The following is a 72089-nucleotide window of genomic DNA, read 5'->3' as shown; positions in this document are numbered from 1 at the left end:
TTTTTTAAAAATAAAATGCTGAAGTGGTAGGTAGATGCAAGGTAAAGGTAGAAAACATAATTTAGTGCTGTAAGAGGGCAAATGTAGATGATCAGGTCACCAATGTTTCTTTTGAAAAGGAAAATTTGCTGGCAAATTCTGTCTGAATTTCTTAAGGAAATTTTCCTCACCCATAGTCACCAGTCACAAAGTGACAGATTTTAGAGCTGATTACTTAAATGGTTTATCGTCAGGACTATTCTAGCCAACCTGAAGCTACGGTCACTTCCTCAATGCTGCATTAACGGTAAGGTTGGTGGGTGGGAACAATGTAAAGTGGGGAAGGAATTTCCCTACACAATCCAGTCACATTGCCTCCAAACTTGCTTATCCTTCTGCTCTCCCCAAACCACAGTTTCAGAGCTTCATACCTACAGATATCCTGGGGGGTTAGACGAGAACAAGAGTTGTCCTGCAAATCACTGTTCCTATTACGATTTTGTGCCCTGCAGAGCCCTCCCCACTTGGCTGCTCCAGGACCATCCACTGGGCAGATAACACACATCCCATCAGGAATTCCCGAGGCCCACCTTGGAGGCAAAGCTGCCAACGCTCATCGTTTCTGGACATGCCATTTTTTCCTTGCCCTTTCAATGTTCTAGTTAGGCTACACCTGCAATCCCTGCCACTCTGTATAAAATTACAGGCTTGATTTTTGTGAAGAACTGAATTTACATAACTTGTTTTTTGTTGTTCATGGTTGAGGAAGAGGAGGGATTCTGCCTTTTGCTCATGATTCGTGTGCGTTTTGCTGGAGGTTGCTGCTTAGGTTCTTGCCACTCGTTCACTCTCCCAGCATTGCTGCGCCTGTGCTCTCCCGGCTTAGCATTAAATGAGTTTCTTCGTTCAGTTCTGGATTGCTGTCTCTGCTTGCAAATTATTTTCCACAACGACTCCTCTTATCTCTCTCTCTCTCTCTCTCTCTCTCTCTCTCTCTCTCTCTCTCTCTCTCTCTCTCTCTCTCTCTCTCTCTCTCTCTCTCTTTCACACACAGATGAGGTTAAATACATTTTCTACTGCCACATTCAGGACCCATTAAAACCTTTTCCAAGTTCAGGGCTGGGTAAGTCTTCGTCATTTGGCTCCCTGATCATCACAGAGCCATTGTGTTCTGCTACACAAAATAAATGATTAGAGGAAGACACAGAGCCCGTATCTGTTTTAAGAGAGAATAGTTTCTCCACTGTGTCTCTGTTGACATTCTGTGCTATTTGTAGTGGAGGGACTGTCCTGAGCATCGCGGGATGTTCGTAGCATTCCCAGCCTCTACCCTGTAACAATGCCTCCCCCAGTTGTGGCAAGAAAAATGTCTTCAGGTATTGCCAGATTTCCCTAAGGGGCAAGGCTGCTCCTAGGGGAGAATGACTGGAGTGGAAAGATCAGACACACCCAACTTCAAGCAACTTGTTAAGACAGCCTCAAAAATAGTGACCCGGCTCAGCTGTTCACCCAGCTGTGTGGACCACCTGTGGCTAATTACTTTGACCAGATTACTGAGTTACCAGTTTGGGCATGTGGTCTCAGTACAAGCAACTATATGTGCTCTGTGGGCTGGAGCCCCTGGTGGGATTGGGTTGCATGCACTCTACTTCTCTCTGCTCTTCAACTTGCTAACTGATGGCAGTTCAGAACGATCGCATGACCCCAGCGCAGTTGACTGTGCCAAGGAGAAATAACCATAGTCAATTTTTGCTCAAAGTATTATTGTTGTTGCTGCTATTATTATTATTACATAAAAAAAGGAAAAGTTCCCAAACTTGGGGAATGACATAGGTTTTGACTTCTGCTTTAATGATGATGGATCTGCCTTCTCACTGGCCTCTGTGTGTCCTGATGGCATCTTAAATAGAACACATTCAAGGCCAAATTTAACCTCATCTACTTCTCAAGCAGCATTTGCAAAAACTCTCCAGTTTACGTTAGTTCTTTCCGCTACCTGCACATGAGTTGGCTAATTAAGTTATCTTCCTTCAGACCTTCTGACATATACTTACCTGCTTACATTTCCTAAAGCAAAGGTTGGATCAAAGACTATTCAAAAATAGGAAATGGCCCCCTTAATTACTAAGGTCCAATTTTTAGTTCAATATTTAGGGTTTTCCAATATTTACCCTGAGCCTGTATATTTTTTCTTCCTCTTTGTCTTTTTTCCTTCCTTCCTTCCTCCCTCCCTCCTACCTGCTTCCAGTGTTATCTCCTAACCAAGTATTTTTCAAAATGCAGTCCATGGTTCACCTGAAGAAGAAAATCAACAAAGATACTTTTAAAATCCTAGAATTTTTAAGGATGGGAACTGATTATCTCAAACTGAAATGACATTTATTCCTAAAACTCAGCTCAACCTAACTTCTGTTTTTTAAAACAGTGCTTTTCTTCTGACACTTACCACATACTAACTTGAAGAAGGAGGAGGAGATAAGGGTGGAGGGACTATGCTGGGTTCTTTACACTGATTATTTCATTAAATCTCACAGTAACATTATTCACTTTATAGGTGTGGAAACTGAGGCTGAGGAAGGTTTATTTACTTGCTCATGATTATATTTAGTAAGCAGGGGAGCGTCTCAATCCAAAGTTCACAAAGTCAAACCTGAGCTGTAACCTTGCTCAGACTTTGTTCTGCTATCTCTTTATACACTTGTCTCATGTCTTTTACTGAATACATTTTTGTGTACAAGGCCCTGATAAAGTGGCTCAGTGGAAAAAACATAGCCTCAGTTCTCTGCTTCAGTTCTGGCCTTGGAATTTTGGGCTGCTTCCAGTTGGCCCTAGGGTATCGCCACCTGCCTCCTGTTCAGAACACAGCCAGACCATAAAGGAGGAGGGGTGAAAATGAAAGGTGCAAAGGGCAAGCACCTGCTGTCTTTAAAGGGAGACACCTGGAAAATTCCAAATACCCTTCTGCTTATATCCTATAGTATAGTCCTATGGCCAACCTAGCTTCAAGGGAAATTAGAGCTTGTTTCTTTATCTATGTGGCTTTGAGCCCAAATAAAAATCAGAGCAGAATGGATTTGGGGAGCTTTCTCTGCCATCCAATCTTAATAGACATCTATGGCTCTTCTCCCAGAATTTCCCTTTTTCCAGTTGCAAATCCTTGTCCTTCCTCTGAGCACAATTCTTCTTTATCTCACAGTCATGAGCTTTAGATGCATCTTATTCCAGATTCCAGGGAAGGACAAATGTTTCAGAACCAACCAGTTAGAGATGGGTATATGATCCTAGTCAGGCAGATGTATCAAATTAGAGTGAATCCTGGACTTTGCTGGAGTAATTGGATCTTAGGGCATCAACTGGAGGCCCGCGGAGTCTACAGCCATCGCAGGAGGAGGCAGAGCTAGAAGCAGAGAGGGAGAGGGATCCTGATGACATCACTTGAGGCCCCAGATCAAGCCCTGCTTAATGCTAGGATCTACCCCTGGAAGTTTTACTTACATGATCCAATGGATTCCTTATTTTGCCTAGGCTTGTTCAGGTAGGGTTTTCTGTTCCTCAATCGTGTGCTAAAAGAACAAAGTCAATAAAGGGTCACTAATAAGATATTCATCTTTGAATTTTTCGCACCAGTGTATTGCTTTGTATATCATAGATGCTTCAGAAGTGATGACTGGGAGAATAAAAGAAAAAAATGAATGTGACTGATTCTCAGGCCAGCTCCATGAAGTGGCAAGAATTTCATTAGTTTCTTTTATTTCAAATATCTTCTCTGACCATGTTTACTTTTGGGAGTCACAATTATGAAAAACAGGCCAGCCAGCGTGAGATGTTTCTTAGAGCTCCTATTAAGACCTTGAAAAGGAACCAAAAAGGGAAAACCTCCCCAGATCCGATCAGGCTGCATCCACATGTGAAAGCAGAACCATTTCCAGTGGTGCCAGCTAAAATTTTATTTTCACAGATCATCTGTTGCTTGCTTTCCTGGTGATGAGACACAGTGAAAGCACCATTTCATGTCACCGATGGTGTATGTACTCATGTAGGTGGACAGTTCCTACTCAGGCCAGTGCAGGGGACAGGGGTAAGATTTCTGCAGCAGGCCCTCCAGTGGAGCAAAATATAAGACTAATCCAAGCATTTGTTATGTATGCCCACTCTGCTTCCCAAACAGATATGAGTGGATTTTCAATAAAAGGTGCATGTACAACCGATCTGTTAGAATGAGGATAAGGGACAAATGCCCTTCCAGGAAGCGTGATGATATCTATTAATTACAAAGATAAATGATAGCTCCATTAATGGGAGCCTCTCATGCTCATGGTTAAGGGAGCTATGCTAAGCACTTCACTTGTACCTTTTCATTTCATTGTTACAACTCTGTGATGGTAGCTCCTGTTATTATGCGGATTTTATAAGAAACTGAGTGCAAAGAGGTAAAGTGACCAGCTCAGGATTGTACACTGGAAATACATACATACAGCATAGCTGAGCCAGGATTTGACTCCAGACAGTCTGATCTGGGACACGAATCAGAGAATTAGGGGGGTCCTTGTGGTAGAGTCCAGCAATCTGGGTTTGAATCCCTGTATTTCCACTTGCTAGCCAATGACCGTGGCAAGTTGCTTCACTTCTTTAAGCTTCAGGTTATTCATCTTTAAAATGGGGGTAATGATACCTACCTTTCGGGTTCATGGTGAAGACTACAGAGATAGAGGGAAGATGTGTAGGACAGTGACTGGTGCAAAGGGAGTGGGAGAGACATAATGGAATACTCTACATGGGACCCTCTTCTCTCTTTTAAGTAGCACTCTAATGTTCTAATGATCTAATAATAAATATTCTAATATTAAGCAAATGTTAGACTGTTAACTGTGGGACTATGAGTTTTTACCTCCTTTCCAATGCCTCTTGCAAAGGACATCATCCATCTCTCACCATTTCATTCTGGTGATGTTCTCAAAGTTGTACCCCTTTGGGAATGATAAAACTCTAAAAATTAAGAAGGACATTCCAGGGGTTCAAACTGGGCAGTGATCGGATGTGAAATAATAAATGGAGCAGACTGCCTGTCACTTTTCCTTACTGAGTATGCAAATCCTCCATAAAGCTCATCAAATACAAAAGTAGGATTTAGCTGGTATGGCCCAGCTCCCCTCACTGTGTGCTTTTGAAATGAGCTCTTCTTTTTGTTAAGCAAATAAATAACAAAGTCTCTAGCTGAGTGTCCTCAGAATCGTAAGAGTGACAGTGTCATTCAGGGCTGCTGACATGAAGAAAAGTTGGGGCACCGGAGTGCACCCATTAGTGATTATGTGGAGGGATAGTCCTGTTACAGAAACCACTGAGATGATGTACCACCAGCTTGGAAACACTGGTGTGTTATTTCTGCTATGGAAAGACGTTAAGTGGGTACAGCAGGCCTCTGCTTTATAACTTGAAAAGCCTTAAAGTCAAGCACTGGGTGTGTGTGTGCCTGTGCACATGCATGAGTTTAAAGCTAAATAAGCAAAACCCAGTGGGGAAAAAAAATCATACCCCTTTGATTAGATTCTGTTTCTGTGAAAACTGATTAGAAACTTCGGCTGGGAGGTGTCTTGTTTTGTGCGTTCTGAGCACCCCTCAGCAGGTCAAAGGGTCAAGGAGGAGCATATGGGCTCAGGAACTAGATCTAAATTAGACGAGTACAGACAGGTCCCAGACTTGAATTACTTGTTAATCTAATAGCATTCTTTCTCTTAGGGAATAAAAAGGAAAAACAGTCTGCAGTGAACGCTTTGACCGGGAGCCACCAGCCCAGGGCAGCGGTGTCCCTGGGAAGCTCCTGAGCCCCGCGGGACTTGCTGATTTCAAGGCGTTAGCCAGGTGTTCCGCCTCCGTTTTTTCTCCCCTGCTTCTCTCATCTGTTTTCTCCTCTTTTCTATCTTCCTTTCCTTTTCAACTTTGCCTTCTCTCTCTCTCCATCGTTCTTCCTTCTCTTCTTTCTCCTTCCTGCCTGTTTATAGTCCACTTTTTCCTTCTTTTCCTTACTTTTGAAATAGTCCTTAATTTGTACTATGTACCCAGGGGAAGCAACTAGGAAGTTGGGAGAGTAACCCAAGTGTTATGGTCTAAATATCTGTGTTCCCCCGAAATCCCTATATTGAAAGCCCAGTGCCCAGGGTGATAGTACAGGTAGTGGGGTCTTTTGGGGTGTGATTAGGTCACATGATGGAGTCCTCATGAATAAGATTAATGTTCTTATACATTAATCTTTCTTATACAAGAGACTGCAGAAAACTAGCTCTCCCTTCTACCATGTGAGGATACAGCAAGCAAGAACTCTGCAACCCAGAATAAGGCCCTCACCCAATCATACTGGCATCCTGACCTTGGACTTCTGGCTTTCAGATCAGTGGGAAATAAATTTTTGTTGTTTATAAGCTACCCAGTCTGTGGTATTTTGTTAAATAGAAGCCTGACAGATAGGACATCAAAGCCATCTTGAGATACAGGCCAGGCTAACCATTTACCAGGTTTGCATTAAATACAGACTGCTCTGGCTAATTCCATTACTCAGCCATGTCACGGCATATCCCTTAAGGTCAGCATTCATTGTGACAAAATAAAACACAGTGTGGTATGATTTTATTACACCCAGTGACACACATGAATGACTAGGAGAAAACCTAAAGAGCTTTTCTTTCTTTAAAAGCTTCCCTGTTCCTAGAATTAATACCAATTTATCACAGCTGATGGTCGAGACTCTTAGGTTTTCCAATTCCTATAATTCACAACATCTAAAGTTAAGTGTATTTGCTAGTAGAGGTAGACTTAACTGTGAGCTGAAAGCAGACAAATCATGTCAAAAATTATGTTTTTGTAAAAGGCCTACATGTAACTTGTGCTATTGCCATGTGGTCTCAATTCACCAAAAAAAAAAAGAAAAGTTATGTAAAGAACAGGGTGATTCACAAGCTATAGCCACTCTCAAAATCTACCCAGTTCTTCTGAATTTCACCAGACTCTGCTTCAGGACTGACACAGTCCTCTTAACAAGGGATAGTCCCCTGGGACTGCCGTCAGCTGAGTGAATGATGTGTTTTTACCTCCAGCACGGCAAGCTACTAGAAAGGCCTGCTTAGCCACCACGAGTGTTTGAAGAGGTATCTTGGAAGGAAGCAAAATTTTTAAAGGGTTGGGTGGTCTGAGGTGGCACTGCTTGTCAGAAGGCTACTCCATTTCATCTTAAAAATACTATGTTGATCCCAGACCATACCATGTTTCTGCCTAAACATTACACTAGACAAGCCTTATGTAAATTACTGCACTCAGTCCCATACTGTGGGCCTCTGATTCTATTTTTAGCAACGTCAAAGGGGAGAAGGAATCACAGAATGGTGCATTTGATATGCCTAATACTGCTCTCAGAAGGTCAGCTCCACACATGCCTTCCCCACAGGCCAGCATTCCCCAGCGCTCTTCAAACAGCAACCTCCTGCATGAAAACCCTTGAGGCCCGTCCAAGTTGCCCCTCCCAGTGCCCAAGCCGCCTCCTTCAGGTCTAGAAGGAAATCTAAATGGTTCAGCATTTTGGCTGGCTCTGTTCCCCATGGTGTTCCTTTCCGCCCGTGATGGAGGCCTGCCAAATTGCTAGTCTTGGCAGTGACGCCAGAGAAGGGGAAATAAGGATGAAAATTGTAGCTGCAGTCTGTATGTGTGTGTGTGTGTATGTGTGTGTGTGTGTGTGTGTGTGTCTTTGTGGACCTGTGTAAGTTGGTGTGCTCCCAGCCACTGACTTTTTGCAATTATTTTTGCATAAAGTCACAGCGTAGGGTGAATTCTAGGATTGGGGAAGACATAGAATCTGATCATCAACTGTCACAGCTTACATTGGAAACCTTTCTTATGCTAACTGAAGCTTCACTTTTTCTTTGTGGTTCTACTATGAAATATACACACAAAAAGAATATCATGGCTATGAATATATGAATGAGCATAACATATTTGTATATGCATTCTCTGCCTATATATGTATATAAAAGAAAAAAATTGATTAAAACCCATGTATATAGCATGCAGCTTAAGAAATAAAAGAAAAAAAATAGAAGGTTCTCCATACCTTTGACATGTCCCCAGTTGAATTCTTGTCCCTTCTTTCTAATGTTCATAATTCTCTTTCATTTTGTTGTACACTGTTACATGTCAGTCTCTGAAGAAGCATTGTTACACTTGTGTTTTTAGAATTAAATAGAGTACTTACTGTGGTCCTCTGCAACTTGCGTTTTCCACTTCATATGATTTAAAATTCATCTATGCCAGTTTATATGGTATATATTATGAATGCATTAGAATGAAGTTGAATGAATGAATGTAGCTCATTCATTCTCACCACTGTAGAGCATTTTATGTTATGACTGCATCCCGGTATATTATCTAGTCTGCATTTACGGACATTGTGCTCTTTCTGGTTTCTTTGCTAACAGAAGCAAGGCTTCTGTGAGCATTCACTTACCTGACTCCTGGCATACACAGGCAAAAGTTTCTCTAGGGCACAAAATATATGTGAAGAGCAGCGTCATGGGGTGGGTAGCACAGTCAGTTTTACTGCCCAATGCCAAAGTGCTTTCCAAAGTGGTTGTATAAAGGCGCATTCCCAGCAGGATACACATGGTCAGGCTGTCCAGCATCCCCACCAACATTTGGTGTTGCCAGACTTTAGCAAGTGTGACAATCTGACCTGTGCAAAATAGTACCTCGTTAGGATTTCAATTTGTGCTTCTCTGAATACTAGTGAGCCAGAACACCTTTTCATGTTTATTGGCCATTCATACTTCCTTTTTTGAATTCATGTCTTTTGGCTATTTTTACTCTGGGAATTGTTTATGTCTTTTACTTGTTGATATATAATACTTTTTTTAAAGAACTATACTCCAGATACTAACACGTTATGGTTTGTACATGTGATACATGTCTTTCTACTTTCTTTATAAAGCCTTTTGACAAACTGAAGGTTTTTATTTTAATGCAGTCAAAATTACCAATATTTTTTGTTACAGTTAAGTTTTTTATTTTGTTTAAGGAATTATAGCTGACATTGAGATCATAAGGAGATTCTATTTAATTTCTTAAAAATTATCAAGTTTTGTTTTCACACTTACATCTTTAATAATCTATAACTGGTTTTTATACGTGACATAGGAAGGAATCTATATTTTAAAAATGGATAGCCAAGTGCCTCACCACATTACTATTTACTGCATTGTCTACGTGCCTACTGGCATTTATCAGGCTTCGCATATGTGGTATTCTATACTGTATTCCACACTGGGTCCTATATTATACTCCATCAGTATGTTTGCTGCATGGGTGAGATGTTCTTAACTGTTAAAGCTTTGCAGTAAGTCTTGATTTTTGTATTCTCTTTAATGAGCGGTATAGTGGCTATTCTTAACCTTTTGTCCTAGAGAAATTTTAGAATCAACATTTCAAGTTTCACTAAGAACTCTATAGGGATTTATATTAGAATTTTATCAAATATGTAAATCAATTTGGAGAGAATTAATGTATATACAATATTGAGTGCTTGGATCCTTGAACATGCTTCTTTTATTCCTCTGTCCCTCCCTCCCTCTCCTTTTCTAACTTCCTTCCTAATTCCCTCCCTCTTTTTCCCACATTTCACCCATCATAGGCAAACATTCTGATTTATTTGTTGTGAATCTTCTGGTCTGTATATGCTTTTGTAACATACGCTTTTGAGTGTATTTTAATTTCCATACACGTTATTGAATAATATCATTGTTATTCTTCTCCATCCTGTCTTTCACATACACTTAAATACTTAGAGGCATAGCTAGGCAGTTGTTCTTGCTAACTGCTGCATAGAACTCCAGCATGGCATGTGAAGCTACCCTATTTTACCTATTCACTCCCCTAGTTATGGGTATCCAGATTAACTTCCACTCACTCTGCCCTCCTTACATACACACCATAATTTCACAAACAACCTCTTAGAGATGTGTGTAGGTGAATATCTTTAGGGGACTATTCATACAGACACAGAAACTCCGCATCGTAGAATATGCATATGCTTAACGTGGCTGCATTTTGACAGATTTCTCTCCAGAATAGCTATAGTATGTAGTTCCCAGTCCCCACTTTCCTGTTGCATGATCTAACTTTCCAGTCTAATAGGTATAAATAGATAGTACTTTCTTTAATAAGCATTTTTCCAGATCACTAATGACTTTAAGAGTCTCTTGAGCTGTTTATTTGGCTTTTGGGCTTCCTTTTCTGTCATTTTCCTATCTGTGTATGATGAACATGTCCCCTATTGGGTAGCTGCTTTTTCTTGTTGATTTATAGGACATTCTCACATACCCTAGATATTAATCTCTTAACTGTTTTAGACATTGAAAATATCTTCTTTTATATCAATTGTTTATTAACTTTGTCCACAGTGTCTTTTACTGAACAGAAGTTCTTTATTTTAAAAAATTATTTTTTACTTTTTTAATTTTATTGAGATTAATTGGCATATAACATTGTATTCATTTAAGATATACAACAAAATGACTTGATATGTATATACATATTTTAAATGACCACCACAAGTTTTATTAACATTCATCACTTCACATGGTTATAAATTTTTCTTAGGATGACAAGTTTTAAGATCTGCTTTCCTAGCAACTTTCAAATATCCATCGTTAGCTATGGTCACCATGCTGTACATTACATTCCCAGAGCTTATTTATCTTTTAACTGGAAGTGTGTCCCTTTGACCACCTTCATCCATCCTGCTCCATGCCTCATTGCCTCTGGTAACCACCAATCTGTTCTTTTCTAGGAGTTCAGTTTTCTCAGATTTGACATATAAATGAGATCATACAGTATTTTTCTTTCTCTAACTTGTTTCATTTAATATAAAGCCCTCAAGGTCCATTCATGTTGTCTCAAATGGCAGGAATTTCTTCTTCTTTGTGACTGAATACAATTACATATATACTACAGTTTCTTTATCCATTCATTCATTGATTGATGTTTCAGTTGGTTCCATATCTTGGCTGTAATGAACAATGCTTCAATGAACATGGGGGTGGAGATAATTTCTTTGAGATAATGATTTTGCTTCCTTTGGTTATATATCTAGAAGTGGAACTGTTAGATCAAATGGTAGCTCTATTTTTAATTTTTTGAGGAATCTTCATATTGTTTTCCACAGTGGCTCTGCCAGTTTACATTCCCACCAACAGTGCTTGAGGATTCCATTTTCTCCACTTCTTTGCTAACACTTGTTATTGTCTTTTTGATGATAGCCATTCTAACAGGCATAAGATGATATGTCTCTGTGCTTTTAATTTATATTTCCATAATGATTAGTGATGTTGAGCACCTCTTCATGTATCTACTCACTATTTGTGTGTCTTCTTTGGAAAAATGTCTATACAGTTCCTCTATTTTTTTAATCAGAAATTTTTTTGGTATTGAGTTATATGAACTCATATTTTTTAGATATTAACCCCTTATCAGGTACAGGATTTGCAGCTATTTTCTACTATTCCATAGGTTGCCTTTTCCTTTTGCTGATGGTTTCACTTGCTGTGCAGAAATTTTTAGTTTGATGTAGTCCCACATGTTTATTTTCTCTGTGATTGCCTTTGCTTTTGGTGTCAAATCTAAATATCATTGCCAAGATCACTGTCAAGGAGTTTACTGCCTGTGTTACTTCCAGGACTTTTTTGGTTTCAAATCTTAAGTTCAAGTCTTTAATTCATTTTGAATTGGTTTTTGCATATGGTATAACACAGGGGTCCAGTTTCATTCTTTTACATGTGGCTGTCCAGTTGTCCCAACATCATTTATTAAAAAGACTATTCTTTCTCCATTGTATACTTTTGGCTCAAAAATGAATTGGCCATATATTCATGGGTTTATTTCTAGGCCCTTTATTTTTTTCCATTGATTAATGCATATGTTTTTAGGCAAATACCATACTGTTTTGATTACTATAGCTTTATAATATAGTTTGAAACCAGGAAGTGTACTGCCTCCAGCTTTGTTCTTCTTCCTCAAGATTTGCTTCAAGTGTTTGTGTCTTTTGTGGTTTCATACAAATCTGAGGATTTTTTGTTCCATTTCCATGAAAAATGCCATTGCAATTTTGATAGGGATTGTGTTGAACCTGTACATCACTTTGGGTAGCATAGATATTTTAACCATATTAATATTAATTCTTCTAATTCATGAGCATGGGATATCTTCCCATTTATTTGTGTCATCTTCAATTTCTTTCATTCGTGTCTTACAGTTTTCCATGTACAGGTATTTCACCTCCTTGGTTAAATTTATTCCTTCTTCAGTGTCTTTCAGAACTTGTTTATTTTGATGTATTCAAATTAATCCTCTTTTCCCTATGGTTTGGCTTTGTTGCGCAAAAGTTTCCTAACTGTGGTAGACAGAGTAATGGCCTCCAAAGATGTCTGTATCCTAATCCCCAGGATGTATGAATATATTACCTTACATGGAAAAAGAGACTTTGCAGGTATGATTAAGTTAAGGATCTTTAGATTGATAGATCAGCCTTGATTATCTGGGTGTATCTGCTCATGTAATCATGAGGCTCCTTAAAAAAAGCAGGAGAGTGAGAGTTAAAAGAGATGTAACCACAGAAACTGAGGTCAGAAAGAGAGAGATGAAGATGTTATGCTGCTGCTTTGATGCCAGAAGAAGGGGCCGCATATTATGTCTACAGTCTTGAGAAGGAACACAGTCTTACTGGCACCTTAATTTTAAAATTTCTGAAAATGAATTTGTGTTGTTTAAGCCAATAAGTTTGGTAATGTGTTATGCCAGCAGGAGAAAATCGATATACTAAATCAAAAAGTTATTTTCCTGCGTTTCTGTTCAAGAATTTTATAGTGTAACTTTAAGTTAGATTTTTAATCCATCTTTAGGCCACCCTGTAAGTAGTGTTATATAGGAATCCACAATTATTTTTTTCCAATGGTAAGACTGTATTCCCAACACCATCTTCTAAGCAATATAGTCTTTCCCCATTGATTTATGGTGCCAGTTTGTCATATATATGAAGTTCTCTTATATGCTGGGCTCTCTATTCTTTGTAGCTGTTCTATTTGTCTTCTCTCCATTTATTAGAACTTCTTTAATTTTGTTCAATAAAGTTTTCTGATATTCTCTATGAATTCCTACACACATACTTTCTAAGATTATTCTTAGGTATTTTATGTTTTCTTATTGCTATTTTCAATTCTATATTTCAGAACATTTATTGTTGGTTTGCTTCTGATGGGACAAAATGTGACTGATTTTTGTATATGAGTCCCATTTTCACCCTTTGGCTAATTGCAGTTATTAACAACAGTATTTGTCTATAGTTCCGTTTGGTTTTCTATATAGAAAATCTATCATTTGAAGATGTTTTGATATCTTATTATTATGGACTGAATTGTTGACCTTTCTATGCCCCCCAAATTCTAATTCTAATTCTCAATATGATGGTATTTGGAGCTGAGACCTTTGGGAGGTAATTAGGTCCAGATAAAGTTATGAGGGTAGGGTCCTCATGATGGGATTAATACCCTCTTAAAAAGTGACTAGAGCTTACTCTCTCTCTCTCTCTCTCTCTCTCTCTCTCTCTCTCTCTCTCTCTCTCTGCCACATAAGGACACAGCAAAATACTGGCCACTTGCAAGATGTGAAGTGAGATCTCACCAGGAACCAAACTGGCCAGCATGTCAGTTTGTTATTGAAACCCCTCAGCTTATGATATTTTGTTATAGCAGCCCAAGCAGACTAATACACTTCCTTTCCATATATTTACATCATTATTTATCTTGCCTTACTGTTCCAATTAGCTCTCTAGTACATTATTGAATGAAAATAGTAATGCAAGGTATCCACACTTTATTTTTGAGTTTAAATGAAATGTTTCTAATTTTTTTCCATTCCCACAATGCTTGCTATATATTTCTGGTAGACACACTTTATCAAGTTAAGGAAGATTCCTTCAATCCTATCTTGCTAAGGTAGTTGAGTTGTATCAACTGCTTTATCTACTTCTATAAAGATGACTATATGATTGTTCTTCTTTAAAATAATTAATTTGTAAAATTATGTCAATAGGTTTATAATGTCCCAACATTTATTTCCTTGGATAAACATGTTTTATACATATTCCTGTATATTTTATTTTTTGTTTATTTTAATGAACTTGGTTTTCTAATTTTTGGTTTAGGTAGGATTATTGAATCTATGTTTATTAGTGAGATTAATGTGCAGTTTTATTTTCTCACATTCTTCCTTCTTATACCAAAGTTAAACTTATCTTGCTAAGTAAGTTGGGTGAGTATAACCTCTTTCTATGTTCTCTAGATTGAATAAGAGGGATACTATTTGATCCCTGAAACTTTGGTATAACTCATACAGTTACTGGACCTGTTATGATAAGATATGAAACTCCTGATTCAATTTCTTTAATGGTTATAAGAATATTCTAACTTTCTGTTTCTTTCCAAATAACTTTTTTTCTAGAGATGTATCTATTTTGCCTAAGTTTTCAAATTTATTGGCATTAAGCATAAATAATACTCTCTTATTAAATTTTAATCTATGCTGTCTCTGCAGTTATATCCCTCTTTCATTTCTCGCATTTCTTGTATGTTTTCCTCTGTTTTTTTCTTGATCAATTTCCCTATAGGTTTGGCTGTTTTATTAATCTTCTTCCAAGAACAGCCTTTTTGATTTGTTGATTCTCTGTATTATATCTTATTTTCTATTGCATCTATCACCCTCACTAGTTATTAAAGATTTTATGATAACTTTAAAAATACCTAACATTTTTTGAGAGGTTGGCATTAACCAGGTACCGTACTGAAATGCTCATATATATATCTTATACATTATCTTATTGTGTCCCCATGATAGCTTTAGGAGGAAGATACTATCATTATATCTATTTTACAAATTAGGAAACCTGAGAAAGGCACAGAGCCAATAAATCACAAAACTGGGATTCAAATCCAAGCCACATGCCCTATGCTATTCCCCTGTTTTCTTTGGAATAGAGCTCAAAGCATAAAGACAATGTTTAACTCCAGGGAATAAATTAGTAATGTCAGAATTTCAGGTATGGTATGAAGCTATAGAAAATTTTTGTTGAATTTGGAGTTGAAAACTACAGTCAGTTCATGTCTACTACCTTCAGCAGTACTTCTATGCTAAGGATGGTGGAATGAGAACTTGTAATTATCATGTGAGTTCTCTCCAGGCTTTTTATTTCCAGATATGTATGAGCCAAGAAATAATTGTCAGACATATAATGGAATACTTTCTGCAAATTATCAAATTGTCTTCTAATAAATGATAATTTTTTTGAATGTCAGTTTTTAAATAGCTTGTTTGGAATCAGTTTTTCAAAGCATTTTCAAATGCTGCATCTACTTCTCACACTTCTTACAACTTCAGCAGGCTATAGTTTGACAGGAATGTTATTATTCCTAACCTACAGATGCAAATATGAGAAGTTAAATAACTTGCTCAAGGTTTTTAGTGAAAGGCAGAATGATTCTCTAATGCAGATTTTCTGACTGTCAGTTTGTTCATAGCTTTTTTTATTCATACATTCCACATGTATTTATTAAAGACCCACTGTATGTAAGATACAGTGTTGGGCACTATAGTGTAATAGAAAGTTGTATAAGTCAGATATAAGCCATTCACAAAAATAATTATAATAAAATGTTACAAGAGAGTTCAAGTAAAAGGTTTTGGGAAATTCCATAGGAGAGAGAGAATTTATTTTTTAGTGGAAAGAAGAAGAGTCTAATATTTTTCTACTAAGTTCTAAATCAGTCTTAAAAATTAATTAACATCAAAAGTCCAGAGGGATTTGGGGAGGAAATTTGCAATATAATATTACATTTCATGTGATAGAATAAACAGACCAGAGTATCAAAGAAAATTCGGAAAAGAACTGAGCAAAGGGGGTAGCTCAATATACTGTAATACTACCCTCAGCTGGATTTAAGGAACTTTCCAGATTTCTATAGTCCATGGTAAGACCATCATTCTCATCATCAGACACGGCCTACTTCTGCTTTATGATAACCAAAAATAAGGCTGTAAATGGAATTGACCTTCTCCTAAGAAAACATCAGAACTAATGTCATTGTGCCTCATGTACCTCAATCTTTTCTATAAGTCCAAGAACCAGGTCAGCAAGGAACATATAGAAATATCTCTACATATAAGGATCTGCATTCCCGAATGTCCTGATCCTCCCACTCTGCTCTCTGTCACTTATGTTCTCTTTTTTGGCATAATCTTCCACATCCCCAGTTTTCTCCTTTAACCATTCATCCCTTTATTTTACAATCTAGCTAAAAGGGTCAAGGAAAGTGGATTCCAATTACCTTTTCTGAAGCCCTCAAGTGGTACCTACTTTTCTCACCGTGCTGATACTATGAACTCAAGAGAGAATGACTGGTGCCTTCCTCAGTTATCACTGTTTTCTCAGATCCTTTCTCTTCAATCTTACTTCAAAAACTCCAGGCGGAAAGCATATGCCATTAGACAAAACCACCTACTGCTCTTCCTTCTTATCATTCCCTCATCTTTCAGTCAAACAACTCACTGAAGCTTTTACCACTTGGCTCATGGTCTATCTCCATCTCTATTCCTGTCAACACTCTTGGTGACTTCAACAAGTATGTAGATGGTCCATTCAACAACCTGTCCTCTCAGAGCCTGGACCTCTTTGTTTGGAATGCTGTCTTCATTCAATCCACCTCAATCATTTACTCACAGTTTGCTTTAGACCTCGTCATGACATTTAACACCTCCAAATCTCAATTTCAAGCATTCTGTTCTTTGGCAATCACTCTTAGCTTTCCAACATATTTATCCCAGTACTCTAGCCACATTTCTTTAATGCCATTGGGAGCTTCAGTTCATTGCCCAGGCATCTTTTTCCTTTATATTATATCTCTTCTTGTTTCTATCCTCTTTAAGTAGACTAAATTCCTCCTTTGCATACAACCTAAATATCCTTTTCCCTTTCTTTCTCTCTAAGAGTCACGTGGCAAAACCGCAGCCCTAGTTAAATGAAACTCTTTGCCTCACCTTTGCCTGTATCTGAGTAGAGTATGGCTGGGGGGAAAAAAAATCTATTACTGTGCTACATGGGTTCACTCTAAATTTACAATCACAAAGCTCAAGTGGATCTTCAGCCCTGCTCAGCCAATCTTCACCTCCCTAGTCAATTTCCTTTCCCACTCCTTGAGAAGATTATTTCACACCTTCCATCTCTTCAAACCTGTTCTCTCTCACTCATAACTGATGATTTCACTTTCATTTCACTGTGAGAAATAAGAACAATTAGAAAAGAAAAATGAATCTTCTAACACCAAATTTGTCGACCTAACTGTATCTGTACCCTATCTTCAGCTTTCTTTTCTGGAAAATGGAATAAACATACTATTTCCCATCAAATGCTTGTGTAATGGATGAATCTCATGTCTTTTAACCTACTTGAGAACTATGCTCTTTCCCTTCTCTCCTGAATCCTCACATTCTCCTTTCTAGTGGGTCATTTCTACTAACAGACAGGGTGGAATATCTCTTGCTAGGGAAGAACTCATTCATCTTCCAGGTGAGGAGGAGCAGATTCTTGGATTGGTGAAGAGAGGAGCTCAGCTCAGCTCACCTCAGTTTCTTTCTCTCTCTTTCCTCTTTGGACTCCACCTGCCTAAAGAAAACTTACGTTTTATTCCTTTTCTTAAAATCACACATTTTATAAGGGCAGACCCCAGTAGGGAAGATCTAAAACTGCTCAGCGCTGCCAGGAAGTGGGCAGATAGCCTGCCTAATTCTCTATAAAATACTTTTAAATTGTGCTTGGCTAATTGACTTAAATCCACCTGTCCCAGTAATTTTGTAGTAATAAAAGTGATATTTTGATCTTTGGCTGCTTGTTTCCTATCTCCCTGGGATTCACAGTTTGGGCAGATACAAAGGGGATTTTTTTTTTAATTGGATTTTCTCAAACACCAACATATAAGAAAATATTCCCTAGCACATGTCTTTTTCGATCTCTTACCCTATTACACAAAAATGCTCTCCGTGAAAGCCCAATACCCACCATGTTTGTTTGACTTACTGTCAAATTCTCCCACCTCCTCTTACCTCCTCAGGCTCTCAGCCAACATACCACTAAAACTATTCTGTCAACACCACTAATGATTTACATCTTGCCAAATCCAGTGGCCAGTTCTCAGCACTTGAATTACGCAGCCTCTCAACCTCCTTTGCCACAGTTGATTATTTCTTAAAATGCATTTTTTTCCCCCTTGGCTTCCTGAACACCAGGCTTTGCTTCTGGGAAACCACCGAGGTAGGTTTTCATCCTACTGAGCTGACCAGCTCACTGGCCAGTTGCTTTTCATTCTTCATTTTCCCTCTCCCACCACCACATAACAATTTTCAAGCTATCATTCCCTTATTGTTCTTAACCCTCCCCGCCCCCGTTTCCCCGTCAGCAAGCAAACTAGCATAGGCATTCTGTCACTTTGGTAATGTCCTTTCTTTTTCTTTTCTCTTTTTTAGAAACTCCCCCTTCATTCTCCTGTTGTCACAGAAGACTTTTATCTTTCAGCTTCAACTGAAATCCCTCTTTCCTCTGAAGATGTATTTACGGCTCTTTTTTCATGCCCTGGGCACTTCATGGGGGGAGAGGGAATACCTACCTTTCATTGCTTTCTCATTGCTGCTTTCAAACCATGCTTTTATATTTATATGTAAAATACGCTCCTCCTTTGAAGTCCACTCCTTCTGGATTCACCACTTATTATTTATTCTCTATTATCCTCCAGATGTCTTACCCTCCTTCATTAGTATTAGACTGTCTTTGACTGGTCTTCTTGCTACTTTCCCAACACACTGGGCAAACTGCCTCAGGGCCTTTGCTTAGGCTGTCCCCTTTTCCTGAGTCACTCTTCACCAAGAAGAGTGCCAGTTAACTTCCATTATCTCAGTGAAGCCTTCCTGACATCTCTTCTAAAATTACAAGCCTCCCAGTTTAGCATTTCTTAGCTCTTTTCCATGTTTTTTCTTTTAAGGTTCCTCCTAATACATGACATATGTCAACCAAAAACAAAACAAAACCAACATAGGGCACAGCTGCAAAACAATTAGTCACATTTACTTGGGGTCTTAGGGATTGCGACCTAGGAGACACAGATTTAGGTAGCAATCCAAATTGTGCTCTAAATTGCTGACAAAAATTTAAGGGTTTTAAAAGTAAACAGCAGGAAGTTTGTTCATTTACATAAGTTGTTTTGAATGCTTTGTGATTGGAGTTGGCAGAGAAGTTTGTACACTATTCAATTATTGACTGGTTGCTATACAAAGCCAGGTAAGAGTCCATACAAGTCTACAACAGATGGTGGTTTCAGGAATTCAGTTTGGCAGCAAACTATACCCATTTTTCTTCTGAGATATGAAATTGCTGACTTAGTGGCCTCCATACTGTATTTTAGGTGCTTCCCTTGGCCGTGTTGACTCTATATTGATTTTAGTTTATCACATCCCACACATAATACATCTTTTATCTTATTTGCTTATTGTCTGTTTCCCTTATTAGAATATAAATAAGCTCCATGAAGACAGTAATTTTTTTGTCTGCTATGTTTCTTTCAAACAGTGCCTAGTTCATAGTAAGCCTCCTATATTTGTTTATCAAACAAATAAATGGATGAATGAATTTTCCTGCATGAATTTAGCATGCATGTAGTTGGCCCCTTCTCTGTTTTGTCAGAATCTCTTAAAGTTCATGGCTGTCACCTAACTCAGCTTCGACCACCACCTGCTAACTTCTCCACATTAGCATCCATGACCTCATACTCTCCCAGTTCTGTCATTAGATCCTCATCTTTTACCAGACAGTTTTTGAAGAGTATTTTGGCAACCTATATAAAGACATCTTTAAAAAATTCTTTTGATCCCCAAATCCTATTCATAAAAGTGTATCTGAAGGGAGGAATTTGGGGAAAAAAAGGCAAATAAGTCCATCTTAACTTTAATTTTGATTTGAAACAAATATGAATATTCATTAATTGGAGGGTGTATTATTTATTTATATATATATTCAACAAATATGATTAGATATGTAGTTATTGATTTAATGGGGAAATGTTTATTATTATTTTAAGGTAAAAGAGCCAAAGTTTTACATATATATATATCATATATATATGATATTTATATATCATATATGTACGATAATAATAGGTATATTATTATCCTACTTTTATTGTCTAAGAAATAATACATATTAAGGGGCACATACATAAAAATAAGTTTACAATAGAGATATGGTATAAGTTTGGGAATAAGAAGACAGATCAGAAAGGAAAAGATTGATACTTTGATTAGATAATAACTTATCTATGTCATATAGATAGAAATTATATATATATGTATAGGAAGTTGTGAAACATTTTCAGTAAATATGACATGATTACATAAATATATCATTCGAATTGATTAGAAAACCACTAAGTCAAAAGTAAGATAGGGTTAGCAAATTTTTTCGGAAGAAATAAAACCGGCAAAAATCATGAAAGAATATTCAAACTCACTAGAAATCGAATGTCAGCAAAAATTGTAATGATATAATCTCCCCATTAAATTAGTAGAATATATGTGTAACTATGTATGTACATGTATATGTGTATTTATGTATGTATGTGTGTGTGTGTGCGTGTAAATACAAGCAGGTATATGCATATATGTGTGTGAACACCCGCCTTCCTTCCTTGCCTCCCTCCCTCCCTCATTCTCCCCTTGCTAGATTATGAAAGTTCCATGAGGGGAGAATTATTTCTGTGTGATTGACTGCTTTGATCTTGAGCACAACTTAGAAAACGCTTAATAAATATCTGCTTAATGTACAAACACTAACGAAGTTATGGTGAAACTGATGTGCATTTTCAACTCAGTGTCATCCCAGTTTATAAAGTCATTTCAGAATAATTAGTATTTTTATCTTTGAACTTTTCCAGTTTTTAAGCACAATCAAATGTGTATATGGATGCAGTCTTAAAAAAAAGGCAATTATTCTGATTCTAGTTTATTTTTAATATATTTTTTCTGTTCTTTATTTAGCAATGTGATCTACTTATTTACATCATGTTTTAATGAAACTTACTAGAAAAATAACATGCCAGAGAAAATTGCATTGTCAATGTAAAATGTAAATCAAATAAAAATCTTATTGCGAGTCTCTGGAAGAGCCATCTCTAACACCGATTACAGGACAAAATATAGCCAAAACCACTGCCTTATTATGCAGACTATAAAATACTCTTTAAAAACTGTAAAAGGTCAAGGTCTTTCTATTTCTCTTTTTCAAATCAACTTGGGCAAACAATAGGCATTAGAATGAAAAACTATTAAGATTATGGTCTTTACCCTGGGATTGAAAACTGTGGAGTATTTACAACACACAGAACTCCAAAAATGCTAGTCTTTCATGTTGACATTGATATTTGAGTAGTTTGAGTTGGAAATACGCATAGATATAGCGCAGTTCATTTGAGAACTGAAAGACATGGCAGATCTTAGAGGGAAAGCTACAGAGAGCACCTGGGTGTTGTGGCCTGAGAAGCCCACCCCTGTGAAAGCCCAAACCTAAGGAAGCACCAGAAGCGTTCACCTCTGGAATTCTTTGAGAAAGTAAATCTGGAAAATTACTCCCCAAATGTGGCTTCTTGGAAATTTTTGCCATCATAAACTTTCCAGGGACCTTCCTCTTCCTCCTTCACAGAAACGAAGAAAGGTACTTCTTAATTCCCAACAACATTCAAGAAAACCGGGCTTCCTGCCTATTGTTTTGAAAAACAGGCTGGTATAAGGGGGAAACCCACTGGACTCAGATTTAGGAAAACAGAGAGCAAATCCCAAATCTGTCATATGTAAACTCAGAGAAGTCTTTAAATTTTCTAAACTTTAGATTAAATCATTAAATTATTAAACCTCAGATTACTCATCTATATAATGAAACTAATAATATCAGCTCTAGCTGCCTTCCAAGGGTATTACAAAATTACACGGCAGTGATGTCAGTTTAAGTAGTATTCCCATTATATTATTCTTTCTGCACCTTTCTTCACCCTTATCCATGAGATTTTAGATTTGACTCAAAGGCAAGTTCTCCTCAACAAGCTAACAACCAGTCATTGACCCTTGAGTTAGAAATAACATAGACTTCTGCTCTTTTTAAGGATGCATTGAGATCATGGCACTGAATGATTGAAAGTTTTAATTCAGAGGAGAGATAGAAGTAATTTTGAAATATAAGACATCGACCAAAGTAAGACTTAAAGGCCATCCCTGGTTTGTTTTCTACATTCCTTTCATCTAACTCCCAACTCAGAGTCTCTACCTGATATTTACAGCCCTGGCCCTCCCCTGAGATGTGCACTTTACTCATCTGACCATCTTGCAGGCACCTGCAACTCAACAGTCCTCATCTGAGATCATCAGTTCCTGTATGCATTTCCACCAAATCCCAGTCTCAGCCCATGGACACCCCATTCTAGTCACTGCCCAACCCACAAACCTCAGTATTATCTTGTATTCCAATCTCTCTCAACACTCATATTTCCAGATCAGCCAATCCTGATAATTCTTTCTGAACTATCTCTCAAAACAGCCCTCTTCTCTCTTCTCTTCCCTGACACTTCGCTATTTCAGATTCTCATCATCCCATGTCTAGGCTATTGAAATAACCATAAAATCAGATTTCTACTCTTCCTGTTCCTTTTCTATCCTGCTATCACAGTGCTCTTTCTAGAAAACACCATTCTCCTGCTTTAAAGCATCTAAGGACGCACAGTCTAGAAAACCCAAGCTTCTTAGCATAGCCTTCAAATCAGCTCACAGTTAGGCTTCCTCCTGGAGATTCTGCTTTTCCTCCCAGCCTCCTTTTACCCTTGTTTAACCTCCCTGGTTGCCTTCTGCATTCCCAGAGTGCCTAGTATCCTGTCCTAATGCTAGACCTTTGCTCATGCTGTTCCCCAAGCCTGTTCCATCTCTCGCCTGTAATGTCATCTCTTTTGAAAAGACCCCCTGGACTCTACTGTCCTCCTCCAGGCTCTATCTTTCAGACATGCAAACTTTGTTTCTCCTTCTTTGTGGTCCCACACATAGCATGTCTATATCTGTATTCTGGGATATACAGCCTGGTACAATTTTTTTATTTCTATGTTTATCTTTACACAGGACTCAGCTCCCAAACAGCACAGGATGCTTCTTATTCAGTACCATGTATTTAGTGATTGGCCAAAATACTTGGATTATGTTAGATGCTCAATACATATTTGAAAGATGAATGAGGGGACAATGCATAAAGAGCTGCTAGGCAGCCAAGCCAGCAGGGGAGCATTGATGACAGGGACTCTCTAGGATTGGGAGACAGAAAGGAGAGTTGGAAAAATACTGATGGAAATCTTGACTTCACGATTTTGCCTTGAAATTCATGGAATAAGTCAAGCATAGATTCAGAGAAGGTGTCAAACACAGCTCTCTCCCTTTCTTGATTTCCCATGCAAAATTAACCCCCACAGCTGGTCTTCTCAGCAAGGCACCCTCAATATTAGCCTTTCAAATAGATAATGATACCAGGAAGCTACAAGTGGGATTCCCAGGGCCATGCCTGGGCCTCTCCCTGCCTGGTAGCATGCCCCAGGATGAACCACTTGACTACCTGGTAAAAATAGAAGAATCCCAACTTCTGTGTTTTCTCACTCTATTCATGTCTCCAAGGGCCTATATCTTTTCATCTTTGCACAGCTTGACACCTCCATTTGGCACACCAAGGCTAGGCATTGACGTCAAGTTTCGTGGAGTCACACCGTAGTTGTAAAGGTTTGATAAATTTCTGGCCACTCCTTGTATCCAGGGAAAATGTTCTTGATTTGGTTTGATGGAAAAAGCAGGGAGATTACCGAGAGACTTAATCAAAGAGATAAAAGGCTGGCTGTATATTCTCATCTAAAAATGCTGACAAAGAAGCCAGGTTAGAGCAGAAGATGGGTACATTTCTGCTTGCACCTCTAAGTGCCGCTTCCCTTCTGGGGTGTAGGACCCTGTGGAGAGTGAGTAAGGCACTCTCAAACAGGAATTATGCAGAAGTATTCACCTCCATGGAGAGTTTTCTTCTTTTTCTTATTATAACCAGCAGAATATAAAGTCTTGGCTTCAATGTTCCCATCAGGAAAAATTGTCTCCAGCTTATAGTAAGGCTCCTTGAGTGAGCTGGGAAAGGCAGCCGAGGCGGCCCTGAGCAGCAGCACACAGCCCCGCTCATTCAAGGCCCTTCCTGCCGGCTCACACACCACGGGTTCAAAGTGGTAATTTTTACATCTTCTGGGCACCTTCCCAGGGTGTTGCACAGGAAAGCTCATCTCTCTCTGTGATGCTGGGCTAAAGAGATCCGAAAAGCTTCACAATCACTTTTACTTTTCGTCATGCATCACCTGTTGTTCAAAGATGCCCCGAAACCAAAGGAGGCCAAAGAACTCTTGGCCACCAAAGACTCCCAGAGAAAAGGCTCCACGCCGCATGGACCCAGCCTGCCCACTTAGACCGACTGAGATCAGCCTCCTAAGGAACCTCTCTCTCCTCTCTGGCTCTCTTTCTTTCCTCTGGGTCAGACAACTGAGATTTAGCATTGGATTATTTATCCTTTACTATAGGTTTCCAAGCCCAACCCTCAGCTCTGGGCCAAGTCCTCGCTCTTAGCAACCACCGGGGCCTTGTTAAGCTAGTACATGATTCCTTGGATTATTTCCCAGGACCTTTTGAACACGCTTCTCTCCCTAGGCCCCCTCAGTCTCTCCAGTCCCTCTTCAGCGCTCTCTCTCCGCTCCTCTCTTGGCCAGTCCTCAACGCCAGCTGCTAACTTCCTGGCCACCCACTGCAGCTTGTTTCCTTGGGTTTATCTCATCCTTTTTCTTTTGAGCATCTCTCCCCCTTCAGGGACTCACTACCAGGGAGTGAATCCAATTGCTATTTCCTCTTCCTCAATCATTGATGATATATTATATCTGCTGTCATATCGAAAGCCTTTAAAGTTAACTTTTTTTTACTTACCAAGGGAATCAGAATATATTTCCAATAAATATTGTATTGGATAAAATGGCAAATTTCATTATAATGTTTTTGTTTTTCAGCGGTTTGTTATACTATTTGATCATTTTCTGAGGTGGCTTAGAAGGGCCTGAGACCAGGGGACTTATTTATATTAGCAGACTGGGAGTTAAAACACGCAAAGGCTGTTTTCCATTATGTACAGATACAATTTAATTGATGACTAGTCAGTGTGAAATCGGAACAAACGACAGATTTCCTTACAATGTTCATACTCCATAAAAGAACTGTTAAATCTCTAATGGAATAGGTTTCTGATTTTATTTTGCACATATGATTTTTTCCATATTTATTGTTTCATTACTTTTTCATTTCCACTCAAGTTTCGTGTTTCCTGGTTCATTGTCTTATCTCTCTAGTTTCCTTCTTGGCAGATAGGGAGGCCGAGAGGCCATTATTAGGGGATTGCATGACTTACATAACGTCTCCTTTGGTTTCTGTGACAGAACAGGCACTGAGAATGGAGGAATACTTTGAAAATCCCACAGACTTCTCTTCCATATAAGTATATTATGAAGGGAAAGCAAAAGAGACACCCCCATACAAAGAGTGCTGGGTACCCAGAGTTGCATCTGAGATGTTTCCTTAGAGCTTAATTTAGAATATCACCTACCTTCCAACGAATTGTTCACAAGAAAGCTTTCTGAAGTACCACTTAAAAGTGATATTATGAAAATAAAGGAAAAAATTCAAAATCAAGCATAGCTCAAGGGTGCATGTCCTGGGGGCAGAGAGGTGAAAAGCTTGTGATAAAGCATATGTTTTTTAATTAGAAAACTAGTACATGCCTATTGCAGAAAATGTTGAGACTCCAGAAAAATAATCATCCAGAATCTGCTATTTTCATTCTGGATTTTGCTATATTTCTTTCCTCTTTTTTTCCTAAGGATGAATTTCTGCACAGTTGAAATACTATTTGTAGATGGCATTAAAATGTACTGACTTGTTTTTCAAAAATCTGTTATTGAACATTGTTCATCTCTTTTAACAGAGGCACAAAGTTCTCCCATCAAAAACTATTCCTTTATTTAGTGAATCGCTGCACTCTCTGGAACATTTATTTCCAATGCAGGATGATAGGAATCTTTGTGTATACATCTTTATTCAAAATTTCAAATTATTTTTCTTAAGATAGATTCCTGAAGGTGTATGAACTGAGTCAAAGGTATGGAACATTTGTAAGACTCTTGACATATTTTGGCAAATTGTTTTTCCAGAGGTTAACACCATTCTCATTCACACAAGCAGTGTATGAATGTATCTCACCTCACCTTTGCCAGATTGAATCAGATAATTTTCAAAGCCTTTGCTAATTGGATAAGTAAGAAATGGCATTTCTTTTTGGCTTTGCTTTGTATTATTTTATTTCTAGAAAAGTTGAAGGTTTTTTCATCATTAGCTAGTTAGAAAACAAGATTTTTTTTAAGAATATTATGTGCAAATTGAGAATCTCATTAGCCTCTCTTATTGTTTTGCAAGTGTTGGTAATAGTTTCAGCAGATGATGAAAAGGTCTTCCACATAGAGCTGGTAACCGTTAAATAAATCTGATAGAAGCAGAGGCATTAGTAGAAGTGTTTATTCTTACAAAATGCCTTGTTTGGAAGGGAATTGTAGAATACATTCAGTCTCTCCATGTATCTTAAGCTGGGCTCCCTGAAATCAGCCCCTGAGGGTTCGTGTGGAAGTAATATATTAGGAAGTGTTTCTAGTAAAAGACAGCAGGGCAGCAGGAAAGTGGGCCTGGGACAGCAAAGGGGTGACATGAGCGAGAGGGCAGGCAAGTCAAATGGAGGGTAACTGTTACATGGGCTGATGGGATGGCTCTCTACCAGGGTCCTGCAGAGCTGGAGCACTTCTTTATCCCCTCCCATTCTCATCATTATTTAGGGTGCTCAGGGAAAGAATGAGGATTTTTCCTTAGCACTGCTCACTCTCCACCCTTCACTCCCGCAGACAAAGTGGGGTCCCAGCATCCGGAGGGCAGCCCTCTGACAAAGAGATGTGGGTGCTGGCTACTGGAAGTGAAAACCCGCAGAAGACAGTTGTACGCACAGTGGTAGCAGGGTCTGGGGGCATCAGGGAAGAGCACCGACCACCTCTTCCGCCCCCCGCAGCATCCTGGGACTAAATGTTGTTAGAACAACTCAGGGACTGCCTTAGGCAAAACCTGTCGCTTCTTGTTAAACTTAAATGGGCCTCTGTCCTCATGCAATAGCAAGTCATAGAAGGTGGAGAAGAAGCAATAAAGTAAGATCGTGTTCCTATCTGTGAGTGTGGGAGGGGAGGGTAGCTTGAAAATATAAAAAACAATGGATGAAGGGACTCAGAGGGTGGAAGGAAAAACTGGAAAAAAAAAAATTGACGGTGAAAAAAGAAGTGGGATGTGAAGGTGGCTGACAGGGAGACGTGTCAGGAGGCCACATGGCTGGGACAATCCGGGCATGGGAGAGCGCAGGTAGTGGGAACAGGCTGTGGCCATGTCAGGGTTTGGAGTGTCTTGTAGGTAATATTTTGTTTGACTTTGAAAGAAAATATATTTACTGAAGAAATTAAGTCATGTATATGTTTGGAACACCATGAAACTATTTCAATTTTTTGTTTATTAAAATGCTGATATTTCATTAGGTTTACTGCAAAACATAGATCCCTAACCTGATAGATAATGGGGAAGCCAAGGGGGAGAGGAGCTCCTGGGATTGGCCACCCAACCTCCATGCCATCCTCCTTTAGTCAGAATGGGTTGGAAATCTGAAAAACAAACAAACTCCAAGGAACAAACAAAGCTAGAATCTTTTGACACTTGAGTTCTGGACGAATCACTTTCCTCCAATGAGATGCACTAATGTGACTTAGAAAACGGAAGTGAGAAACACGGGATGGGCTTGAGGCTGCTGTCACTGGCTAGGAGGAGTGTAGTTTTTCTGCAGCGGTATTTGGAATTTATTTTCAGGTTTCCTGGGTGTTGAAACACAGCGGTGGTAACAGCAGTTCTTTTGCTCGGACCCCCTGATATGAAGGCAGCATTTTTAGGTGTCCTTCGCTGTCTTTCAGGGTTCCGGTTCCCGAAGCTGCTGCGGAAGGGGCTACTGCTGGGGGCTCCAGCCAGCAATGCTGGCAACAATAGCCTCACTCCTGCATTTTTCCAGAAATCATTTCCAAAGCCTCAGCCTAGAACTGGGGCTTCTTCCTCCAATGAATGTGCTAAGCATCCAATTACCTGAAATAAATGCCCACTGCTTACAACACCTGGAGTAGTTTGCTTTTTACACTGGACACTGACTGAGCCAGGAGAGCATATGGAAGACTTTATAAAAAATAATCAAAGGAGCAGGGTTTCTCTTCCTCTTTCCCTCCCTTCCCTTTTCTCTCTTTTCTTCTTGTTCTTTCCCTTTACATCCTTTCTCTTCCCAAAGAATTTGGTCCAAATGCCATTACATGTCAGCAGAGCAAGTGAAGCACCCATGGGCAGGAGGAATCCGTGGCTTTAAGGTTGTGTGGGGCGAGGCAGAAATCCGATGGGAGTGGGGGCAGCATGCCCGTGTCCCTGCAGGGAGGGACCTGTCCAGGGTTACCAGGGCCTCGGGGACGTGAGGAAGGCATACATGGAGGACATGGGTGGTACAGGATGGCAGCGCCAAGCAGAGTGAGGACACTGTCCCCGCGTGTGCGTGGCCGGGGCAGGAGGAGCCAGTGTGGCATGCCAGAGCCCAAACAGAGTGAGGGCGGCATCAATGCCAGGCAGCAGCATGAGCAGTGGCCTGATGCAGGGCGGGTGGAGCCCGAGGCAAATGAAGAGGACATCTGTGTCGATGTACGTGTCTGGGAAGAGAGGGTGTCCACCCAGCAGGAGGGGTCAGAGCATGCACGGATTGAAGAGAGCATCCATGCAGCAGGGGGAATAAATCCAGCAGCAACAGGATGTTGGCATACATCCAGGGAGATTGGGCAAATAAACAAATTTTAAAGATAATGGGAGCAAGATTTCTGATGGCCAGAGAAGGGAGTTACAAACACACAAAGGGAAAAACTAGAATGAACCCTGTGGTGTTAGATTGGAATTGGAGAGACTGATGTGAAGTCATAGCTTTTGATAGAGAGACAGATAAGTAAACAGATGTGGATGAAAATGAATGTGTGACATGCATATATTCTCCAGCTCTATCCACAGTCTGGGAGCAATGACAGCCCCATAGTGATAAACACATCAAATGTCTGAACTGTGGCAACTAAATGCCATTCTCCACTTAAAGGGATCCCTGAAGAATCCCCAGAGATGGGGCAGAGCAGGTACAAGCAGCCCTGGAACATTGCCTTGTGCCAGAAAGTAATGATGTAGCCCGTGAATGAGGGGGACATGTCAAAGGACACAGCAACTAGGCTGAGGACTCCTATGGAACAAATATGGGATGATTTGAGCATCAAAATAAATAATGATTGTAATAGGTTATAAGCACTGAATAGACTTGGTATCTAAGTCCATGCTGATATCAATAAGCAAATGAATAGGTGGAAAGTTTGATGAAGAATGGAAAACTGATCAAGTCTCAAAGTATCTGCCTATAAAATACCTATTCATACAAAGGAAAAACAGGTAACTTTTCAGTGGAGAAACTGGCAGACACTGCCTTAATCAACTGATCAAAGTTAACCTCACCAGTGATGAAACCAATTAAAATCATGTGCCAGCTAACAGGATGTAGTGAAAAGATCAGAATCACTTCAGGGCCTTCCTGCCCAAGATGCATGATCGGAACCTACTCATGCAGAATCATCTGACATCACCACATCGAGGAGTCTACAGAATAACTGGCCTGTGATTGAAAAATGTCCAGGTTATGAAAGACTGAAAAGCTCTTTTGAATTAAAGGACACTAGCGTGTCATAACTAAATGCAACTTGTGACTAAAAATTGGTTTATTTTGTTATAAAGGACATTACTGTGACAGCAGGTGAGACTTGGATGGGTCTGAGAATTAGGTGCTGGTAGTGTATCAGTGTTACTTTCCCAGCTTTGATGACTGCATCGAGTTATACAGGAGAAGGTCCTTGTTTTGAGGAATTATACACCAAATCATTCATGAGGCATCACGTTAACAAGCCACTCTTCAATAGTTCAGAACACCTTTGTACATTTCTGGCAATTTTTCTGTACATTTGAGATTCTTTCACACCTACCCCCCCCACACACACACACACAAACACCCCAGTTGTTTACAATATTACAATCTAGACTATCAAAGAAAGGTGCCAAGAAAAGCCCAGGGGCAGAAAAATGAAAAGAAGAATTTCTTCCTTCTTATGCAGTGGTCATGAAGTTGCCAGAAGTCAATATAAAGGCTCCCATTTAAGGGGGCTCATGAGGGTCTCTGAAAGGATAAGACAGCACAGAACAGGACAGCAGGTGGGATTGGTGTTCACAGCTGGATGACCCTAGTCTGCCTCTGGTGGAGGTGTCAGTGAGGGTTTTGGTCACTAAATCAATGTCCTGTAATCGTCACTCATCACATCCCAGTGCGCCTGAGAACAGGCTTCTCCCTCCTTCCCACCCTGGGTCATTCCAGGTACAACACAGATGCCACTGAGTCTACTTACAGTCTTGACACCTGCCAGGCAATGCAGGTGTCTAACACCTGATGAGAATGAGCCCTTATCATTCCTATTTTAGTCATTCTCTTTGCTCTGGTCTACACTTCAAAATGTTTTTTCTTGCTCTAGTTCACATTCTCCCGATCCCTGGGCTTCTCTACCTCTTGCCTCCCCTTCCTGTTTGAAGCTTTAGCTCTGTCCTTGGGGTACTTGGGTTCCTGGTTGCTCTAGTAACAAATCTGGTTACCAGTCAGGTGCTAGGCCAGGAGCTCAGCCTTCCTGCTGGGGGAACCAGAGCAAGTGGCCCTGCTGGAAGGGGCCCAAAGGGTCTTTTAGCCCAACTCCTTTATTTCCCAAATAGGACACTGGGGCCTAGGGAGCCCTGTGATGTGCCAGTGGTGAGGAGTCGGAGCAAAGCATGGGTTTTCCATCTCTCACTTCAGTGTAACTACTACAGGGTATGTTGGGGCAGAGGTGGAGGTGGCCAAATAAAAAAAATGGAAGTGGGAAGAAAAGAACCGCTTAGGGAAGGTAAAGAATTCAAGCCCAAAGCTTATCAATTTCATCGAGGAAGGAATAAGGAGTCACTAAAGAGAGATGATGTGTTTGAGGTGGAATATTTGGTATCAGCTTAACAGCTTCTCAACAGTGGTACTATTGCTATGTGGGGCTGGATAATTCTTTCTGGTGGGGGCCGTCCTGTGCACGGTAGGGTGTTAGCAGCATCCCTGGCCTCTACCCACTAGAGGCAGTGCCACCTCTCTAATATCACAACTACCGAAAATGTTTCCAGCATCGCCAAGGGTACGCTGGAGAAATAGTCACCCCTAGTGAAACCACTGGTGCAAGGGCCGAGTTGGAACCAGGATACGCTGGAAAAAGCAGGGCATCATTTGGGCTCTACTCACTGAAGCAGTGTGCCCAGTGGGCGAGGTGTCTGCTGTGCGGGCAGACCACCTATCCTGAATCAAGACCCAATCACTTACCAGCTTTGCGGCTTCCCTGGGCTCTCTAAAATGAGGGTGGTAAACATCCGGGCCGTTCTAGGTTGTTCTATTGATTATTGTATTCGCTCTATAAGGACTTGGCGGCTGATTGATAAATTAGACTGGTGGGCGTTTTAGAGATTCTATTGAAAAGCTTAGGCCAGCTTTTACTAAATCTCCTGTTATGTGTAAATCTGTGAATCAAAAAAAGAGAAACCAAGTTAGATACCTCATCTAAGTTTCCAATATGAAAATCAGTGTGGATGCGCCTATTTATTTAGAGTGAGAAAAAAAATCACAACAAATGCCTGCAGCTCTGGGAAGGCAGGACACTTTCTTTTGAAATCGATTCAGGCACTTTACCAGAAGCGCTTACACAGAAACCGTTCCCAGGGCCACCTGCCTTCCACTCGCCACCAGAACGCTCTGCAACTCCAGCAACTCCAAGCGTTCACAGGGACCCGTGCAAGTGAGGGGCCTTGAAGCGTCAGATTAATAAACCCCATACTAAACCCACCACTAATTATAGTAAACAAACCCCAGATGACTGTGCAATAATGTTATAGTGGGTCTTCTGGAAATATTTTGTGGGAACAAAAAACCCCCCAGTGAGAACCACAGCATGGCTAAGCTCCAGCGGCCTGTAACATCCAACTGGTGCACATAAAAATGCTCCAGCAACGGATGTGTGGACGGGGTTTACTCTCCTGCTGTTTGCCTTCCACACTTGTATTGTTTCCTCTGCCAGAGATACGCACTTATTTTATTTTCCCACCCTGGAGATTTATGACTCTCCCTCCAAGAAGCCTCTCTCCTTCTTGCAGCATTCTTCTAAAAAATAATAGTAATAATTCCCTACATTTATAATACTTTATAATTTTCAATGCAATTTCATGTTTATTAACCCACTTACAGTATTATTTTTGCCTCAGAAATGGCTATCCGGCCTGTATAGAATTTCTGATTTCATTCTAAAACCCTGTGATCTTTCAGTTTGCTCTCTTAACAATGTTATATGTTGTTCGGTTCACCAGCTTCAATCTTAATTAAACCAAGTTCAGGATATAAGCGGAAATGACTAGCAGTGAGGGGCAGATTACTAACACTCGACAGCACATTCATTCTAAATTTAGACGCTATCCTTAGACTCTTCCAAATTGAATCACAACTTTATAATTAATATTTCCTGTCCTTTCTCCCTGTGTGAAATTGTCCATCCCAGTGGCACTTCACAGTATTTGCAAGTATTTATTCTTTACAGATTGTATGTGACCACAAGTGAACTGAGAATAGCGAGATTCTACTTTTCATTTTTCCTCAAAAGGCAATTAAAAAAAGAAAAACCAAACTATAAGTGTATAATTGCATGTAAACATACTGATCCTCCCCTACAAGCCCCTACTTTAGAAAGTTTTATTTTTAAAGTTAAAATATTTGGATGGGCGAGAATTCAAATTCCATTATAGGAATATATGTGCATATGAACACACACACACATAAGGAAGAATCTTTAAAGCACCATGCAACTTTATAGATGATCAATGTGAAAAGTAATGTTCTTTTTATTTGGCAGCAATATATAAATATGCATGAGGAAATAATACCAGATTAAAACGTATTAACTGTTTGAAGCCTTTCCAAATTTTCTCCAACCTGAGTTAAAGGCACAGAAGAAAAAATTCAATTTCAAAATGATTGAAGTTCAATGTCAGGAACTGAAGTTTAATACTAGGAACTCCATATTCTTTTGTGTGACAAATACCTAATGGATATGGGGGCAGAGGGAGGTGAGGAGAGGTGACAGCGTTGGCAGGGGAGAGAAAAAGACACTAACCTTGTACTGTGAAAATGGCAATGGTGCTTCAGGCTGGTATGCATGTATCCATGTGTAACCATAGTAAAAGTGGGTTTTATAATTGTCTTCAGTGGGATAATTAAGAGCTCAGATGCACCCATCCAAAATAGCCAGTTGAAGGTGTATTCAATAATTGACTTTAGTAAAAATGTTTCATAATAGTAACCAAGAGAGGAATTTGGCTGGCTGTGGCTTTTTTCCTGTGAAAACCACATTTTGCCTGAATGAACAGCAGCTGAAACTGTAATGAATCTAAGGCTTTAGCAGAAGCCAAAAGCTGACACAATCCATTTGTAGTTAAATGACCTAACCCCTGGTCAATAGCAGGCAACATGAAGCCATAGCTAAACAAACCACATATACGGGTATCATACCTGGAGAGGTTTATGGTCATTTGCAATGAGATAGCCATCTCTTCGAATGGTACATCTCCAACAGTCTATGCATCAAAGGCCTGTGCATTTCTATCCTGGTCATTTGGTATCAGAGAGCGTGGCCATGTCTTGCAGAGTTATGAACATCTGTAGTCCTCTCCATTTTAGGTCAGTACACATCATCTGCTTCCCAAAAGGATTCTTGTTGTCCCTGTAGATCAGCAGTGTTGTCATCACTGAGAGCCTTGTGGGAAATACAGTCTTGAACCCCACCCTAGACCTCTTGCAATCAGAATGTGCATTTAAACAAGATTCCCAGGGGCTTCAAATGCACTTTAGCATGTGAGAACCATTGCTTTACATGGTCTGTCACATTTTCCTTCGGGCTCTGTATTTAAACTCTCTACCAATGCAAAAGCTTCTGAATGGACCCTCCAGTCACCACTCCGAATCCCACTTGATCTACATCTTTAGACAGCCTCCGAGTGTGTTTCTAAGGCACAACTCAGATGGTACAGGAACTGCACTTCCAGTCTCCCAAAGGCTGCCTGTGGCACTCAGAATGAAGTCCTAACTTACTCAGCCCTTCCTGGTTTACTTCTTCTCTACAATTCCAGTGGTGCCTTTTAACATTCCCACAAATGTGAGAGTGACACAAGCAGGCGTAAGGATGGCTGCTCTAAATTTGAAGGTCAAGAGCAGTTCTGGAGTAGGTGATGGCTGAGCTGAAATCCAATGACAAGAGCCTGCTATGCTAGGAACAAGCCTCTTTGTTTTCGCACAATTCATTTCTTGCACCTGGAGGAATGTGGTCACCTTACTCCACTCCCTGCCTCAATTTTATTTTCATTCTCTCAGATTCCACTGAAATACATTCTTTCATGGACAGTCTTTTCTGAGCAGCCCTGGTTCATTTTGGGGTTAATTCTTTTTCTGGGTTTACACGCCCCCTGTAAGTCAGACTGAAATAACACTGTCCAGGTTTCATTCTCTGGAAGCAGATACTGATGCAGAGTTTAGAGCATGATATATTTACTCAGGGTAAATATTTGTGAATGGAAAATGGAGGACTGGGTAGAGGAAGATATCAAGCTGTGATGCATATCAGATAACTCCTTGGCCAAGAAGAGGGGAATTTGGGGGAAGAGCTTGCCCATTAGAGTGTCAGGAATTGGGCCAAAATGGCTGGGATTTTATAACCTTGTCTGACTCAGTGACTACATGTGGGTGCCCCAGGAAGCATGTGCCATTGGTCAAGGCAGCCTTTTGCGTTGAGGCTGACTATGGAGGAGCTGACTGCTGGGAGCTGTCTGGGACCCCATTGCCTCCAGCTGGGCTACAGGGCTTTTCTGACGGGGAATCAAGGTGCTGCCTCGCCATGTCTGCTTTAGGCACTCAGCACAGCATGTTGTTTTCTCTCTCTCAGATTTTGAGCTCCTTGATGGGGAGCAAAACTATTATTTCTCCCCCCATCCACACCTAATTTTTTAACACATAATACAGCACAGAGCATGATATATAACAGGTATTAAATATGACCATGTTTCCTTAATGACTACCTTGCTTTTTGAGCACTGCCTTTCTTGAGACCTACCCTGACACTCTCTATGTATGGGTGGGGGGAGGGAATGTACATAATTTCTAAGCTTTCTAGACATCTTCAGCTATTCCTTACACTATTTTTTCCCTCCATTAATGCGTCTGCCTTTTACAAACACATAATGTGTTGCATTAATGTGTTTTCAGCTTTTTTTTGTAAAGCTGTAGATATCCTTGCCAGTAATCAAGCCAAGAGAAGCTAAGCTATAAGGCACATTTGAACTTGGTAGTCAGGCTATGGATAATTTTGTTTCATCATGTTAAATTAAGAATAATGAGAGGGGGAAATTAGTAAAACAGACCAAAATATGGCTATGGACTTGACCTCCAAGCTGACACCAGCATCTGGAAAGGATAGCCCTGTGCCAACTTGATAGCCGCTATTACCTCACCACAGCTCTTTGAGCTAGTGGTGAACATTTTGTCTAAGGTAAGTTAATAGGTCCACTCCTGGGTATCTTGAATTTGTGTCCTGAGAAATTGATTTAAAGCAGGGTCTTTCAGGCCATTTATGGGGAAGGACCATATGTTTTCCTTAATTTCCAAAGTGTTATGGTCCAATATTGTAAAATACAGTAGATGTGAATTACCAAAAACTTGAACTGAAAAAGAGATATGCAAATTATAAGACCCAAATTTTTATTATTAAATTCAGCAGACACAAAATTACTTCCAATAAATATAAATAAAACAAACATAACCTGTTGTAAAAATAACAAAATTATAAAAGTTGCAATAATTGTCATTGGGTATATATATAGGCAATTAATATAGAGAGTCATGGTTATGTCTACAACTTCTAGTTGTTCCATAATTGTAGCTAAACAAAAAGTTATGGCTTAATAGTAATTAATGAACACCTGGTTTGAAAACCCATGTATATCAATATTTAAAGTTTTTGATGTAACCAGTGAGCTTACTTCTTGCTTGTTAACTAATCTAATCTAGGTTATATGGATGACAACACTATTTACAGAAGATACCATGTACTTAAAATGCTTCCATGTTTTCATTTAATTGCTTAGAGTAGAGAAATCAACCTTACAAAAAGTAGGCTGATAGAAATGGAAGGAGATGTTTTAAAGCAATTTCCGCAAGTTCAAGATGCTTTTATCCAAGATAAAGTTGATGATAATGTGTTTACAAAATATACCTTCAATTTGATTCAGTAGCCAGTTCCAAAAGCTTAAACCTATTAGATTACAATTAAATTTAAATTTTCTTTTGATGAGTGAAATGAATTCTGGATTTTATATATTTTTGGGGTTAGAGATGACAAAATAATCTTAAACTATCACAAGTTTTATCATAGTCCAGCTGTGTATGATTTGTGGCTCTGCAACTCACTGCCTGAGTTTAGTGTGCCCACACTGGTCTCTGTCCAAAGGGTTCCACTTGAATGGTGAGGCAAGACCAAACTGCTATGAAAGTTTCTAAACATTTATTCTCAATTTATGTACTTTTCTTTTCCTCTTACAGAGTGGTAAGAATCTTTTTTGCAGATTTGTCTGTAGACACAATTTTATTAAGAGCCCAGAGTTATGTCATGGAGGAAATATGGACTGAAGTCATGCAGATTTGGGGCCAAGCAAAATCTCATGCAAGCTGAAGGTCTGGAGAAGGAGAGAAGCTTCTCTGTCTGCAAAGAGAAGTCAAAGTCCGTGGGGTCTGTTGAGAGACAGACAAGTAGCTTCAATTCTTGCCTTTCAGTTTTTTGTCCCTGGGAGAGGCTGCAGTCAATGAAATTGTCTGCTTTGCCTAGCCAATTCTGAGTGGAATTCTGTTTTGTGCAAAAAACCCCAAAGGATCCCAGGCTATGATATTAGATGACATTAATATGCCCCCTCAAGAAAGCAAATTGAGAGTGAATGTCTACACCTCTTCCATCCATAGCTGACTGCCCAGGTCCACTTACAAGTGGATTTCCTCAAGAGCACAAGGGTCAAAGTACTGTTAGCCTGAAAATGTATTTGGGTCTGTTTCTTTTTTATAATACTACCTGGGGATTGTGATACTCTAAGTCCTTGTGTACACTTACACATGGGAATATCCTGATTCATTCTGAAGGCTTGGTGAGAGAAGCAAAAAACAGTAAAGTAGAAAGGTAACAAGAGCAGAAAAATAATGATATTCCTCAAATCATGTTACAGGGCTTGTGAGAGCTTGCTGTATGTTACATAAGAGAGGGATTTCCATGCCAGGAGCTCTGGCCAAGCCTGATGTCATTGAATAACAAGCATGACCAATGGCTATTTCAAAAAAGGATGATGAAAATGTGACTGCTGGTATTAGCTGGCATTTACCCAGTGAGGGTCAGCCCGAGTCCACCTGGAATTGTCTGCATCAGAGAAATTGGGCTATTGTTTGGCATATTTACTCTACTGATACAGTTTTTATAGACTTTCTGTTCCTGGTGTTTTTGTTCACTGATATACTTCTATTCACCTTCACATATGTGCGTGTTTGGTGTTTGCTGATGAGCCTTTAAGATGATGTTTATATATTCTGGTTTTGCACAGATGTGTCTAGGGATTTAAAACACAGCAATTTCATTATGCCTCTTCTAATGAGTAGGTATTTATTGACTAGATTAATTAACACATTATATATTCTTAGGCACAAATATCTTCATTGTCAATGATTTAGTAATTTCATGGGAAACATTGGAGTCATTCATCTGGGTACATCATTACCCTTCTGGAACACAAAAATGATTTGATACTATTATCCCTGGAAAGCCACATTAAATTAGAGCACATACATAAAAAGACTTAGGGGGAAATCATGGATAGTTCATTTCTGTGTAACTCCTAAGCTCTCAGCTGCATGAGTGAAAGCTAATGATATTGGCTTACTCACAGCTTTCACCTCTGACAGTAACAGAACATTCCAGTAAGTCTGTACTTTAGGAGGTGAATAGAAAACAGAAACCATTAGGACCATAATTATGGGAATCAGCAAAAGAGAGTCCAGCTGGACTTAAACAACAGCTTTCAACTCATCTCTGGTTTAATTCCCATTTGAATTCATTACACATCAAATAGAGTCTCCACATCTCATAAAATTCTCAAATTTTTCCCTTGGAGAACAGGAAACAATATCATTTCTGACCTGTTGACTGACAGATATCCACCATAGGCTGATCATAGTCATTAAAAACAATATGTGTGTTTTTCTTTATGTCATCACTTTTTTGAACCCCAAATGTTCATCGCTAGTTCTGAGACTAGAAGGTTAAATTGCTGATATAGCAGAAGTTATCTAGCTTCTCTGAAAATTATTCTTCATAACCTCAGGTTTGACTCTTTGAGGTAAACCTCAGGCGTGGATGTTTTTAGTGCACGCTGCCTTTGAGAAGCAAGCTGTTAAAGCTGTTGCTCACGAAACACCACTCAGATTGCTTACACCACTCCCCCACTTCAGTTGTTGCCAGTAGGCAGGTTTTGATGTGTCAGTTCACAAAGCTTTCAGGAAGTTGCTGTCACTTGTCATTTTTGTCACTGAGAAGTTACTGGATATGCTTAGCATCTTCTGCCTTTTGTGGTGTAGGGTGTGAGCTTTGCATCAGCTGGCATGATACAAGTGGGCAAACTGTCTAAGCGATTCAAGAAATTAAAAATATACATTTATATGACTCAGATATGCCTTATCCATGGGCTCCCATTCTTCTGGTCCCATCCTAGATTGGAGCCTTATATCTTCTCTTTCTGCCTCTTCTTTTAGTCTCAATGTACATTGAAGCACAGGCACAGTGGCACAGCATCCAAGAGAAAGGTGATTTCTGCTCGAAGATGTAGTAAGCATTTTTTTAAATCTCATTAGTGAATGTATTACCCTGATACACTGATTCTTCCCTTGTTAACAGAGCCCTTAGACATTAGCCCACTACAAACACAGAATACTAACAAGAATTCTTTTATCCATCTACTCATTAACAGGCATTTTGGAGTTCCTACTATGTGCCTAGGGTACAAAGATCTAGCTAAGACAATTTCAGAGATTCAGATCCGAGGCAAATTATGTTACCTTTTTTGTTCCAATTGTTCCCCTCTTCTCCCCAGTATTTTTATTTAGCAATGTTAGGCTAAAATTAATGTCTACTTGAAATGTAAAAAGAGTAGCACAAAAATAATCTACAGACCTCAGAGCAAATGTGAGAGTGGGGAGAGGGACCCTGACCAGGGGGAAGTGAGGAAGTTCAGCACATATGTGTGGAGTCTCAGGTTGACTTACAAGCAAGTGCAGTTCCGCGTAGTGGAGAATAGAGGCCATTCTTGTCCGAAGGTTCAAAAGGGTCCGAGTGGAAACTAGAGGTCAGGCGGGCACTGGAGACGTGGGGCTGGCTGATAATGCTGTCTCCTCTTGTTTCCTCTGCCTCTGGTTCCTGTCTTCTCACAGCGGCACCACTCACTCCAACATCTGCAGTCTCCATCTTGGTCCAGTTTTGTGCAGTCCTGATGGAGATTGAAAGTATGTCCACAGCTGTACCCTCTTTCGGAGCTACACACCCAGATTTATGTCTCCATTGCAGACCTGGCCCAGCCGCACCTGCAGAGCTCCTGACTTTGCTCTTTACCCACTAATCAGATCCGGACTGATTGGTGACTGTGGAGTGATGTCTGGAATTGGATTCCTCCAAATCACACTTACATCTTGCCCAGCTCCCTGTCCTTCTAGGACTAGAGTCCTACTTGCTCCAGGTCCCTGGATGTGGGGATTTATGGCTCTGTTTTAATCTTGATCTTTTCTCCTCCACAGGACTGGAAGTTTTACCCTGACCCCAGCCCAGTTGCTGGGATTTTACTTCCCAGAAAGAGCTTTGCAGGGTGACCATCTATCTGCATCCCAGTGCTCTGCTGTCTGGATTTTGGGCCAGTATCCATTGCTGGCCTGATTTAGAGCCCCAGTTGGAAGCCAACTGTCATTTGAATCAAAGCTGAGACTGACGCTAGTTTAACACTGGTTAAAAGAGCTTGGCACTCTTCTCTACTGATTCTTCCTGGTCCAGGAGGCAGCTTCTACAGCCCCACCATTTTCCCCACCACTCATTCTATTCATCTTTGGTTATCTTGCTTCTTGGAGAACCATCATGCCTCGTCTTTAATACAACTTAGTCAATTGTCAAGACCTGTTGTGTGCATAGAACAATGCTGGTGAATAATCTCAACTAGAAAGGGGATGTTGAGGTCTGATTTTCTATGTAATAATAACAGCAGACAACACTGGTATAATATAATACTTTAGATATATACTCATTCAGTCCTCATGACAGTGCTATTGAGCACTTCTGTAATCTCCATTTTATAAAGAAGGAAACCAGGTCACAGAAAGGCTAATCAACTTGCTCAAGGTCACACAGCTAGTGAGCAGTATGGCTGAGATTGAAACCCGGATATCATGACTCTTGAGCCCATATTCGTCACCAACATGCTCTGCTCCCTCTCTGAAGCAGGAGGCCACTGTAGGTTCCCAAAAAGCAGTTGTCAACTTTCAGGGTATTTTTGGAACTATTTATATAAAACATTTCTGTTAGAATTGCTGATAATTGAAGCTAATTTAGGCTTCCACTCAGACAACACACATGCATGTACCCTCACATACACACAGTATAACACAGAGAAGTACTTACCTCTGAGTGTGCACATGATTAATTTCAGCAAGAGTTTTGGAGTGAAAATCAAACACTATAAAATATATAAAGGGATTATCACAGGTCTGATGCATCATAAACATTTGAAAACATGTTATTTGTTGTTACTATTAATAATACATCACATGTTAGTATTATGATTAATATGCAGTCTCCCCATACAACTTACTATAGTAGTAGAGGAGTTTACTATAAAAAGATACGGGAAAAATATACAATGCTTTTCCTCTACTCTGTTCCCTTGCCATTGGAAATCCCTCTAAAATGCCTCATGTGACAATTTCTCTATATGTAAGATGGACGCTAACATTTTGTCTCTTTCAACATCACAATAAAGTTGGGAGGTAAAACAAAATAATTCACAAACTAAAGCCATTGAAATGGCTATTTTAATGAAATACTGGGAGCGTTCCTTAAAAGTCAGATTTTATTTCATACTATTTCCTAATGCTTTCCCTAGAAATGCACCATTTTAAAGGAGCTTTTATTAACAAGAAATAGCATGTGCAAGAAAGAACTTGAAATTGTTTTCAAATCCATAAGAATGGGAACTTCTTTCCCTGTCTCATCTACATATCTATCCAGGGCCAGCTACGCAGTGGACTTACACAGTCCTGCACGGTCTCACACCTAGAAGGTCTCTGCTTGCTTTGCTGCCACTGTTTGGAAATTCTTAAGAATTTATCAACAAGGCACTCTGAATTTTCACTTTTCACTAGGGCCTACAAACTATGTAACACCTATCTTTAGTCTGGAATGTGGGTTTCCTCAATCAATGGGGAGTTCTTTCACTTGGGGAGCAGCTTTTCCACAAGACCTAGTAATTCTGCATGGGAGGCTTGAGCTAAACTTCAAGCAGGAAAATTTATAGCACCTTTCCAATAAACTTTATCTTCTTTACTATTACCATATTAGACAGTGACTTAATGAAAAACTGAGGTTCATTTTGCAGAAAAAAGTGAGCAGTGCCAGAAATATGTACCTCAGTCCTCGAGGAGGGAGTCGCACTGCAAATGCCCCATCTCTGGGATCTGGGAGCTGAGAAGCATGTTCCGCGTCCAGTTGCCCATGCTTGCTGCTGCCTGTAAGATGGAAGATGGTGGCCATGAGGACTGCAGCTCTCTGTGTCCCTTGACCCTTGTCCCCGTGTCCCTTGTCCTGAGCAGGGGCTGCACACCCTCTTCCGGCTGACTGCCATATCAAGCATAGCTGTTCTGGTTTCACTGCCAGTTGTTTCTTGCAACAACTTTATTGTGATATAATTCACCTACTATAAAATTCAAAGGTACAAGTTGGTGTTTTTTTAGTATATTCACAGAGTTGTGTAATCATCACCACAGTCAATTTTTCAACACTCCTGAAAGAAATCCCATACTCATTAGCAGTCATTCTCCATCGTCCCCTACCCTGACTCAGCCCCTGGCAACTACTGATCTACTTTCTGTCTATATGGATTTGTGTATTCTAAATAATTCATATAAATGCAGTCATACAATATTGGTCCTTTTGTGTCTGGCTTAGTGCAATGTTTTTAAGGTTCACCCATTTCATAGCATATATCAAAAGTTCATTCTCTTTATGGCTAAATAACATTCCATTGTATGAATACACCCATTTAATTTATCCATTCATCATTTGATGGACGTTGGATTACTTTCATTTTGAGCCTATTACTAAGAATGCCACTATAAACATTAATGCGTGAGGTTTTGTGTGGATCTATGTTTTCATTTTTCTTGGGTATATACCTAGGAGTGGAATTTTGGGTCATATGGTAAAGCTAGTCACTTGTCTACATATCTACGAAAAGAAGACCCACCATCAGTATCACTAAAACCAAAGTAGACATTGAATATGAAAACCCCTAAGGCTCCAGATTAGACCGTAGTGAAATCTTTTATATTTAGATTTAAAACTTGGGAGTCAGATTTGCTAGAAGAGCCATAGCATAAATGGCTTTATAATTAAGTAAGCAAAACCCAGAAAAGGCAACATCCCTCTCCTCTAGTCAGAGTAGATAATCCAGGATTTTGGCTCTACCTCTACCAAAAATTGCATTTGGCATCTGTTCAGAATCACACTGTCTCTTGAGGCACTCTGGGAGGTCTGGTCTAGGAGACAGTTATAGAAAAATATGCCCCAAATTAACTGTGTCCCTGTGTATATACCTAGGGCAGGTTTGGGATGGAGACTTTTGGGAAGTACTGTGGCCTAAATGTGGCCTAATTAATATGTTGAAACCTAGTCCAAGGCAATGGTCTGAGGAGGAGGCCTTTGGGAGGCCACTAGATCACCAAGGCAGAGCCCTCCTGTACCGGAGCAGTGCTCTAGTAAGAGGCTCCAGGTTGCAGCTTGCCCTTCCTCCACCAGGTGAGGCCGTGAAGAAGTCTGTGACCAGGAGATGGGGGTCCCTTCACCCCACCCTGCTGCTCCCTGATCTGGGACTTTCAGCATCTGGAACTGTGAGAATAAATGTCTGTTTGCTTATAAGCCACGCAGTCTGTGGTATTTTGTTATAGCAGCCTGAACAGACTAAGATAGGAGAGGGGAATCCATTTGAGGGAAGAAGTCATAGAAGAATAATATGAAACTGCTATGGCAGCGTGGCCAGACTTTGAAATGCAATGAATTCCTTGAATATCTTTGTTAAATGCATATTCTGATTCAGTAGGTCTTAGGAAGAGCCTTAGTAGGTCCTCGGAAGATGCTGCATTTCTAACAAGTTCCTAGGTGAAGCCAGAGCTGCTTGTCTGTTGACTCACACATTGAGTAACAAGGCATTTCTGGGGCCCTGGGGAAGCAGTAGGATATGCTAAGTCACATGGTTCTCAGACTCTGGACCCCAATTGGTTGCCCCAGATTTGACTCCTGTGCAGCTTTCTAGGTAAAACAGTTAGGGCCAAATATCCTACACCTCATAATAAGTGGAGGGGAGAAAGGGGATCATGTGAGCACCATGAGCCCAGTTCTCATCTTGTAGAATCAGCAAATCTCATCTGGTCTTTCAATTCAATTAAGCTCTACAAGCTTAAGTGCCAACCTATTTGAAAGTGAGGCAAAAAAAAGACCAAGATTAGACCAGAACCTTGAAAACAAAATTCAAAATTGTACCGTGTTCTCTTGAGAAATATTAAAAGGGGATGATCTAATTTAAAAGCCAGAGGAAAAAATATTAAAATGGCTACTTTCCCAACAGTCTCCTAGACACGACCCAGTGGCCTTCAGGATCTTTGTTCTCACTCCTCACAGCCCAGTTTCTCTTGGTCTTGCCCACAGAGACTTTGCTCTCGCCACTCTGCCCTCTGGGTAGCTGGGTGGGCACAGCCTCTCAGACTCTAAAGTGCACAAAGTCACCGGGATCTTGTTAAAACAAGTTCTGACGCAGGAGTCAGGAGCAGCCTGAGAATCTGTATTTCTCACAGGTGTGTCAGTGATGCCAGTGTGTGCCACACTCAGAGGAACAAGGGTGTAGATTTTCTTAGCTTCTCTGCTTCTCCATTTTCTCCTCCTCCTTCAAATTACTAGGTCATAAGTGTTGATCGACTAGACCATATGATGATTTCTGATTCTCAGTTTTATCATCTATAACAGTGATGACAAGGAAGGCTACTTTTCCAAGGTTGGGTTGAAAAGTAAATTCACTAGTAGTAGACGGAAGATTTAGTACAGTGCCTGACACACAGTAGATGCTAAATAAATATTAGTTTACTTAATTTCCACCTTCCTAGATTCCTAATGGAGTTCTAGGCAGGTAATCTTCACAAGTAGAAGGAATAAACCAGCACTAATAATTGATTATCAAATGTCTGCAAAACAGATTTAAAAAATGAGCTACTTATTAACACTGAAGCATGAACTATACAACAAATTGCTGTGAAATTACAACATTGTGTAAATCATGTTGTCTTAGAAACTATATGAATTGGGGGTGACATCCTTTTGAGTCCAGGGCATCTAAAATGAAATCAGGATTTCAGAGAAATCCAAAGGCAAAGGGCCTCACCTATTTTTATTCCCCATAAAAGATTAAGCTACCAAAGACCTTATAAGGTAAGAGAAGTTAGATGTCACCCACACAGCTCCTGGCCTCTGCCTGAAGGTGGGCTCTCCAGTTATCTGAATGATTCTGAGCCACGGCTGACTTGGCTCTGGTGGGTGGACCGATGACAAACAGGGTGCCTGGCTCTGTGGCAGGGCATCTGCAGGCCTGGAGAACGCTTCCCAAACGAAGGGATGTTCTGACCCCCGCTTTATGCTTCCTCGAGGCAGCGAACTGTGAGACCTTGGTGACACCCAATCGTGAGTCTAATTTCATCAGGGATGCTGATATCAAGATTCTTGTATTATCTAATGGGACACAGAATGTCAAACAAATGTGATTTCCTAACAAAGAGGGACTTTAAACAAGAAAGTTGCAGACATTACACATTCTCATTCCTCATTGCACTCTGCCGTTCATCTTCTGGGAAAAAGGCATACAGATCATGGTGTAACTTGCTTAGAACAATAGACACTTGTCACAGTCTATTAATTCCATCTGCTTCTGACGGGAAGGAAAAATGGTTACATGGTGAAGTCAGAGGGTGTCAGGCACAGACGAGGATTTTCCTGAGGGTTTCCCACAGGCCTGGAGTTAACTGGAAGCATGACGTAAAGAAGAGAACCAGAGCCATTCTTGTCCTCTGGGTTATCCAGGTTCAGTTCCATCACTGTTTCTGTGATTTGAACCCACTCTTTTATTTAAAAAAATTTTTTTTCAGTAGAGAGCTGGGTTTAGAGCTGCAGTATTAATATGGATTATGAAAGCAGAGAGGAAAGCAGGGAGGGATCTTTGCTTCATGGTGAAATGATATTGTGTTCTGTGTAGTGTAGGATCTCCACCTGATTTGTCCTACCCATTATCAAGCTGTTCCTAAACCAGACAGAAGGACAATGCCTAAATACTCTTAGGCTTCTTGATAATTCCTAGATTGCTCTGTGTATTTTTTTAATGATTAAAAGAATTCATATAATTTGGGAGTATCATTTAGATAACTTTATTCTTAATTGGTTCATCCCAGGAAGTAGCCCTGCTGGGATCCCAGACCCCTGACTGTTCAAAAAAGGGCTCATGTGATCTTGGTAAGCAATTTAAACATTCTAGGCCTTTATCCACAAGAGACAGATTCATCTCTATTGGTGTTATCCAGTGTGTATTGTGTGGAATGAGTCTTTGGCAAAAATAGGAAGCATTGATCAAATTCGTATGGACAATGCTGAGTTAAGGTTAGTTTCCTTTGTTCTAGGCCTTCTCAGAGTCTTTTATATGCTTACACACCTGGGATGCTCCAAAAAGAAGCTAGAATGTGCTGTTTTCTGAAAAAGCTTGATCACAGAACCCCTCTCTGTTGACCCGCTCCCCATTTTGGTAGCATCTTCTGGGACCTGCATGAAATTGAACACATTTTGAGAAATGATGGTCCAAATAATGTCTGAATTTTAGTAATTAATAGTTATTTTGAAAGGATATTGGATTCTAATTAAGTTGCCAACCGAGAGAACATTTTCAGCAACTTCTCTTGTGCATTAAGAAATGCTGTTCCCATCAGCTTTTTCATTGACATAATATGAATTTGACATCAGTCGTAAAAGCATGAATGAATCTAATACCTTCACATATTCAGGCTCTTGGGACTACTCTATTAGTTCATTGATCAGAGTAATGTTTATATGCTTTAAACATTAGCTCCAAATAGACTTGAACCAATGTTTTAAGCTGTTTTAAGAACAATCAGATTGATTTTATGGCCAAGCTGATTGTTCGAAACTTCTTTTGAAAGCAGTCTGGGAAGAATTGACTTCATTCTGGTTGATTCAAGAGGCATATACAGAGTATGCTAAAATGCATTATAAACCACCATCTTGGTAGGTTACAGAGGTGCAGAGCGTCCACTGAGGATAATCTCCAGCGAAAGAAATTGTGAGTTATCAATGATCTTTAGAACTTGGGTATTCATCCTCAGAGGAGATATCACTGTCTGTGCAGAAAGAATTCCTAGTCACAAACATGCTATTCCAATAATCCAAGCAGTGATGACTAACCATCTATTCATTTTAATTTCTTGGGTAATTGGTTCCATCTATTAGCAGTCAGCCACATATTTAAGAGATTTCTCTTCATGAAAATTTTTTCTCTTGGGCATGGTGGTCAGCTAAACCAGTAGCCAGTAAGCATAGTGGATTTTGCCAGCATCTCATTATTAGTGATTTCAGACCCTCCAGGGATTGGCCCTAAAACCTTCCACAAACAAGATCTACCCAGTGACTCCTACTATTTTCTGACAAAAGGAATCCCAGGATGGTGTACATTTTGTAATTAGTTTTCTTTTATTGTACAGCACAGATTTATATCATTTATTTTGCTATATTCATAATGCCTCAGAACATTGCAGATATCAGTTTAAGATGCCATTTCAGAAGGACTAGAGGTGAAGCTATTTTACAGTTTGCCATAAAACAGGGCCTTTCTGAGATGAAAGCAGGATATTGATTTTTATGTGCCTTTTACATTTCAAACTTGGATTTAGTTAGACTACAAAATATTTACATTTTTCATAACCAACAAGTTCTTATTTCAACAGATTGAATGTAAAGAGACTTCAATTCTTCCGTTAAAATGGTCCAAACCCTGGCTTTCTTCTTACCACCCACTGCTATCTAATAATCTACATTTTGGAAAAACAATTAGATGTGGTCCATTTAGAATCTGAGGCTAACATGTGTTATCATGATATCATGGAGAAGAATGATTTAAGTTATATTATTCCTTAAGGGATATCAAAAATCTGCTCTAAACTGACAAAAGCATCCTTTTGTAGTTCTCTGATGCTGAAATCACACCACGTTCATTCGAAAGGTGTCTGGTTCACGCAAAATTCACTTTATGGACTCAAATACCTATCACCTGAGATCACCCTCTACAACTGCAAAATGTGGTCAAGGGAGAAAAAGAGGATCAATTCATTGTCTACAAGATCAGAGTAAGGGAATAAAATATTTTATTTCATCCTTAAAGGTTGAACTTTCATTTCAATGAATTTAACAAGCTATAAGAAACTGTTTTTGTTTAAAAGTGAAAAAAGCCTAATTATGAAGGATTTCAAACTCAGAAAATAATGCAATTGTAACTATGTTTGAATTATCAAGAGGAAAATTAACATTTTTCTATATTTCTTCTGATAGGCCTTTTTAAAAGAAATAGTACCTTATAGATCCAAGTGTTCCCTGTTTGTCCTCCTTCTTCCCTCTACAACGGCAACCTCTACTTGGACTTTGATGTGCATTTACTGAAATGCACATTTTGAAGTTTTACTATGTATGTATAATATGTCCCCAAGCAATATCTACTTGTATTTTCTTACTTATCTAAATGTTAGACTAGTCTACACCTTTTTTAAACAACTTTATTGAGACATAATTCATGTAACATCAATTTGAAGTGTACAATGTAAAGGTTTTCAGTATATTCACAGATATTTGCAACCATCACCACAGTCAATTGTAGAACATGTTAATCACCTCAAAAAGAAACCTTGGCCCTTCAGCTATCACCCTCCATTCTTCCATCTTCCATCTATCCTCCCCTGTCCCAGTGACAAGCAACCACTAACTCGGTTTCTGTCTCTATAGATTTGCCTACTCATTTCATATGAGTGGAACCATATACTCTGAGGTCTTTGGTAACTGTCTACTTCACTTAGCAGAATGTTTTCAAGGTTTGTTCACGTTGTAATAGTCCATTGTATGGACATACCACAATTTGCTCATCCATTCCTTAGTTGAGGGGCATATGGGTTGTTTCCACCTCTTGGCTATTATGAATAATGTTGCTACAGACATCCATGAACATGTTGTTTTGTGGACAGATGTTCTTGTTTCTTTTGGGCATAGTCCTGGTTTTGACACACAGATCTGGTTCCTTGCAACTGCCATTTGGTGTTGTATTAAGAAGCCTTTCTTTCTCGCTTCTCCTGGATGATTGGGTGTTTGTTCTTTCTGGCTTCTGCTCACAGCCCTGCAGTGATGGCCCTAAATGTGCTTCCTTACGCACACAGGAACTTCCCAAGAGGGGACTCCATGGGTAGAGGGTGAGTCCTTCAGGAACCTTCCTAGTTATTGCCAAGCTGGTTTCAAACATTGCTGCAAACATGTTCACATTTACCAGGAAGATAGAAACATCCTGATTTCTCCACATTTCCCCAAACTCGGCGTTATGTCCCAACTTTTTTGCCAATATGTAATGAGTGTGAATTGACATTTCATTAGTTTACTTCAATATGTATTTCTCTAGTTATTAGTGAAATTAAGCACATTCTGATATTTAGTGCTCATTCCCATTTGCTCTGCCAGACACCATATTCCCACATGCCTTTTCAGAGTTTTTGTCTGTTCTCTGTTGGGTTATATAGTTCTTTTCTTATTCACTTGTAAAAGCCCTTTTAGATATTAACGTGATGTCTGTTAAAAAGAGATTGCAAGTATTATCTTCTGGTCTAAAAGCATTTTCCCAACTTTCAAATTTTTATTTTTCCTGTCTTATTGAGACATAATCGACATATAACGTTGGGTAAGTTTAAGGTGTACTAAGTGATCATTTGATACATTTAAATTTTGCAAAAGAATCACCACAATAGGATTAGTTGACACATTTATCATTTCTATTTTTGTGTGGTGAGAACATTTAAGATCTACTCTAAGCAACTTTCAAGTATATAATATAGTATTGTTAACTATAATTTCCATGCTGCACATAAGAATCCCAGAAATTACTCATCTTATAACTGGAAGCAAATACCCTTTGACCAACATCTCCCTATTTCCCTCACCCCATGGCTGCTGGCAACCACCGTTTTACTTTGTATTTTTGAATTAATCTTTTTTAGGTTGTACATATAAGTGACATACTGTATTTGTCTTTGTCTGACATATTTCAGTTAGCATAATGCCCTCCAGGCCCATCCATATTGTTATCAATGTTTTTCCACTTTTAAAATGCTTTTTATCACTCCTTGGTTTGAACTTTTGATAATAAATTTATCAGTATTTTCCTTCCTAACATATATACATGAGTTGAAAATATATCTTTATTTAAAAATTCTTAACTATCACATTCTTGTGTTAGTCTTCCGTATTTTTTCTGAAATGCTACGTTTTGCTTTTTTCACATTTATGTCTGTAATTCATTTGGAGTTAAGGGTGTGTGTTTTCATAGAATGAGTTAAAAATCTCATTTCACTTTTTTCAATAAAGTTATCTATGTGATATCTAGTTATTTAAGCATCCTTTATTAAACATGCTATTTTTTTCTCATTGTCTTGAAATGCTGCTTTTATCATATATCAATACTGTGTGTGTGTGTTTAGGGAGGTGAGAGGCAGGAAGGGAGGGGGAGAGGGAATAGAAGATGAAAGGGAAGCTACAGATTATTTTATTTCTGGACTCTCTATTCTGCTCTGTTTGTCTGTCACTGTACTAATACCACTTTATTTACATTAGCTTTATAGAAAGTCTTGTTATCTGCAAAGGTGAATCGTTTCTCTTTCCCCTCCTCTTTCTTCTTCATCTTCAAAATGATATAGACTATCCATGATCCTTGCTACTCCATATATATTTTAGAATCATATCACAATTGTTAATGCATACTCACTAAGTTCCAGAAAAAGCTTGCTGGTATTTTGCTTGTATTGAATTTAGATTAATTTGGAGGAAATTAACTTTGGATTGCACTAAGATATGTATACAACCTAAAATTTAAAGAGCAACCACTGAAAAACAGAAATGGAATATGTAATTTCCAAAGCAGCACAAAGACAAAAGAAAATAAAGAAAACACATTTTAGTAAATTGACATCTTTACAGTCATATACCATCTTTTTTACACATTACTGTTTTCTATTTTACTAGCACCCTTGTATTATAGATCCTGCAAATTATCATTAAAATGTGGTTAAGGAGGAAAAAGAGGCAAAGAAAAAATGGGGTACATTAGAAGAACAAATACAAAAGAAGCAGTTAATTATGTCAGTAATCAAAATTATTGTAAATGAACTAAACTAACCAGTTCAGAGATAGGGACTCTCAGACTGGAAATTTAAAAGTCCCATTATGAACTGTTTACAACTGATATGTTCTAAATGATATGAAAAATTAAAAAGTAATGGGATGATATAAAAAAAATACTGGTCCAGTTGCTAACTGTGGTGGTAGTTGTGAGAATGCACCTGTCAGCTCTCCAACAGTAGGGAGCACAGTCGGCCAGGGGCCCCAGGAGCTGAGCATTAGATCCAGGCTTCCCATGGGCTGGTCTGCGCCGTGGGCTCCACGTGGCAGGCCGGCCAGTTCCTGGGAGACAGGGGACCCCGCTGACAGGTAATTGACTTGAGGACGCTCTAAGGACCTTGTAGAAATATTTTTAGGTTGGACTGCAATCTAAGATGCTTCCACCCGACCTTCCTCCCTCCTTCCTCTTTCTTTTACTTGGGCGTCAGGCTTGCATTGCGTTCTGAAGGCCCTCTCAGCTTCTCCCAGTTCCTTCTACATTTTCTCTGACAAAAATTAATTTCTTGCGTGTTTAACACCACCTTGGAGGACCTGGACTTGTACACTCTACCCAATCCCCACCAAAAAAAGCAAACATTAAAAACCTCAAAGAAAGAAAGCCAGACCTGTTATGGCCACATTGATATTAGCGAAAGACTGCAAGGCACGAAGTATTACTGAGACTAAAGAAGATCATAATTTAATCATAAAAGGAAGTATTTACCAGGACTATATTCACCAGGAGTAATATATATGTTATATATATTTCTAATTTATAATTCTGGCATGGCACCGAAATACATGCAAGGAAACTGACAGAGGTACAAAGAGAAAATGACAAATATACAACCATATTGTTTTCTTTTCAAATATGCCTGGGCTTTCACTTAGTGCCTAGTGTTTTCTTAGGGTACACACACACACACACTCATGCACACATGCACACATGCACATACATATATCTTTAGTAGTTTTTAACATTTTCAGTTACAGTCTCTTCCATATTCTTGTCCTGTCATTCTAGGTTCTAGGGCTTTAATCCTGATTTATCTGCTGACTCTTGCACGTGGTAGATTGACTCCTTGTGTATTTACAATGATTTTCATTGGAGGCACACATTTAACACATTCTCTCCTCCTCCCAGGAATCTCTGTGGCTCGGACTATGAGAACCAAGAGAATTCACATTTGCTTCTGCCGAGTATTTCAGAGGTAACATTACCTTTGAGACCATATGCCATTAATTTCTTGGTATGGGAGTTTCTGGAAGTGGGCTGTGTGAATTTGTATATTCAGACAACACAAAGTACAGGAAAGGTGACCAACAGTCCTAGCTTACCTAGGTCTTAGGGGGTTCCCAGGATCCAGGCCTTTTATACTTGAAAAAGAGACAGTCCCAGGAAACTACGGCAATGATCACCCTAGATATAGGCCTGTTTTCAATTTTCCTCCCCCAGGGAAGAATTGTTTACACACCCAAATCTCAGGCAAAGACAGACAAGCTTATATATCATGCCCCTGACAAGAATAATATTTCAAGTTCCACCCTTCCAATGAGGCCACTACCCTTGGAAGGTCTCAGCTTTACTCCATAGTCTAATTCCTACTCCCCTCTTACTTGGTTCAAAGGCCCAGTCTCCTGTGTCAGCACAGAATATTAGGGTGCCTCTACCCCAGCCCCACTCTGGCATGTCTGCTCCTGTTTGAGTTCCACCTTTATTTCAGGTAACTTGGGTGTTCCTTTTACTTGTGAGCTCATTGTGCACTTAAGCATTTTATTTTATCGTATTTTTGTGCCATTTTCTAAGTCTTTAAACCTGGAGGATGGTCATATTATCTTCATCTACCATCTCACTAAGACCAGAACTCCTCCCACAACAAGTTTTAACCAACCTGCCTGGCCCTGCAGCAACATAGCCTATAAAGTCCATAAAGTACAGCAAGTTCTAAATGATTCAAGTGAATGGGTTTGCCAAGCAACAGACTTTGGGTAATTTATATGTAGTAGTGAGCATTCTCCATAGAAACAGACCAATAGGATAGATATAGTACAGATACGGATATAGATATAGATATAGATATAGATAGATATAGATATAGATATAGATATAGATATATAGATATAGATACAGATACAGATACAGATATAGATATAGATATAGATATAGATATAGATATAGATATAGATATAGATATAGATATAGATATAGAAGAGATTTATTTAGGAATTGGCTCACACAGTTATGGAGGCCAGGAATTCCCACAATCTGTTGTGTGCAAGCTGGAGAACAGGAAAGCCAGTGGTATAATTCATTCCTTATCAAAAGGCCTGAGAGTCAGGGCAATGATGGTGTGAGTCCCAGTCAGAGTCTGAAGGCCCAAGAACCCATCAGAGAACCAGAGAAGATCAAAGTTGCAACTCAAGTAAAGAAAGCAAATTGCCCTTTCTTCTACCTTTTTGCTCTATTTAGCCCCTCAACAGACTGGATGATGTCTGCTGGCTTTGGTGAGGATTATCTTCCTTACTCAGTCTACTGATTCAAATGCTAATCTCTTCCAGAAACAACCCCCCACACATGCCCAGACATAACATTTTACCTGCTCTGGGCATCCCTTAGTACAGTCAAGTTGACACATAAATGAACCATCACATTCACCATTTCTAGAAATTATTTCTAAAACAATACCATGCAGTAGAAAATATAATTATTGTATAGTGAAACAGACACAAGAAATTCTTCATGGCCTTGGTACTCAAGAAAAACCATCCAGACAGTTCCACATAGGATATATAAACTATGGTATTTTTTTATTTGAAACTCTGATATTGATCAGCGTTCCAATTCCAGGTGTATTTGTCTCCCATCACTATGAGAACAGGCTGTGGGCTGTGTCAACACTGTGTCCTGTCCTGAAATGTTTGTCCAGCAAAAGACCACTTAGAGGAAAAGGATGTGAAGTCTGTGAACCTCAATGACGTAGGAGAATCCCTCCTCTGAGCCAGATTCACAACATACCAGTTGAGAATATCTTGGAGGCTCCCATCCATACAGTAACCAGAGTTACTCAGTGGAAAAGGAGCATATGGCTTTTGTAGAAACTTTGAAGGGAAACAAATCTGGAAAATAAAATAATCTCACCAAAATAATGTCTGTGTGAAAAAAAAACTCTAGAAATGAGGAATATGTGTGTGTTTTTGTTCTAGTCTTGATCATTCTACATATTCTTACATCTGAAATTTTGAGCACTGGAATGAGAGAAGGTGAGTAAGAAAGCATTTCTAACTTTTATCCCCCTCTTACTTTTATTATTTCATGGAGTGCTTGATAAATAGCACTCAGGAAGCTATTGGCTTTTGAAGCTGAGCCAGGTATGCTGGTTACACACCCAACAGCTATTTACTGTTCTTTGTTCACAAATCCCTGATTTCACTCAGATTTCTATGTCCTCCCACTCTGCTCCCCCAATCCTGATTCATCAATGTCAATCACTGTAATCCCGTTTTCCCAGCCAGTAATGGGGGATAGGTTGGCAATGTGACCCAGCCAATGAGAATCAAGAGGAGATCTGATGGGATACAGATATAGATATAGATATAGATGAGAGTTTTCTAGCACAGGAATCCTTCTTAAAAAAAGACGAATGATAATCAACAGCCCTTTCAAGTGACTGGACATTGTTGTGTGCCTATAATGTTTGTAGTTTTGGAAGTCATCTTGCAAGTTTGAGGAGGAGCTGATTGAGGAAAAGGACAATATGCTGAAATGTATTGGCACAGTGGAACGAGGAATGAACCAAGGTCATATTGTTCTTGAGTTGCTTTATCGAGCCAGCCTAGAGCCAACCTATGCTAGCACTTCTTGTTATATATAAGATCATAACTGTTCTTACTGTTTAAGCCAAATGAAGTAGGATTTCCTATGATTTACAACCCAAGTCATCCTAACGCATGACTACAGTGGCCATCTTGAGAGGTTTTAGCTCCACCACCACTCCACCAGCCCTTGTAATATTTGGAGGACAGGGGCAGGAAGGATTTGTGAGATCTTCTAACTTCCCAGACAGCTTGGTAGAGGGAGGGATGATAAACATGAAATAGAGAGGCTGTAGGGTGTGACATCAGGGCTATTTCTAGAATTCTATCTGAGGCACAAAAACTCCATTACCCATTTCTACAGAACCTTCTAACTCTGCTGGGGGTGCCCACTAGCTGATCATTCAGTATTCAGGCTGCTGTGGTTTAATTAGTAATGGGGCCCTTGCCTGCATCAAAAGTACAAAATTCTCCATTTTTTTCTTTTCTCCCTAGGTACAAACACTGCCCAAGATGCTCTACACTGCAGGGAGGAAGGAGGGATGCAGGAAAATCTGTTTATTTGGCACTTTCACCCCGTGGCAATATTGGAGTCCAAAGAGGTTGAGCTGCTTGTTTTGCAGTTTAAAAGGGGTGGGATACTTACTCTAAATTTTTCGGAGTGAATACAGCAGTTCTAAGCAGCTGATGACTGCCAAATAAAGAACCTGATCTTTCGTTTTGTTTTGTTGGCTTGTTTGTTATTTTCTCTTAAAAGTGGAAACAGCTGGTGGCCAAGGATCTCAGACTTCCAGCTGTGAAGCTGTCAGGGACCCACTGAGGTAGGTCTTCGGGGCTGGGCTGAATTCCAGTGCAGCAGGGGAGACGTCTGCATGAGAATGAAGGAGCGGCTCCAGAATTTCTGTCCACAAAGACCATGTTCTGGAAGTTGGTGACAACATAGAGAAATACCCCAAGGGCAACAGATTCCCACCCTTCCTTCCGGCTACTCCCTCCAACCCATCTGGTAAGAACCACGGAAGGCCAGTTGCAAATTGGATCTTGATGTGCCCCATTGTCACCACTTTGCTACGTCTACTTTTACAGACCTGGAGACGTGTCTTAATTTTTGGTGGTGGGGGTGGGGGTAGAGGGTGGAGGAAGTGGGGGAGGAATATTCTAGGATCCAGCAGTAGGTTTCAGATTGTGCCCAGGAATTATATAGAGAGATTCCAAATATACAGTGTTCCCTGACCACCGCTGCAGACACTGACCTTCGGCTGGTATTCGCGTCTGCAGCCTGGCTGCTGAGTCTGAGGCTTGAGAGGTCCCTGGACTAGAGTAAGGTGGGTAGAAGGGAGGCTAGCTTCTTACCTGTTATTATTTTCCTTGGATGATCATTGAGATGGATTCTGATGGGGAGGAAAGTGTAATAAAGGGTCTCCAATCCTTTGTCTGTTTTCATCTTTCTTTTGTGTCTGCATTCATCAACTGCCCTGTGCTTTAGTCACAACTTGCTGGAGTCCAACAAAATAACTTAGGATTTAGAAATCAAACAAAAAAGATAATCACCCAGATATCAGATTTAAATCTGCACTGACTAAAATTGCTTTGTTAGAGAAATAAAAGTGTTAAGAAGCTTTTCTTCTAAGGCTACTAAAGAGTTTTAGCTGGCACACACAGGTTTGGGGCTGTTCCCACTGAGTGATGGAAAACCCACCTCACATGTGGAAACAGGTTACATTTACTTTGACTTCAAAGCTCTTACAATCATTCAGAAAACAGGGAGCAGTTCCTAACTCTGATTCGGAAGAGTTGATGCTTTCTTTCTTAATGCTTTTGGTTGGATCCCAAACACTACCCCCACATCAGGAAAATGAGAAGACAAATGTGACGTGGGAGCCCAGTGTAGGCAAAAATTATAATACACGTCACACTGTCATTTTACAAAGTGACTTTTTAAAATAGAAAATAAATAAATAAACTCAGAAAAACTCCACAGAGACACGTTAATGCCTCAACCTGGAACAATAAAGCTCCGCTGAAACACTTGCCATTAGCCACCATCTGCTGTCAGCAACTGGGGGGTAATCTTTACGTCCTCTTGACAGATTTGCTTCATTTCTTAGCCGCTTGTTGAAGCAAAGACACTGTGGACAAAACATTGAGGGGTAAGGATCCTTACCTGACTGAGGGATCAGGGCAACTGCTTTTCAGACCTCTGAATTTGGTGACCACTATTCCATAATCTGTTCAGGGTTTTCAAGACTGCATATTGAGTTGGAAAAATCTGCTAACTGTATCTCTTCCCACAGTCATAATGCTCTGTTCCTGTCAGCATTTTCTACACAAATCAGAGAGGTAAGGGGGGTTCACTGCCCTTGACATATTTTGGGATTTAGGAGAATAAGCGAATGTCTTTCCTACTGTGCTCTGATAAAGGAGGAAATCTGTGTGCCACAACAAGATCCTCTTGATCAGAATTCTGCCAGGGCACCTGCATTTCTCTCCTATTTGAATGTGTATTTTTAAACTATTGAGTAAATAAATATTCTTGTTCATACCAAAAGTAAACTTATTTCTCTTTCTAGTGCTGCAGGTTAAGAAGTCTTAAAAAAACATAAACAAGAGAAATGGCTGAGTCATGTGCTCCCCAACAACTGAGCAAAGAATTCTTGTGCAGATAGAGGTGCAAAGAAAAAAATGCTATTACTATTCCGAGTACATTGAGACTGCTGTTTTTCCATCTTTCTTATGTAATCTTACCGTGTATGAGGAATAAGACTAGAGAAGGGAGGGCAGTGTAGGTAGAATGTCTGAATAACACACCTTTGTCTTTTATTCCCTGTAGGGGTTTCCTTATCCAGGTCTCGGTGATGGCCCAGAGCCAATAGAATGTACTTTGATTTTTCTAGAATAGTCCTCCAGTTTTTAGACTGTGTACTTTTATGAACCTGCTTGTTACGGTAGAGGAAATGGACTGAGGGCATGGAAGCTGTCCTGGGGCAGGTGATTTCTACAACAGTCTCCAAGCCCAAGGGCAGTGCCCTTTGACCCACTCCAATCGTGGTTATTGGAGCCACGCCCTATTACTTCATTTTGGGCTTCTGTCTCCTGGAAGATGGTACATGGAGAAGGAGAACGGGCTGCAGGGGAGCGGCAGCAGAGAACGGGAAGACAGCATGGCGCAGCCCCAGGCCCCGCCGATCCAGTGTACCTTCTTTCATCCACACTCTGCATTCCTCCTGTCCCTAACCTGTGGACAGTATTTCTGGCTTAACCTCATTTTCTGTTAAAACCAGTGCACTTTCCATTTAAACCAGGAAAAATAGAGACATCATTACTCATCCAGAGCACCCAGTCTCTACTGGGGAGAGGTTGCTCTGGACACACAATGTACATAGTCTCCTCCTTTCTTTCCTGTTTTCTCCCCTTCTTCTTCTTTTTTTTTTAAACCTGAGACTGTCAGTAGACTTCATCCAGACCAAAAACGCCACACTATAACTGGTTTACAGGTAGTCAGGAGGCCTCCAGGAGACCAATGGACATTATTCTAAAGAATGAGAACCACAGCTCTAGGAATTTCTGTTGTCTTAGAAGATTCCAATTATAAACATTTTGCATAGGTACATAATTTACCAGTCAAAGCTTTCCTTCATCTAGTTGTACCCTTTATGTTCTTTTCCACAGCATGAGACGTAAAAGCAGAATACCTTTGATAATGGGGATTGTTGCAATCCCTGTGTATATTCACTGAGCATCCTGCACAATAAAAGGATAGCTTGCTTACCACTGGGATATTGCTCAAACCCAAAGAACGCATATTCTCAGCACAAATCAATAATCGTAATTCCCAAGACAGAGGATATGATTGACACCAATCAATATCAAAAAACCCCACCTAGAGATTCACCTCATCGTCAGATGGCCTCGATCATGTCTAGACCAGTCATCAATTTTATCAACTTTATCATCATCCCTAACATTTATTATAGGCTCAGTTCTAAACATTTTACATAAGTAAACCCAATTTAACTACATCAACAACTCCATGAGGGAGATACTGTTCTTATCCTCATCTTACAGATAAGGAAACAGGTACAGAAAGGTTAAGTTACTTGCCCAAGTTCACCCAGCAAGTAACTGGAGAAGCCAGAATTCTGGCTCAGGGTCCATGCTATTAATTGATAGCATATCCATTACCTTCATGCTGGCCATGGCTTATTCGTGATCTGATGCCTGATTCAATCAGGCTGCTAAGGTGATAATGCTCCTCTGTGTCCTGGAAGCCCCTTGCTGTGCCAATTAAATCCCCTTAATTGCTGGACCACTGGGAGGTTCTGGGAGCCTTGGAAAAGAGCTGGGGCAGCCACTTCAGGGCTGGGAGTAGAGGCTGTTTTTCAGTTAGAAGGAAGTATTCCAATATTTTAATAATGGGTAGTCCCTAGTGGCACTTACAGCTGACTGAATATGCACACATACTTACAGGAGTCAAATAGTGTTTACTTTTCCTTAATTGAAAGGTCTTTTTTCTCTAACCAAAAATAACGACTCCAGTTATACCACCTTTTCTTCAACACATACCTGCATATTCTACTATTTCTGAAATGTGCCAACTGTACTATTTGTTTTAGAATCAAACAATGTCTACATGGGGGTATCTTTGAAGCCTATATCTGAAATTAGTTAAGGTGAAATTAGATCAGGCAAGATTAGTTCAGGTAGTAAAGTTCACATGTATAATTCATTTGCAAAGATTACTATTATGCAGGAAGGATGTCATCAGAGCCAGGTAGCATCTCCTCTTCGCGTTTAAAAGGTACAAGTCTGTTTAACAAGGCAATAGAGGTTACCTATAGTCAGAGCCCAGGTGAAATTACGTAAGAATTGAATATAGAAATTATTTACAAAAATAGTTCATTTAATGAAATTTGCAATCTTTGAAAGAATGAATAAGACATATATGATATAAAGCTGAAATCACTACCCACCATTTTAAATACTTGCAGGCACTTAAATATATTACTGAATGCAAATAAAAGTTGTCACCCTAAGGGAGAAGCTAACTGCTTTAGGAGTAACACCCCTGAAAACAAACTCTGATCTCAAGTCCAAAGATTTTGCACACAAGGTCCACATAATACGGGTGGGGAAACTGACTTACTTCACCTAGCTACAAGTCAGTAACAGCCCTTCCCCACCCTGTAAAACTCTGAGTAAGCTATTGGACTTGGACAAGGTAAGACACTTTTTTTAATGCCTTGTAAGTTTCATTCCTTGACAATGCAAGGTCTCAACTTGACAAGAATTTTGAAAAAGAACCACCACAACCATCTAAGGCAGTAAAAGCCGTATTTCAGTTGCTTTCTCTTTATCCTATCAGATGCGTTAAGGAAACTCTATGAGGTTTTACAGCAGACAAAATTCTGGGTCAGTTCCAGGAGTCTCATAGGCAATTCTTCTGGAGACATTTCTAAATCTGAGAAGACAACTTTCAGGAAGTAAGGAAGCAAATCCCATGGACATGCCCCACTTTGAGAAGCATCAGAACCAGCCACCCTCATTTTTCTGGGCCAGATAGGATATCTTGAAATTGTCTCCAAGGTTTAAACTTCAGTGTTATTAAACATAGCTTTTTTCATTAAAATGGTCCCCAGCATGAGGCACTTAATCCAGAAAATCTGTTTTTGTTTGTTTCTTTTCAGATTTTCATGCATAGGTAACAAGGAGCAGCCTATTGTCAAATTGCCAGGAGGAAATAAGACTGAAATAATTCGACTTGGCAGCTCTTCTCCATCCCAAACCTTGACATTTTTCATGTTATGTCTGAATTATATGCCCAGAAGGACTTATGTCCTCTCCTCTGATAGCCTTGTACCTTACACCAACTCTAAGCCTCAGAAGAAATAAGGAAAATTTACAGGGTTGACAATGGTCCCTTTGTGACCATAGTATTGCTTGGTTCAATATCTACTCAGGTTGAGAGCATTCCCTTAACCTCAAACATGCTAGAGTCCCTCATAAACCACTTCTTCTGTAGGAGATGGGAATATGGCCCAACCTGATACTGTAATCCCAGTTACAAACTGATGTGTGGGGTGGATTTACTGTAATTACAGGGTTCCTGAGCTTCAGGTTCACACTTGCGTCCTTGACCTTGAAGGGCAAAGGTCACTTAGGTTTGGCACATTCTATTCTGGGGGGCCATTTCTTCTTTCTTTATTACAGCTGCAGTGTTTGAACTGAGGACAACAATGAGCAATGGCCAGGGTTAAAGGTAGAACTGAAGTCTGAGAAAAATTAAGTCACCACTTCTGAACCTTCCCCTACCATCCCAAGGCAATTTTAAATAATTTCTCTTCCAAAATAGGTGAGAAAACTTTTTGCCATAATCCAATCCATCTTAGGGACCTTCTTCGCCTTATGCCCTAAAAATCTCCCAGTAAAAGAACCTGAGAAACCTTCCAGTGAGATGTTTGTATGTTATTTCTAGTTTATCACACCTTTGTCTGTTTTTGTTGCTTCATGCATGTTTAAGAGGTAATCCAGCTGAGCTAGCTTTTTCTACAGATGAAGAACCTGAGGCCTCTGAGAGAAGTGATTTATCTAAGATTCCAGCATGAGAGCAGAAACATTGGTATTAGACATCACCATTCCCCATACCTACTTGAGCTCCTTATCACCCCAAGCCCTGTGATACAATTTACTACTTAATAAAAATCAAGTTAGAGTAACAACTCCCAATCCACTGAGTTGGAAGAAAGGTGTGGTAAATGAATATTCACACAAGAGGAAGTAGAAGGATCTAGGGGGGAAAAATTTCAATTTATCTTTGTCCTCCAAGCTCACATATAGACTTTTCACAAATAATTTATTTGTATACACCAGGCACAATTTTACATTCAACACGAGGTGGAAGTAGAGTGAGTTTCCAGTTTAAGGTTAACCCAAGAGAGATCATGGTGAGAATATTACTGGGAAGGGAACTGAAAGCACGTGTCTGAAGTTAACCTGAAAACATTCATTGCTTGGTGCAGACGCCTCGGGTCTCCAGCCTGTTCCTGGTAGACACAGCATCACATGTCCCGGACAAAATCTGAAGCCTAATTAATTTTTCTACAGCAGTTCAACAGATTGTTATCCCAATTTTTTCTAACAATGTAGAAACCAGATATTATGTATTTGAACATCTTATGCAATAGGGGAATTTAATATTTGAACTTTGAATTAAGGTAAAATATACATGAAGGAAATTGAATGTGAGTGATTAATGAATCATCATGAACTAAACACATTCATGTAAGCACCAGATCAATAGCTGGCACTTTATTCCAGCCCCCTTAGGCCCCCTTTCAGCCCCTAACAGCCCCTCCCCACCTCCAGAGTGATCACTCTCCTGCTCTCAATCTACATACACTAGCATCTCCTGTTTTGTACTTAAAAGCGGAACAATGCAATGTGTACATCTGAGGGTCTGACTTGTTGCCTTTAGTCTTGTGCTGTGAGAATCAGCCATATTGTTGCATGCATGTGTAATTGTTCATCCACGGTGCAACCATATCACAATGTGTTTAGCCATTCTACTCCTGTTGAGTGTTTGGATAGTTATCCTAAAAATTTTTCATTGTGCTGTATTGTTTGCAGAGAACATTAACTCAAAGGTAATAAGCTCACCTTTTACAAGTATGGTATATAGTTTCACCTCTATATATACAAGGAAAATACTAGCTCACACTACGAAATTATTTTCCAAAATCTAGTTTATGTTTTTCTGTGTGTGTGTGTATGTGTTTGAATTTACTGTCTTCCCAACCAACAGTTTCTGTTGAGCCTCTCAGTGGCTAGAACCTCAGCCTGGCAGTAAGAAGCCTTAATGCTCACTGTATGCTCCAGTCAAAAATGAATGGCTGAATTATCGTGACACTAGCAAACACATCATTCATTTCTCAAATCATTACTCCTTACCTCGGAGCTTGCCGGCCAAGCCTTTCAAAGCCCCAAGTTGTTGGATCTACCACCAGTTAAGAGTCCATTTCAAGCTCTTCTGTATAAAATGCAGTCTTGTCAAAGGGAAGACACCTGCTTCCCACAGGAGGGTTACTCACCAACTGCTAAGTCCTTTGTTAAGTCCTTTGTTACGGTGTCGAGAAACAAAATGATCTTTCATTCTGGAATGTGTCTGCCGCCATGACTGCCAGTGTTCAGTTGACTGCTAACCTCTGGTAAAAAAATGAGGCAGGGACACATGGGAGGTGGGGGCTGGGACATGGGTTTTGGTGTGTTCTTGACACTGTGATTTTAAAGCTAATTTTCTCTGAAGAAGAGGCATCTACTTTCTGGGCAACATCAGCAAAATACACTTATTTCTGGGTCTGGATTCTGTTTTGTCCCCAATTCTAGCTTATTTTACTTCTACTTCAAATATTTTTGAATACTTAAAAAAATTAAAAAGCCTTTCATTAATTCTCATTTTTCTCTAAAATATTCTCCTTTATGGAAAACAAACTCCAGACTGGGGTCCCAGCCATTCTTCAGAGCAGGAGAAACCAGCGGGCTGCTGCTCTGCTTCACGCCGTCCCCAGCAGCTGGGCCACCGAGCGGCCTGACGGCCTCCAGCCCGAGGCACCGTATCACCGGGCGCACAGGTCAGGATGGGGCTGTCTCGCAGGAGGCCCCTCTTTTAAGTTGTGATTTAACATTGTGAATCTAGTGGACTTGATAGTTAACAGGATGCATGTCCTAATCCCAAACCCCTTCTTCCTGATTGAAAATAACTAGTGTCCCCACAATTTCCAACTGCCTGTCCTTCAGTCATGAGGAAGCAGAGGGCTTCCCAAAAGGTTGTCTTTACCTCTATCTGCACTGGATTGTGCTCAAAAGATAGCCAGATACCGTTTTCAGGTGGCAGTTATTTTTAAATTGCATAATGGAAAATGTACATCACCATGAAGAGAGTTTAATTAAAAATTCAAACTATTCTGCAAGATTACTATTCTCTATGGAAACTCAATGAAAAGAACTTGGAGATTTCAACTAGGACTATAAGAGATGGAATTGCTGTGGATGGGATAAAGGCCACCCCAGATGGGGTATTGAGAAAAAAAAGTTTAACTATGGCAAGTCATTCTATAAATTCTAAAGCAAAGCACAAATGTATTGTTACTTTAATTGACCCCAAAGAATTAAATCTTCAAAAACTGTCTAAACATCTTCAGTCTTCAGATTTAGTGTAATCCTGAAAAACAGCGGCTACCAAACAACAAAACAAAAAGTGCTTCCCTTGTAGGGGCTCTGTACTAATCTCTCCATCTAAATATATTTCCTCCAAAGGAAAAATGACTTCCCTTGGGTTCCATCTTTGTATCCTATTTAATTAAAACAACACTAATCACCAGCTAATCTAGTTCTCTCTTAAGAAACCATTGTATCCTAACAAATCTGGGTTGGTTGTTTGTTTTTCCTCCTCTAGGGAGAAAAAAAAGGATGAGCAGAGGTAGGTATTGGTTTGAGGTCAGCAAGGAGATTTATGTAAGAAAACTAAACTACCAGGGGAATCAACTCCATTTAGCCATAAAGCATTTCCCCCTGCAAGCTCAAGAAGGATTTGCAATTATTTACAGACAGATAACATTGTGTAGCCCCTCAGTATTACAAATAAGTCACCAGAAAACAACTAGTTTGACAAAATTGCCCAGCAACCCATTAACTGTACAGCTCTGCTAAATATCCAGCAGGGTATCCCTCTGGCATTTGCTGAGGAAACTGGAATGAGTTCTCCACCAGAATTCTTTGAGTCATGAAATAAGAAGCACGGAATGGCTTATGCCACTGATGCACCAATTATATCAACTGAAGGACTTGTGTGTGTGTGTGTGTGTGTGTGTGTGTGTGTGTGTGTGTGTGTGTGTGTGTTTTAGAGAGAGAAATGGAGAGGAAAACTTTTCTCTCCAACATTCTTTGATTTGGACCCCTACCAAAGAGAGAGTCAGAGAGGGAAAGCATAAATAGATGGTAAACATCCAGTGAAAGTAAGTTAAGTGTTTAAGTGTTCTGGACCTTTAACTGTGTATGAATATTTTATTATAATCTCTCTGGGTATAGCTCAGGTTTGTGATCACTAGAGGAAAACCTTTCTTCTAGTTCAGTTTTTGAGAGTCAACAGTTATTTTCATCATCTTAATGTAGGTATGTTCCTATCATCCTATAGTACAACTGGAAAGAAATTAAGCCAAGCTAAGCTTGAGATCGAGACAAAATAAATAACCCTAGTTTAGTGGTACATGTTTAAAATCTTACCAAGCAACATTTCTGAAAGTTTCTCTTTTATTTTCTGCTCCTCTAAGATGTCTTCTCTATAGAAACTGAGAGGATCTAGATCACTTCCATGTTTGGGAGGCTCTTCATGTATTATAAAATAAAAATAAACACCAAAATAAAAATTACAAAAGCTGTAATTTAAATACTTGCATTAAAGATGTTAGCACTTTCAACACAGAAAATACAATTTAATAGAATTGTGCTGTTTCGAGCCTAACTGGAGGACTTATTTCAAAATTTAAATTACTTTCACCTAGAGGAGTATAATCCGGTCATGGGACAAAAGTTAAAAAGTATTTGATGAATGTCACCTTTTTCCAATCCTGTTGGCTCATCTCTATACTTATATATAAAAATAAACTTATTTGAAGACAATGTCAGAAATCTAAATTTCAGGTAGTTGTGAATGGGAGGTCCTGGCTGCAAAGACTTCTGTCCCTTTCACTCTCCTGTTCATGTCCATGTTGCTGAGTAAGGTCTGGGAGGAGGAAGTGATTTAAGGAAATAGATGATTCTTACCAGTGGTTTTCAAAGGCAAGTCCATGGCCTGTTGCAAATAGCAAATGTTCCTGACCCTCCTCAACTCAGGGAATTAGAAATTCAGGTTCATAGGCCCCACTGTAGATGTTCAGAGTGAGTATCTTTGGGGTGGGTCTTTGGAATTTGCATTTATTACACTGATTAAGTGATTTGGGAGGCACAGAAATATTTGAGAAGCACTGAGCTACGGGGTCAGGATTGTGGGTAATGAGGACTCATTTCAGATATGACTAAAGTTGCCACCCAGAAACAACTCTCTGTGGAAATGCCACCTTCCAGTGGCCATATTTTTATTGCTTACCTCTTATCCCTGGGGCCACCTGAATCACTCTGGTGGATTGGGGACCACTAGGAATATTTGAGCAGGCCCGTGTAAAAATCCAGAATTTTTCTTTGAACCAACCTGGTCCTGCTCTTGTGATGAAATCTAGGAGGCAAGCCCTCCAGGCACAGAGAGCTCGGTCAGGTTCCTTACCCGTGGGCTCTTGCAACCACCACTTTGAATGGAATAAGACTTTCTCCTCCAGAGAACCATGAAAGATGCTTGCACACTGCCATGCCCCGCGGGAATTTACCCTGGAGTGAGGGTCTCCAGGGAGGTGAAGGTAGCAGAGGCGAGGCAGGACTACACCATCCCCACATGGCCCCACTCTGCACTCTTTGCCCCCTGCTCAACTCAGGGAACTCATAGGCTAACATCTTTCCCCAGGATACAGAAGCTCAGAGATTCTTGGCCAGTGAGAACATGCTATCCCTACGAATCTGAACATGGGTCAGCCTTCCCTCAGCCCCATCCTCACCTCCCATGCATATTTTACTTGAATAGAGAAAAAATATGTGAAAAAATGCCCAGCCCCTCCCATGAAAAGACAAGCCCAGGGGATTGTTTATAAGAAGGTGAGCCCTTACATGGCCTTGCGAGTCACACTGCTGCATGTAGCATCACCAGAGGACAGGGTGCTCTGGCCTCAAGTAGCGCCAGTAATTTGGGTGCTGAGGTAGCCATGCCGGCTTGGGAGAGTCTTGGCTAGGTCACATTCCTGAATGAGAAAAGGGGTGTGAAAGCTGCAGGTAAACAATAAAACAGCATGTGTGTTTGTTGTTATTCTTATCATTAATAGCAATCGGCAAATTAAGAGGTGATGTCACTTGCTAATTAACCATCTCTTTAGATGGAGAGACTCTGCCTGTGTTGGTGGTGTTACCATGTTAAAACAAAACATTCTAGGTTTTTGAACCTAGAAAAATTGTACATTGTGCTGGCATTTGTTTTGATTCTAAAGGTTCCATTTCATATTATAAAGAAGAGTTTGTTTGGGTCCTGCTGAGAAGTTATTTATCCCCCCTGTTTCCTTTCTCACTGCTGAAATCCTTCAAAGTCTACTACAAATGTGGCCTTTATAAAGTCCTCTGCCAGCCCTCTCTCCAGCCAGAATTAACAGCTCATTCCTCTGCATTCTGGAAGCCTGTGATTTGTCCCTGCTTTTAGCACCTATGTCCCTCTGCCTGTGTGATAGCTATTCATGTTATCTCCTCACTAGAGATGGTCCTCTGGCAGAACAGGGATCAGGCCATCTTTGCTACCCTATAAGCTCGTATCCCGGTTTGCAAATAGCAAATGCTCAGGAAATATCCACTAAATTAAAGTTTGTAGTCCTACAACAGAAGGCAGGCCACAGGTCTTTAAATTTTTAACAAAATCGTCTATTGACAGATTTCACATAAAATCTTGGCTGTCTGGCTTTTCCCATGGCTACAAGCAGCTTCAGCAGAGTGGCAGCTGCCTCTTTAGAGGCGGCATACTTCCTCTAGTTTTCCACAGTTGCTTTCCAATAGTTTATGCGATCCGCCTGTCCTCTGTGAACACCCTTCTCACAGACACTGTCCCCTTACCTTCATCGCTGTTTGTCAGGACTACATGCCTCTGTGGATGGATGCCTGACTGTGCTTATGGTGGAGGCTGTTCAGCACCAAAGACTGTATGTTTGTCTGGATAAATCATTTACAGGTCAATTGCCAGGTAATCCATTGGTTTGCTGTGCTCCATGATCTCATTTAGTTTTTAAGGTGGCAAAATGTGATTTGATGATATTTCAGTTCATTGTTTAAGGCTGAATGGCTTTGTAGAATACTAATCAAGCTTCAAACTAAAGTCAGTACAGATAAAAATAATATAAGCATTAACACCTGGTTCTCCCTGGTCTGAGTTTCCACTATCATAACACTTCTCCATAATTTCCCTTCTTAATTTTCCCAAGGAATCCACACAGGAACTTCCAAGTTGACAAGGTTTTCTTTACCTAAGGACTCTATTTTCCCACTTCCCACTCTCTCCTTGACCTGCTGCAGCCTGGTCTCTGATACCAATGTGCTAGACAACAGTTCTGCTAATGACTTCCAAGTCACCAAATGCCATGGTATTTTTTCAGTGCCTTTTGCTTCTGATGTCCTGGCAATCCTTCCACAATTGACTGTGTTCCCTTTTTCTTGAAGCTCTCTTATCCTTTGTTCACTGTGAGGTCACACTCCTCGTGTATTCCTGGTGCTATCTGGCTTCTCCTTGTCCAGAGCTTTTCTTTGCATATTTCCCTCCACCTGATGATTAATATTTGTGTTTTTCAGGGCTGAGTCCTGCTCCTATTTTTTTCTCATTGTATGTATTCTTCCTAGGAAAACACACTCATGTCCTCTACTTAATTACTACTATATTCCAGTGATATAAAAAATATATTTATAACTCTGTCTTTCCTTTGGTCTCTAGACCAGATAAGCCATGTCTACATGACATCCATCACTTGGATATCTTAAGGGCATCTCAGGTTTAATTTGTCCAAAAACAAATTCATAGCTCCTCCAAAATTGGTCCTTCTGCAGGGTTATCTAGCTAGTAAATAACACAGCCATCCAGTAATGCAAGTGAGAAAACTGGAAATAATCTTCCTCACCCACCTCTCCACCATATGATGTCCATCACCAACTCTGCATATTTTGCCTCCTAGATACCTTGAATCTGTCCACTCGTCTCCCTCTCTAGCATCCAAGCTACAATTTTCTGTCACCTGGACAATTTATTTAGTTAACTGGCTTCTTCCAGTTCATTCCTACATAGAGCCAGAGTAATCCAAATGTAAACGTGATGCCCAGAGGGCCCTTTCAGTGGTTCCCTATTATTTTTAAAGACCAGAATTCTTGAAAAGGCAGTGCCTGATCTGGCCTGCACCTACTTCTTTAGCCTCACTCATCAATGCCCTCCATGTACTTTCTGTACGTCAACCACACTAGACTTCTCCACCTTCTAAATGCTGCCTGCTCCTTCTCATGACAGGGCCTTTACTTACATAGTTTTTCTGTCCACATACCTCTAATTCCAAACTGCCTCTCATCAACTCATTGAATATTTCTATTTCTTCTTTAGATGTTATCTTGCACATCACTTGAACAGTCTTTCTTGAGTCCCTTTAGTATCTCCCCTCTGTAATGGCACTAACTGTAACTTGTAATTGTAAATTCATTTTTGTGACTCTGACTAACGGGTCTTTCCCACACTGTGTTTTTGCTCATCATCCCCCTACACAATGCAGGGGTTAAATAGCTGTATTTTAGGGGGTGAAAAGTGTTACTGACCAAATCATTGATCAGAAATATCTAAGCCCTAAGTCTGGCCTAGCCAAAACCCTGCTATGCTTCATCAAGTCACTCCCATTTCAAAGCAATACTGTATATAAACTATCTACAGAAAAAAGTTAATAGAAATACTTTAATTGAAAATAGGAACAGATTTCTACATGTGTGGCTTCATATTATCTCTACCCACACCCTAAATTTAAAATTCTTTTATAGTTTCAAATAGGAAAATGTCAAAATGGGTGGCTAATGACAGAATAGTTAAATTGCTTTAGTAAAACCATTAAAGGGAAACTGGGAACAGTATTTTGATTGATTCAATACAACAAACAAATTGTGCTGATATGCTTCTAAATTACCACTATTATGATCTTTAGCAACTGTACAGTGCAAATCATTAGTCAATTAAGCACTCAATATACCATGTGAGCTCTAATAAAAATAGGCTAGGTATGATAATTAGGTGAATGTGTGATCATTACATGAAATGAACATGAGGCTTGTATCAATTTTGTGACTATGTGTAGCCATCTTGGTCCTTCTGTATTGCACGTTAATGTAATAACAATTATTCAATTACTTTAAGATTCCCTTTAAAACAATATATTTTTGAATGCAGGTTAAATTTCTATACCTAAGATATAAAGAATATTATGACTTGGGTTTAGATTTTTTTAAAAATCCATAGACTTACTGGTTTCAATTTCCGATCACCATTTCCTAATTAAAAATTTCTTTATATGGTTTCCAGGGAATGGCGGAACTATCTTTACCCTAAGGATTCTTCTTAGGGTATTGGTAGGCAGACTTCAGGAAAAGATACATAAGTGAAAAGCAAGATATCATAGCAAATATTTAAAAGCCAAAGAGTTGTATTCTCTAGACTCTGAATTTTTTTTTTAAGGCAGACATATTAACAATCAAAGACAAGTATCTCTCAAGAAGTTTAACTGCATGTTTCTGTGGGTTTTTCCATTTGGTCTCTGAAATATAGGTTTTCAGTAATACCAACTAACCTGAATGTAAAGTGGAAAATGCCATGTGTTCTGAGCTTTTGTATCTTCTCATCTGAATTGTTCCCAAATCAGAACAGACCTTCAATAAACACAAAGTGAGAGAGAGTCTTTGGGTAAAGAGGATGCAATCTGAGGCACCTTTCCAGCAGGTATTCTGATTTAGACTCTGGGGTCTGTTTTTGTTTGAAAGCGGATCAATTGCTGACCTACGATGTGACGTCAAATGGAGTTAGTGCAGTTCTGCACTTCTGAGCATTGGGAATCATTTGGAAATTGAATCTTGTAACACAATCAATGACCGTCATTTATCATCCAAAGGCACATTTGACTAATCAGATTCTCATTTTCCTCTATTCTGACTTTCAACCAGGCTTCCTATTACAGAGAGGAGAAACAGAACTGTCCTTTCAACTGCTTTCCATATAATTAACATCAAAGAGAAATAAGTGACTCACAGGCACAGATAAAAAATTAGCCAATTATATACTGAAACAAGGACAAACAATTATGTCAATAAAATCGACTGGCACAAGCAGCCAGACCCATAAAACTGGGACATTTGGCAAGATGTAAGACTTCTAGTCACTGCAGAATCTCACTCTCCTGCCAGTCCATCACCCACTAGCACAACTGGACAAATGGACAATGGATAATGGAGACTTTAAAGAAAAGGTCATGGCTTTGGCAGGGGTCATTTAGGGACAATTTATCCAGCAGGGCTACATGAGTCTATGGGGTGGACCAAAAGCACTTCCCCTTTATCCCTAAGCAAACCTTCACATAAAGACACCAACTCAGCAGCACTTGGGACAGATGAAGGTTATCTTGCAGACATAATTATTTTGTTCTTTGGCATAGAATTTGGATGGAAGATGATCCATCAGTTAAAAAATTTAAATGCTTAAATCTTTGAACACTGTTTTCCAGACATTAAGAATGAATAGTTTGATGCAAGGTCGTGCCTCTGTGTAATGAAACGACTAGCCTGAAGCACCAGTGAGCCAGCCACGGTGCCATCCTAACAGGGCATCACTCTTGGAGTGGTCAGGGCCCACAAGGGACAGGTCATGGTGATCCAGAGTGACTTGTTCTATTGCTCCATGTGCTTTTGTTCTAGTTGATTAGACACAGCTTCAATTTTGACCAGTTTACAGATGGAGATGCTCAGTGCACTCCAATTTGCAGTGATATTATGAAGGGACTAGAAACAGAGCTCTCATTGGCTATCTGGAACCTGTGTGGCAGAGAAAATAAGCTATAAGCCCCATTATCCGCAGTGTCTGGATTCCTCCCCAGGAGAAAGTCAGGTGCTTATAGAGTTCTATTAACTATTTAAGGCCATTCAGAATACCATTTAATGCATTATTGCTACAGTAATGCACTCTCACACTTGCAAGGGAACAGAATGGCCATTTCTGTGGGAAATGGAGAAATGCCACTTTAGTTTGGCCTCTGACATTCTGCTAATCATTTCCAATCATGTTAT

The 72089-nt window shown here is 39.8% G+C and overlaps 2 long non-coding RNA genes across 4 annotated transcripts; both read right to left on the bottom strand.

Annotated features, from left to right (window-relative positions):
• Positions 1 to 33994: 33994 nt before the first annotated feature.
• On the bottom strand, positions 33995 to 42313 carry LOC108402347 (uncharacterized). The gene is made up of 4 exons (XR_001854407.3): positions 42220 to 42313; positions 41217 to 41271; positions 39821 to 40041; positions 33995 to 34199 (listed from the first exon to the last, which is right to left on the bottom strand). It is a non-coding gene; the product is annotated as an uncharacterized lncRNA (long non-coding RNA).
• Positions 42314 to 48509: 6196 nt separating this feature from the next.
• LOC140842992 (uncharacterized) lies at positions 48510 to 57401 on the bottom strand. 3 transcript variants are annotated; one of them, XR_001854408.3, is made up of 4 exons: positions 57292 to 57401; positions 56481 to 56642; positions 55774 to 56028; positions 48510 to 49733 (listed from the first exon to the last, which is right to left on the bottom strand). It is a non-coding gene; the product is annotated as an uncharacterized lncRNA (long non-coding RNA). The 3 variants fall into 3 exon arrangements; XR_001854406.3 differs by lacking the exon at positions 48510 to 49733 and having other exon boundaries at positions 51096 to 56048; positions 57292 to 57400; XR_001854405.3 differs by lacking the exon at positions 48510 to 49733 and having other exon boundaries at positions 51096 to 56028; positions 57292 to 57399.
• Between the last annotated feature and the right edge of the window lie 14688 nt (positions 57402 to 72089).

This window comes from Manis javanica, chromosome 8 (genome assembly GCF_040802235.1).
Source record: "Manis javanica isolate MJ-LG chromosome 8, MJ_LKY, whole genome shotgun sequence".
NCBI classification, from domain to species: Eukaryota; Metazoa; Chordata; class Mammalia; order Pholidota; family Manidae; genus Manis; species Manis javanica.
This window is presented reverse-complemented; position numbering and strand designations above follow the sequence as displayed.